General features: G+C 45.9%; 5 protein-coding genes across 8 annotated transcripts; 3 read left to right on the top strand and 2 right to left on the bottom strand.

The window, feature by feature from the left end:
* The first annotated feature begins 3,987 nt into the window (after positions 1–3,987).
* On the top strand, positions 3,988–4,737 carry LOC124679497. The gene has a single exon (XM_047215239.1). The coding sequence runs from the start codon at positions 4,082–4,084 to the stop codon at positions 4,583–4,585; it is 504 nt and encodes a 167-aa protein (XP_047071195.1). The 5' UTR covers positions 3,988–4,081; the 3' UTR covers positions 4,586–4,737.
* A 7,450-nt stretch (positions 4,738–12,187) lies between these two features.
* On the bottom strand, positions 12,188–14,495 carry LOC124675579 (reactive Intermediate Deaminase A, chloroplastic-like). Its single transcript, XM_047211659.1, has 6 exons — positions 14,208–14,495; positions 13,524–13,639; positions 13,360–13,404; positions 12,704–12,777; positions 12,571–12,620; positions 12,188–12,428 (listed from the first exon to the last, which is right to left on the bottom strand). Exons 1-6 carry the CDS (start codon positions 14,362–14,364, stop codon positions 12,334–12,336), a joined length of 537 nt encoding a protein of 178 aa, XP_047067615.1. The 5' UTR covers positions 14,365–14,495; the 3' UTR covers positions 12,188–12,333.
* Positions 14,496–25,484: 10,989 nt separating this feature from the next.
* On the bottom strand, positions 25,485–28,534 carry LOC124672605 (probable protein phosphatase 2C 58). The gene is made up of 3 exons (XM_047208811.1): positions 28,370–28,534; positions 25,865–26,426; positions 25,485–25,783 (listed from the first exon to the last, which is right to left on the bottom strand). The coding sequence occupies exons 1-3, from the start codon at positions 28,532–28,534 to the stop codon at positions 25,485–25,487; spliced, it is 1,026 nt and encodes a 341-aa protein (XP_047064767.1).
* A 10,078-nt stretch (positions 28,535–38,612) lies between these two features.
* On the top strand, positions 38,613–42,546 carry LOC124675495. Its single transcript, XM_047211575.1, has 9 exons — positions 38,613–38,705; positions 40,110–40,596; positions 40,675–40,761; positions 40,844–40,971; positions 41,117–41,213; positions 41,413–41,490; positions 41,589–41,814; positions 41,990–42,213; positions 42,320–42,546. Exons 2-9 carry the CDS (start codon positions 40,462–40,464, stop codon positions 42,368–42,370), a joined length of 1,026 nt encoding a protein of 341 aa, XP_047067531.1. The 5' UTR covers positions 38,613–38,705; positions 40,110–40,461; the 3' UTR covers positions 42,371–42,546.
* A 3,321-nt stretch (positions 42,547–45,867) lies between these two features.
* On the top strand, positions 45,868–51,646 carry LOC124674666 (serine/arginine repetitive matrix protein 2-like). Of its 4 annotated transcripts, none has more exons than XR_006993063.1 (5): positions 45,868–46,000; positions 47,665–49,343; positions 49,521–49,742; positions 50,978–51,273; positions 51,357–51,646. XR_006993063.1 is itself a non-coding variant. In XM_047210714.1 (5 exons), the coding sequence occupies exons 2-5, from the start codon at positions 47,665–47,667 to the stop codon at positions 51,114–51,116; spliced, it is 1,971 nt and encodes a 656-aa protein (XP_047066670.1). In that variant the 5' UTR covers positions 45,869–46,000; the 3' UTR covers positions 51,117–51,646. The 4 variants fall into 4 exon arrangements, 2 of the variants coding, with proteins under 2 accessions (XP_047066669.1, XP_047066670.1); XR_006993062.1 differs by having other exon boundaries at positions 51,347–51,646; XM_047210714.1 differs by having other exon boundaries at positions 45,869–46,000; positions 47,665–47,773; positions 47,843–49,343; positions 50,978–51,646.
* Positions 51,647–52,635: the final 989 nt, after the last annotated feature.

The raw sequence follows: 52,635 nt of genomic DNA, 5'->3' as shown, positions 1-52,635 counted from the left end.
CGTACCACTTTAATCAAACATTAGTGTATCACATATATTGACATCAAACACACAAAACATAATGTGAGAGATGTTCTTTCAGCGAGGCGCATCGATCTGGCTTGACTTGGGTCCCCCTGCCCTCCCTCCCAGAAGTGGCGGCGCGACGTGCGTCTCCGCCTCTGATGACTCCAACTGGGGCGGCACCGCGGAGGAGGCGTGTGGGTAGACGATAACGAAGGTGGTCGGGACTTCGGAGGCAGCGAGAGAGAAGGCGGGCGGATGGGGCACGGGCGGGCGGTGGAGGACGGATGGGGCGCGGCGGCGGGATTCTTCGAGACCTGGAGAACTTGCACGGAAGAGGCTGACTTATCGGAACGTTTCCGCGTTGTTCCCTAATTTGGGGATGTTTTTTTTGATAATGGGTGCGAGGAGATGGTGGAGCGAAAATTGTGGGTGGGGAGAATAGATCATTCTGCACCGTGTGATATGAGTGGATGAAGGGTCAAGATTTAATTTTCCAACAGCACTTCGTGCCTTTATAAGTAGTAGAGATTAAATAATTAATCACTGCAACTTTAATATATTTAGAGTGAGGTAAATTTACATAGTGTTAATGTATTCCTCTTGTTAGATAGTAGTTCTTATATTATTGGGTTTATCTTTGTACATGTACTTATTGAGATAGCTTTACATGCTATATGTTTTTGAGTTTTTAAAAGTGTTCTAGTTTTTAAAACCCAAACAACTTAATTTTATCAAAACCATTAGATGTAGGTTATTTTTTTTTTTGTCAGGGTTCGTTCTTCTTTTAAAACTATATGTTTCTTTTTAAAAAGATTTTTAAGACAATTTTTCCACGGGTTTAGAATCTGTAGATTCTATAGACCGTAGATTCTATAGACCGGAAATTCAACTCGGCTCTCAGGTGTGTCAAAAAAATATTACAAAAAAATCTACATGTACATCTACATAATATATGTGAGTTCGCTAAGTTTCGTGAAAAAACAATTCTATGTAAAAAAGAGTAAATTTATCTTGTGAACTTCTCGGCACTGAATTTTGTCTTTTTTACACATGCCACATGACAAGTCGATTTTTGCTGAAACGACTATGAGCGTGTACAAGTGAAGATGTATGTGCGAATTTTGTTTTAATTTTAAAAAAATTGAAAATATGTGTAAAATGCATTTTAAAATGAAGGCAGCATACACTCACATGTTCCAAAACACCACTCCATGGACTGGAAATTCAATTCGGCCCACTCTATAATTATTCATACCATCTATAGATCCATATAGACACTACTATAATTATTCACACACCATAGTAATTAGTTTATGCACTTTCACTTGCACCACTAAACCGAATTAGTATTGCACATAATGATGCCAGCGAAGGACCGTGGAATCTCAGCTTTGGATATACTCGTACCGCAGCAGCACGTCCAGAGTCAAAGTGTCATCCTCTGGCGGACCTCGTGATGAGTCAGATTTTGGCTCTGCCCACTGCATTTATGTTCTACTAGTACAAGCAAGCAGGAGTACTACCCAGGAACTTGGCGGCCAAGAAGTTGAGTGCTCCTATTTTGGCGTTTTGCACTAGCTACAATGTTTCGGCATGGATGGTTGCCATTAGACCCTGTCAAGGAGCCACCGGTTCATCGAACTTGGACCATTTGAACTCGCATGGACATTCGTCGGACCAGAATGAATTTACGGACCTTCCCGTTCTAAAATTTAAATGAATAAAGCAAATTGTATCTCGGCGGAAAAGGGCCTGCGTATTCAGACCAACGGCCAGAAGAAGTCCATGACCCGCGCAGTACCTTGCCCAGGCACCCGTCCAGGTACATCAAACCAATTACTAGTTGGAGCACTTTACCTTACCCTCATAATCTAATCACGGGCTTACGATAACCCTCGTGCTGGGTACGAACCGGGTGAACCCGCACGTGAAAGTAGTACGTAGTAGCACGAGTGCACGAACGAACGCCGCCTGCGTACCGAGCCAAGAAAGGTGACGTCATCACCTACGCCGCTCCTGTTGGCGACCCGTCCAGCGCGGCATCCAGGCCGGCGGTGGGCCCCACGTCCCGGCAGCCAGTAGCGCGAGCTTCCGTGTCGGCCACTCGAGCTGCAGCTCCACGTGGGCGACGGCTGCCCCACCCGCGTCTGCGTCTGCATCGTGCCGTGCACCGCGGCAGTCGCCTGATTCCTATCGCCGTGGACCCGGTCTTTCGTAGACCGTGGTTACCCCGCACAGTAAACCTTATCTGAATGTGCTAATCTGTCGTCATTCACAGGCACGAGGTATGCATGCATTAGAATGAAGCACGAAGCTTCGACGTAAGCAGTAAAAAAGATGAAATGTGTTGGGAGTACCTAGTGCCCGACAAAACGAGGGTCCAACCAATGGTTTCATGGTAGCGGTCACATGTGTAGATAAACACATGTATCCCTCCGATTTTAAATTGGTTTGTTCTACTTTATTTGAATACACGACTATCTAGATGTATTTTATTGTATAGATACATATCTCGACAAAGTTGTGTATAAAGGAGATATACATGCGAACCTAGACATGTATTAGAATTTACAATTGATTTTTTTATATATGTTTTGGTGTGTAGATACATGTGAATCTATATAAACTTGCAACAACTTGCATAAAAAATGGTATTACCTCCGTTTTAAGATAAGTGCCGCAACTTTTTTTTTTTAGATATGAATATGTCTATACAATATACATTAAGATGCGTCTTAATACTCCCCTGGTCGTTATTAGTTGATACTAATATAAATGTATCTACCGATATATTTTAATTCTAGTATATCCACAGTAGTTGCAAGTAATATAAATCGAAGGAAGTACAGAAATTTTTTGACACTTATTTAAAAATGGAAGGAGTACTCCACTACTAGTAGTGATAAGACTAATTATGAAAAGTATCATACACTAGTATCATTCACATGATACTAGTTTATGGTACTACCCCATAATGCATAGTATCATAGTATTATCATATTTAATGTTTTGTAGAATCTCAATGCAAATTTGTGTACATGATGTGTTTGCCATTACGTTTTCTAGTTTTACGTGCTATAATACGTAGTATCATATTATGATACCACTCTCATCTCACCTCATTAATTGGTGCATCACATCAGATTTTTGCCAACATAACATACATGATATTACTTAGACTAGTCACAATAGTGAGTATCATATACTAGTATCATGTATATGATACTAGTGTATGATACTATCTTCACAATGCATAATATCATGTACTAGTATCATATGTTATATGTATTTAATGATTTGTAGAATCTTAATATAAAAGTGTATACAAGATTTGTTTGACATCAATTTTTCTAGTTTTACGTGCTATGATACGCTATCTACCTATGATACCACTATGGATCATCTCTTTGATCATTAATTAATGTGTCACATTAGATTTTTACATGTATGTAATGCATGATACTAGTTAAGATATTTTCATTGTAGCTACTCTAACATGTCAAATGATCAAACTACCTGCATCGACCCCCATACCTCCACAGGTATACGACCATGGCGTACAGAGGACGTTGAACCCCGGTGGCAGCACGCACGTATTCGAAAGTCGTACCAAGGTTATCCACTCCCTTTCATACGTACGAAGTACGTGTATTACAGTAGTAATCCGTGTTTAGTCCAAGGACGGCACAGACACGTACACATCTCCTAATACAATTGTGCGCCGTGTAGACTGTAATAGAAAGCGAGAAGCAACCACCACTAGGCTAGGCTAGAATTGACCCGTATTATACGATCAAAAAAATAAAGAAAAAATAGAGGCCAGAAAGGACCCAGGAATACGGGGCGGACACGTAAACTATAATGTGAAGCTGGTTGTTGCGGGGAGCCCCTCGCGACAAACGCCGCGGGCCCCACCGCCGCCGCCGTGGCCTATAAATCCCCGCCAGGTAGCCCCGGGCGCCAAACCACCTGCCATCAACCTCAAGTCTCCCGTGCGTACGCCTCCTGATTTCCGTTCTCCGTCCCGGCGCGCTACAAACCCACCGGCGCCGGCGAAGGCCGTAAGTAGCTGCTGATGGCGAAGGCGCGCAAGTTTACGACGGCCGCCGAGCGCTTCCTCGGCTTCAGCGCCCGACCCGGCTCCGCCACCGTCGCCCCCTTCCCCGACGACGACCTGCCCGACCTCGTCGAATCCGACATCTGGTACTCGCAGCCGTCGGACTCGCCGACCGCTGCTGCCGTCGCCGCCGATCGGGAGGAGGAGCAGAGCGCGGGCGGGGCGCCGCGCCGCGTGGGCGGGCTGAGCCGGGCGTTCGCGGACGGGCGCCAGGTGGCGGCGTCGGCGCCGGTGGAGGTGCCGGCGTGGCCCAGCCGGTTCGCGGAGCTGGCGCCGGCCGACCCCGCCGCGCCGTGCGAGCAGGAGCAGGAGGACGCCGACGGGTGGGTGCCGCCGCACGTGTACCTGGCGCGGCGCCAGGCCAGGGCGTCGGTGGTCGAGGGCGTCGGCCGCACCCTCAAGGGCCGGGACGCGTCCAGGGTGCGCGACGCCGTCTGGAGCCGAACGGGATTCCCCGGCTGACCCCAGCAGGATTCCGGCGCCGGCTGAGCTGAAACCGGATCGACCCGGGCTGCTCCGATTGTAGAATATCCCCTTTGTTTTTCCTCTCCACATCTTTCTTTTTGGTCACAAAATTTTGTACTATATGGTTTGTTTGTTTGATTTTGGTTTAAGTTAATGACAAGCAACGATTTGCGAGACGAAGACGAACGAAAAGGTGTGGTGTGTTGTAGCGTAGTACTGTACTACATTGGTTGAACTGCTGTTGATTGTGTATGTAGTTGGCGAGTACATACGTAGCTCCAACCGAAGTGGTTGGAGTCTGATCGTTGTGTTCTTTTGTTAGTTTGTTGAAAAAGATGCCAGATACAATGTCATGTAATCTTCCAAGTACCACAAGATCCAATATATCTCCAAAAGAATCTCTAGCTCGGAAGTATTGGAACGAATTCGTGGTTTTTGTTTTAGCTTCAACTCAAAGAGTTGGCATATGCTTTGTCCTCTAATTCAGTGGAGCTCCATCGCGGTGCACTAAAGAAAAAGAAACCCTGGGATCATCCCACAGACACGCGTTTGCCTCCATTGCTGGTTAAGGAGCTTTGTACTTTCCTACAAGTAAAATACTCTGCCATTTGAGCATGTGCGGCTCCACGCAAATTTTGTATTCTGGTTACGGGCAAAGCGTGCTCCAAAAAGTATATATTGTCAAAAGATGCCACTTGCTCCGACGGATTGCAATAATATTCTGTAGTAGCAGCGAGCCTAGGCGGAACATTCCTTCGGGTGCATGCATGCTTCCTCGAATGTGCTTCAAAGGGTGAGCTACTTTTTTTTTTTGCTTTATTTATCTGTCCACGATAGTACAAGGATCAAAAGAGATTGGATATTGGGATGTATAGCAAACGTAAATTTTAGAAGTAGTTCGATGTAACTTGTAGTACATGTGTAAAATTATTTGAAGGGATCTTGCTCCGACAAATTTAATAATAGTTGAAGCCTTGAAGCTCATTGAGCACGGTTACTCCTACAAACAGAGTACTCCCATAAAAATTATCTTAGATTTATTTAAATTTAGATATATCTATACACTAAATAGCATTTAGGTACATTTAAATTCTAACAAATCTCAGATAAGTATTCCTATCCATAGATCGATTCGATGCTCGAAGTGGAGCTACTATTTGATATGGCTAATCCTGTTTCCAAAGTAGGCCTACCCAGCAAACCAAAATTTGGAAGTAACTTCTTTATTCACGGACCGATAACCATTTGCATTATCCATGTTTGCGCATGCTCTCGATAGCGTAAGGTGGAATCAAATTGGCAAGAGGACGGTTGAATTACTTAACATACATTTCCTCGTCACGGAAGGAAACTTAGGCGACGGAAGTATAATGACCTTACGAATAGTTGAGACTCAATTGAATGCTTATGTCTATTTTTTTTCCAGTGTGCATCATTACATATGGATAAGTGTCCACATCCGAGGATCATTTCAATGCCGGAAATTAAGTCACCGCTCATATGACTACTTCTAATTCCAAAGTAGTATCTATCACCTAGATTATGGCGAAAAAATTGGAATTAACTAACTCAGTTTTGTGGACCTACTCGATAAGTGCCAATATGCAATGGGTAACTTGCCCAATGTCTTTGCATAATTCGCCTCCATGTAACTCTTATCGTCAATCAAAATCAAATTGGCATGGACTGGTTGCAGTTAAAAGAATTATCCCAAACAATCCTAGGCATACTATCTACTACTGATGGATAAGCATACGCCATGAGTTTAGCACAATGTTTGTTGTGGATATATTCGCAGTAAGGGACCACACAGACACCGATATTCACCCAGAAGAATAAAATTAATCATCCCACAAAACTAGAGGTTCACCTGGATGTATCATGATGTCAAATTGTTGAATGGACAAGCTCTACAAATGTGGCAAGTGGCGAAGCCAAACTCTTAAAAATGGTGGAGGCCAACCAAGTCAAACAACGTTTGTAGCAGTGGTGGATTACAAGTGCCATCTCGCCGCATCTCCAAAAATGTACAGTTTATTTTCTTCGTATCCTAGTTTGTCTAACCCTTTTGTGTTTTACAAGTGATAAAGCGCATAATTGCCCATTGTTTAGTAATGTTTTTTAACTCGTTGTAGGATTATAAGTTACCCAAGTTAGGTATTGGTTCCTGAGGAGTACATCTTCGGGCATGGACGAAGCACCCCACAACACATTGACTAGAAGCCTCGGGGACAAATCACACTCACTCATTCGGGGCGCTTTGTGTTGGGTATACGAAATTGTACTCACTCCGTCTATAAATAGATATCTGAGGTTTATCTACATTTGGATATATCTAGACTAAATAGCGTCTAGATACATCCGGAATTGGTTAAATCTCTGACGCCTATCTATAGATAGAGGCAGTACATTTTGTAGGGAATTCGATAAACGTTTTGTCATGTCTCAGTTCTGATTTTGAAAAGAAAATGCTCAAGTTGTAAATTTGTGCAGCCAAATCATATACTAAGGGCAATGAGCGTAATTTTTTTTTTGAGGGAAGCACCGTGGACTTTATTGATTATGAGCTTGCTTATTAGAAAATTAGTAGGCGCTTCACTACGCCAATTACAAGAATTTTGTATTAGAAAAAGAAGCTCTAGCTGACTCATGAGCGATCTGATTTGCTTTGTTCGGACAACACTTAAAACTTAGCTTGGCCAATCCATGGAACCAAATAGACAACTTGAGCATAGGTGGGAGCCGATTCGGTCCACCACGACTTGGCCTCCGTTGCAGGCTTCAATTGTTTCCATGGAATCCGACTCTGCTTGGACAACAGTGCACCTTAAGAACCACATACAAGCATTACGTTGTTACACAAGGTTGGAGTTAAAGGACCCGTAACAGGACGTATCACCACACAAGTCCTCGCAACAGTAGAGACTCTACTGTAGAGTACAACACAGTTGCAACTTCCAAGGTGTAGGCTGCTACTGTACTATCGCGAAGGACGGAAGGAGGGAGGAAGCAACAGTGGCGAACGCAACAGGGACGCACCCTTTTGGCCCCGCGCGCGCGCGTTCGTCCGTCCGCCTCTTTTCTCGCGGCGCCTTTTTGCAGGAGAAGGACGGACGCAGACGTGAACCGGCACTGTACGCCTCTGTTCCCGTCGCTCGTTCCGGCCGGCGGCCGGGGACGCGCGTCGGCGCGTGGGTGCGCACCTTATCGGGACGTCCATCATTGCTTGTCCTGGCCTGGCCTGCACACAAGCGTGCCCGGTTCCGGTGGCGGTGCAATGGATCCAGCCGTGTTCTGTGTTCTTGTAGCGTTGCGTAATGCTTGTCCGAAGAGCCTACTGCTGTGCGTAGGGACGTAGTAAACGATAGTGCCATGTATACCACTGACGCAGTCTACTTGTTTTGGCTCCGTCATGCTGCCGATATGCCCTTGCTACTGAGTTTCTTTAGACAAAGACAACAAAAACGACCTGCAATTTTCATTACATAGAGCAGAAGTACAAAGATTAGCCGTTTATTAGCGGAAAGCGGCCGAAAACCTCAACAAGCGCACCCGGCAACCGTCATGGAGCACGAACTTCGCGGCGGCGCAAACACGGCCACCCTAGCAACCCACAAAAGCGACACACACCACCATAGCGAGAAACCATTGAGGTTGACGGTCAACAACATCGTCATCACTCTACAGTGACTCCGGATTCCCGGAAGAGACAACCACCAATACCTCGCCGAAGCGGCACCGTCGAGTTCAAGCCGACCTATGCTAAATATGTGACTCCTAGCGTATCAACATGCAACTCCGATACTCTTGACGAGCTCCGGAGAGGAGACCCGCGCCGAAGAAGATCATCGCCACTAGACCACCCCTGGATGTCATCGTATGCTGTTCAAATGAAGACTCTCGACAAACCATAACAGCTCCGACTTTCACGGCAAGCGGAGGCCAAGACGAAAAACCAGGACGCGCTGGACCAAGAAGCGTCAAACAAGGTCTTGCCACTACCAAATCATCGCTCAACACAGCAGTTGTTGCCACACAAACCTCTCACATTGGAGCAACCTAATCTCCGTAGTCCCACACTGCCGGATAGACTTGGGGTAAACACATGTCGTCGGCGGCCTGCGAAACCACTGGCCCAAGCACCTCCTGCATGGCAATGATGCCACAACACGCAGGAGCACCAACCTCATCGTCGGCTTGCCGATGGGCCGGATCAAGCTGAGCCCAACACGACCAGATCTGGCACCTCAGGACGCCGCCGCATCACAGCAACCGCCAGCAGCCGGCATATCACCACTCTCGGAGGAGGAAGAAAGCATGGAAGAGGGGGCGCCATTGCGCACTACCACGCCGGATAGGAGCAGAGAGACACCGCCACTCTGATGTTGTCTTTTGTGAACCGCTATCATGAAAGTCTTGTAATACGTTGGTTGTTGAAAAAAATTATGCTTTGTACACCCAAATTGCAAATGTTGGCTCTACCAATGGGCGATGTTCTTGTCCATTCCGGACATGTCATATCTGTGTGTCGAGTGTTTGATGACTTGTAGCGGCGTCCTCGACATGCGGGGGCGGTAACACCAGAGGATTTTATTTTTTGTGGTGCTCCTTAAGTACAGTCTTTCATGATGAAAAGCCAAGGTCTGACCTTCATTGGGTGCACCTAGCAATGCCCTTGTTGAATGCATCGTTTTTGCGAACTCTGATTTTCTCAAGGTGAAAACCTAAGATTTTTTATCGAACGACGACAACGCTGATGTATTGTTTCTTTTTTAGTGGTGTCGCTTTTGGAGGAACTTTTTAATAGTCTAGGTTCTGTCTATGTTGTAGTGGTTAGAGTGTTGCTGATACAAGTGATTGATCACCATGCCTGGTTTTTTCTTTTCTTTGCCATGTGCATCCTTAAAGTCTTCAGACGTTTTGTTGGCACAAAGGCTATATATAAGTGTTGTCTTCACAATATTATATTAATGTATTCTCCTTATCGGAAAATATGGCTAATACTCATCTTTAAACTCTTGTGAACGTTGCTCATGTCTACTACTAGGGGCACAAACATGGGTCTGGCCACGAAATGATACGATTCCATCCCAAAGACGCCACACGCTTTGCTGGATCTGTTCAGAGAGGTCACACATGTATTTGATGGTCTCAGCGGAAATTTATGTTCCTTGTTGTTACACAGTATACACAAACACGTGGTTGGTGGGTCGTGATTCGTGAACCATCCTACGTGCTCGCCAGATAACCAGATATCGAACTCTTTGATTGATTCATGGCGATAGTGGCCGGCCAAGTGTTCAAATCCTTTGTTCATCCGGTCCATCTGCTTACTTAATCAGTGTATTAATTGAGTCCAAACCGATATTGGATGATGATCTCATGGTTTGATTGATACATATAACTGGATATTGGATAATGATCTCATGAGTCATGAGCATATACTACAGTACTATACATATGTAAGAGCCAGCTGATTGCAACGCCTGTGTTTATATATGTAGACACGCATCCTCCTTTTCCGTCTCAACTTTTCCCCGTTGGGCAAATGAAACTACCTCGATGTGCATAGCGGAGGAAAGCACAAATGATATATAATAGTAGCACATCAGTCCTTTTTATTGCTAATTTGCACTGTCCACTAATATCAAAGAGAGTGTCTCTGAGTCATCTTTGTCTCCTTGGAGGCATATCCCTCCCTTTCACGACGAAGACACGAGAGGAATATCCACCACAAGACGTACGTAGCCTGTAAAAGCTACCAAGATATGGATGTTAATTGGTCTATCTGGCTGGGTCTTGCTTTCGCAAGCAATCTGTTATTTTTGGGTGCTTTGGTTCGTGGACTCGTCAGGATGGATTTGATATTCTCTAGTCGCCCCAGATGTTGTCATCCTTTTGGGAGCTAGCTAGTAAAGATGTCTTATTGTAGTGTGGAATATATGTATAGCTTGATGGTTTGATATGTAAGTGCAAAGAGGGATCGCACCGGATACTTAAAGCTAACAGGATATGCTGGTGGCATCTAGTCTTCTGAATCCCTTGGGATAGAAACAGGTCTGTGTTTCACTTACTTTGAACGAACCAGAGTTCATGCGTATACGGCTGTTTTGCGGGGTGAGTTGGGGCACTCAGTATTCAATAAAAAATGAGTTTGTAAAAATCCTAAGGAAAAGAAAAAAAAAAGTACAGTTAAGTAATAAAAACCATCTGTGGAGGCTAAGCTTGCGGTGCCTCAAACTTGAAGATCAAGTTTCTTAACAAACATAATGCCTGCTACTACTGTACTATAGAGAATTTTTTATACTAGGGATACCCATAAAGTATATATAGATTCCCTGCTCACCGAAAAGAAGTACAGAAATTATGTAGTCAGATAAATTTTCAATTCCTAGTGGGATTAATTAAGGTACTCAACAGAAGCTGCTGAAACTTAATGCATGGTACTTGTTACCCGGAAGACCATAGCGATCAAGTTGGGTTTTTCTATAAAATTAGGATAAGTATACCGCAGAGATTCCATGTTCAACAAAAGGAAGTACTGAAATTATGTAGTCACCTAAATTTTCAATTCCTAGTGGGACTTTTCTAAGTTAGCAGTTTCTCGAAAAGAATCTACCGAACTTTCTGGACTTAAACGTACATGTCATGACCTATTAATATCAACATTGTTCGATTACTCCCAAGTCTTGTTTTCAAAAGGACTGTAGACGGGCCCGGATGGCGCATGGGTTTGTCACAAGCATGACTTTGCGAACAAAATGACCTTGACTTCGCAACATAAAAAAAAATGAGGCATCTATATATCCACTGTGGCGTTGCCCATTTGTCCCACGCGCTTGCGTGACTGTGTATGCTTCTATTTTACCTTAAAACCAACAAGACTCTCAATCTACAATAGGTCAACGAGAAACTGAGCAATAGAAAAATATGGACGCCTGGACGGTGATGCAACAAGTATAACTAGCTTCAAAATAACGCCAGTCCTCAGCCATTTGATTAAATTGGATATTTCGATCATTTGATAAAAAAGAAGGTAAAACCTAGAAGGCATGGATGAAACTTAAAGCCGACACTACCGAAAAAACCGGCCGACTAATTTATACTTGTTCACATATAATTATCAGGTTTTACTTACAAAAGACATATACTCGTATTTTAGATCCCTTGCAGACTACTCCCCCCATTCAGATATGTAACGTATATTAGATTGTCCAAGGGCAAGTTCTGACTGTAGATTCTGTATAATCTTTTGTTACAGTTACAAAATCAACAATCATGAATACAAAATTGATGATGATTATTGAATAAATTGTTGAGCAAAATCTGATCCTGAACAATTAAAACCTCTCATACTAGTTATGGAAAAAAGGAGTATTTAATTTTAGCAACTACATTTTACTAATTAGGTGTATAGTTGATTAAGCTCAATGCCATGGTCGCTATTGCATTCTTGCGTCCAGACAGACATGACCAAGAATTAAAAGACCAGTGATTATCTATAAGCTACAGACTCCCTTTAAGTACGTGGAACCGGAAATAACAACGTCACTTGCAGGTCGTACTCGTACGCGATTCACTGTTCTCATCATGCACTTCTTCCGGATAACCAAGGTTTATTGCATTCAGTTCAAGACCTTAATTGCTATTACAAGATCACAGCGACAGTTGAGCGCTACAAAACAGTTGCCAGCTGCAATGCCATCGAATGCTTATTGAGGTTTCAATGAGTAGTCTCAAGGTACCTAGAGAGCAGCAATGCACTCGATCTCAATCCTGGCATTCAGTGGCAGAGCTGCCACTTGGTAAGTTGACCTTGCCGGTGCAGGAGATGGAAAATCTGCAGACGAGAAAAGGTGAAAAACTTCAGAGGCAAGGTAACGAAATTTTAATGTAAAAAATTCAAAGCCCTCAGCCCCTCACACAGAATTGGACACACTTGTAATCAGCAACAACAAGGGGACTAGAAACATGAAGCTTACATTTTGCATAGATCTCATTGACTTTCTTGAAATCCTGTAGATCGGCTAACCTGCAGGTAGATGGATGGAATTACTCTCAGATATCACAATACCTTAGAGCAAAATGTTCATGTAAAGAACATGCCCCACATACATGATTGTTGTCTTGACAACTGAAGAGTAGCTAGCACCACTTGCTTTCAATATTTCACCGATGTTCTTCATAACCTGTTACAGAAGAGGAAGAATATAAATACATCCTCAGAGAAAAGGACCCAGCAAGTTGCAGGTAATGCTAAGGCAGGTACGAAAAGTTATACAGGAAGAAGGCTAATTATTATTTGCCTGGTACAGACTCAGTATGAACACCGAGTCGATTCTCAAAAGAAGGCCTGATCAGAGAAGGATGGTCTATGTAATCACACACTCTCTCATATAGCACTAACTACATATACCAGCACTTACTACTAACGACAGAGATCTCCAAAAGTAGGGACAGTATATTTGATGCACCGCAAACAAATTCAATCGCAGATTCAAAACAATAATAGTATATGGATAAGGCTTACAACTTAACATGATACTCCCCCGTTCATGAATACAAGGCCACTACGTTTTTCGTGCCAAACTTTGAGTAATAATTTAGTCAATCAAATATAAGTTGCAAGTCATCCAAAAGTATATCATCGGAAACTTAAGTACAAGTGTGTATATGCTTAAATTTGGCATGCTATACTTCAAGCCAAACATGGAAACAACATTCTGGTAGCTATAAACTATAAACACATTAAGGATCATGAAAGTACTCACCTGCTCAGTTTGCTCCTCGACACCTTCAGAGACAAACTTCCCTGTCTGAAAACAGAAGGTACTCCACATAAGCTATACTAGCACCAGAACATACTGAAAGCGATAAACGTGGATGTGCAGAGCACTCTAAAAAAGATGAAAGTGCAAAAGTTCGAGGAGCAAACCTCAGGGTTTAGGCCAAGAACCCCAGAGAGAAACACAAGATTGTTTGCTTTGATGGCCTGAGAATAGGGGCCTAACGCTGCTGGCGCCTTCTCCGTTTGAACAGCCTCCTTTGTGACTGGTCAGATTAGTTGGAAAACATCACTATACTGTAACATCATGGTAGATTTTTTTTTTTGACAAGTTTGTACCTGATAATCATGCTACGAGCCAGGGTATGCAAAACTGTAATAGGCTATGGAAAAAGATGAAAGATCAACTGATGACCAAATTTAACTGACTAGGGGATTAGCTGACTAGCTGTCCATCCTTAGGCACATTTCTGTAGAGAGCCTCAATTTTAATCATGTCAGTGGAGCGGCTGGTTTGGCAATGGCTTGTACCATACAGTTGAGAGTATAATTCCATGGACAATTTCCAGTGTGCTTTAATCTTAATCTTCATCAGATAACAGTCCCTCTTAACAACAGAACTTCCATTTTTTTTTTCTTTTGGGAAGAAGAACTAAATCAGGCCTGTTACAGCTGCAGTCAGACGCACATCCAATCCAGCTAAACAGAAGCCCAACAAAACTGTTTGGTTGTACAGCTACACTGCGATTTTCTCGTGTTTAACGGATTAGACGGGCAGCATCTACCCATGTACAGGCAGGCAGTTGGGGACAAGCAGGGAAATGAGGAGCGCACCTGTGGCGGAGGTTGCGAGGGACGCGGCGATGGGGCCGAAGCGGCGGCGCCCGGCGAAGGACACGGAGGCGGCGGCTGCTGCCGAGAGAGGCAGGCGGATCTCAGCGGCCGGCGAGGCGGCGAACCTGGAGACGGCGGCGGCGGCGCTCCATGCCATGGCTAAAACCCTACTCCACCAACCACGAGCACTGAATTGGAAGGGGGAAAGGATTGGGGGTGGCGCTGCTATTGGATTGGAGTGAGATTTGTCGCCAAACCGTGACGCTGGTGATTAGTAGCGGATGGCGGATGATCTTGGTTTAGAATTTCTGAACCCGGTCCAGAATGGAATGGCCTAGCCCAATTATTTGCAGCACTGCGAGGCTCAGGCTTTGACTATAGCTTGGCAGCCCGACATGGCCTGAAAATCTCTGCATATTGGTTATTTAAGCAAGAGGCCCAGCCCGCGGCCCAATGACCTGCCGGGCGTTTGCAAGATCTTATCAGGCTTGGGCTGTAGATTTATGCCCAATGATTGGACCGGGTCTAGATATTTATGCTCAAGGATTGGATTTGGAAGAAGACTAGTACAAATGCCCGTGCGTTGCCACGGGTACTCAGGTTTTATTTCTCAATGCACATATATAATTCAATTTTCTTGAAATGTATGATTTTTTTTGAATTGGTGAACCTATTTCGGAAATAGAATATTTTTGTAAAATAATGAACAATTTTTTGAATGTCCATGAACAATTGTTGGACAACATGAACATTTTTTTCTAGTGCACGATTTATTTTTGTTACAAGCGAGCAACTTTTAGCATGCGACCTTTTTATTTTCTATTATTTAAAAAAATAGTGAAATATTAAAATTTTGATATTCACAGTGATCGGTTATTGAAAGCTAACTTTTTAAAATTTATTTCTTTTAGACAAACAAATAATGTATCAACTTAAACCACGACAGAAATCGAAGGCAGGAGGGCCCACCATCACGGGAAATCAGAAGCGGAAGGCAACCATCCCCTGCGGCCGCCCTCCACCGTGTGATTCCTCTAACTCCCCGCCTGCGTTGTTACCCTATTTGACGGCGGCGACCGCGCTTGATGAATCTATGTATGAAATTTTGTCCCCATCTTGATTTTTATGCCCGCAATTTTCGTTATTTAAACCTCGTTGCGTCGCATCTATAGTTCATTCGTTCACATGCTAGAGTCCAACGCCGTCGATGTCGAGACATCTCGGCTGCCCCCTTCGACGATGAGTGCGAACCAGAGGCAAAAGAGGAGGGAGACATGTAGAAGAGGTGGAGTAGGGAGGCCTCGGCTGCTTGCGTACAGCCTTTCAATTGTGAATATCTAACAAATTTTAAAATAACTTCGAAGCTCGGAAAGTCTTAAAGGAAACTATGTTTCCTCTATTTTTTATTTTAAGCACAGCATTACAGTTGACTCATCAACTCATTACAAACTCCTAACTTGATATACGTATGAAAGGATCTATATATAATGCAACATTGCACAAACTCCAAAATGCAGCTAGATGTAAAATGATACATGTCGGATTTCTTCTCCTTCACAATTTTATTTTCCTTTCAATCGCACATAACTATGGATTGAACTAACACACAAAAAAGGAATAACCAAACACAAGTTACTCTTAAATAAGTTTTTGCACAAATATCCCTCCAAGCAACCCTCAATTTTTTGGAGACCAACACAAACAACTTACATTATATTAGGCAAACCAACTTGCCATCAGGTCGTTTACAAAAACATAAGATCTTCCAAAGCATATTAGATCAGTCTTGTGAGCCATCATTTTAACACAGAAGGTGGGGCCAGGTGGAGTCCCATGCCACTGATGTTCAACCACATCCTGAATCACCAGATACACCAGGAATTGACCTGTCCCTGACCTGGCGGGTTACCCCATCCTCTATGGTATAATCAGAAGGTGCCATCTCCTTCCGGAGGAGCCACCCACCCTCAAGCACCACCACCACCATGCCTTAGTCCGACTGCCGCCACCAATGACCGCGTTGTTTTCCTTACGCCCTCTCCGGTTTCCCCGGCCCCTCCTTTGCCTTCCTACTGAACATGCGGAGCACCCCTTTTCTTGTTCATGTAACAAAATAAAAACCAATTGAAGCATCATGAATAATCAATAGTTTTATAGGTGAAGGTGCAAACAGAGTGGTACATACTACATACACTTGTTCTCTCCCTGAAAAAATTCATCATGGAGATATTATATGTTATGTTCTCCAGCTCCACATAAACAGTGCAACATCAAGAAATTCAAGCTCATCCATCAATTCTCATCCAACTCCAGCTTGTCTCCTTGATATGATGCCCTACAGGGAAGTGATAGATACATCAATATAAGCAGCAAGGAAGCAGCTTATTAAGAATGCAGCAGAGATAACTATATGCCTCTATCATAAACATGATGTGGCATCCTTCATTCTCTTAATTTTCGTAAGCTGGTTTTGGGTCGAATGAGAAGTGGCTGGGCTAGAGGTAACTTGGTGTATTAAAAGTGAGACTAAAACTTGTCATCCTGTCACACCCCCTCTTTATATTGGCATGGGACATCAGAAGTGCAGTTAACTAAGAGCTTTTTTATACAACATGTTCATGCATCCTGCTTGGATCTTGTAACAAGTCATCATCATCACATTAGTCATGCTTATAGAGTGGTTATACTTACTAAGAAGAAGAACACAATTTTCGATTTAAAAATCAGAAGTGAATCTCAATTACAGGGAGAAGAATATACTCCATGAATACACTGCATTCTCACCTTGTGACTTGGACACTCTGTAAACTGGCTAACATGATAATTTGAGGTATGGCCCATTGTGAATCCAATTGTAGTTAAGAGTAGACGATAAAGAAGTTAGAGATCCTATTTTAGAAACATCTTAACATGGCTGCATAAACTATATTTGAATTTAATGAGGTGGTAATGGCCATGGTAGATATTTAAACAAGGTATGTAGAACAGCTTACACTCGAGAGTAATAAGATAAAACTTTGTTTAATTGAAATGTAATTTGATAAACAAAGCCATATAATTAACTTGCATGGTAAAAACTCAAAAATCACCTCTTTTTGTTCAAATATCTTGCAGTCGTAGCACCATGAGGGCATCAAACTTCAAATAGAGGATTCGGAAGAGAATAGTACCATGCAGGTCGGCAGGGTGGCGGCCCTTGCCCCAGCTTCTGGTGGTGGTTGTCTGATGTCCTAAACGTGGTAGCACCAGCAGAGGCGTTCGCGGATGATCTAGGCTGTCTCGATCGGGATCCACTTCTCCCGCACCAGGTTCTCCCTATACCTTGCGCAAAATTTCATGAATGAAGTACCAGAAGGGCAAGCCATAACCTCCATTATACAATGAAAACAATCAGTGCCTGAAGTGGTATTTACATTCTCATATACTCCTTGATTCACGAATTTTCTTTATCGAAATAATGAATTTTCTTTATGCAACCAGAATTTGCTATACAGATAAGTTGCTGAAAATAGCATGTTGTTTGCTAATATATATAATGCTAACGGACTTTGGATGCGACCTTAGAAAGTAAGGACCAATCTGTTCATCATTTCCATCTGTAAATTTATTTACATTGTGAACTCTACTATAATGATCCATGAGAGCATGTTGTTACACACAGAACTACAAAGAACTTACAGTTTCAGCAGTGTATGGCATTGTCCGTCATCATGTCCACTTAGTAGATTTGCCTCCAATAAAAACCAAAGACATTCTCTATGTGTGTGGTCTACTCAGCCAAAGTCCAGTAAGGTTTATCATGACCCTGATGTACCAATTGTATGCCAAAGTAGATCTACATAATGGCAAATAGACAAGGTACAAAGCTAAAAATGTCCCGAATTTTAGTTTCTGGTCTCTGTCCCCATTATGGTAGCCTGAACTGATGTTTTATGTTTAAGAGACTAAGCATCAGAAACAACTAATATTTTGAAAACATATATTCAGTATATGCCCTCTGTTTTAAACCTATTAAAAGAATCAGAGCTAAATAATTAAGCTACAAGTACATGGAAATGGACAAAAGGACGTAAAGGTTGGTTTTGAAAGGAAAGTTGCAAAGAATTGACACTTTGAACCTTAGGAGCAGCATGCCAAATGACAAGTAGACGAGCTCACACTTCAGCTTTAACATCGGAAGGTGGCACAAGCACAACCGGCGTTTCCCTGATAGTTTCTGTGACCTGAAACAGTTAACTGAAAAGCATGCTTAACTAACTTAAGTATGTAAACAAAATGGGAGCAACCAATATTGCATAGCCAGCAACCAAAATGTGCAAACTAAGGTTACAAACATTATTTCACAATAGAATCAAATTAAAATTTGAATAAAGGTGATGGAACCCATATTCAATATACAACCAAGATTAAGCCTAATAACAAAGCACAGGTGTTGCACCACATGAACTTGTACCAAATGAGTCTGAAATACATTCCTAGATCACCGCTACCATTTCAACAAATTTATTCCTGTATCAAACCAAGACAAGGAAATCACTGCTACAAGTTGGACGAGCTATTGGGTGTTTGCAGTATCTATCATTTCAACAAATTTATGCATGTAAACTCCCTCTACACATAGTCTATATGTACAATAAAACACCAGCAGATATCAAACCAAGACAAAGAAGTCACTGCTACAATTGCATACAGAAATATCATAAATTTGAAATAGAATGGGAAGGAACTTATGCTGATGTTCTCAACGAAAGTGATGGAATTCAGGAACCATATCACTCCATATCGTTGTCTTCATATGTGCAGGACTAAATTCCGTTTTGTTTCTCTTCCACTGCATAATATTTGTCAAGTTCTTGCCGGAGCTTGAGGTACATGTTCCTTAGACCATCAAGAGAATGATCCCTTTGCAAATCCAGACCAGAATTTTTTTGAAGAGAGGAGAGAGCGAGAGTGAGGCTGAGGTGAGATGTCCTCCATGGACCGCCGCCACTGCCTGCTACTCCAGCAGCGGCGTCCATCACCCAATCTCGCCGGCAGCCACTCCGACCCTGGCGACCGCCCCTCCTTCCTCCCCACCCCTTCCCTTCCCTTCCCCTATGGCTGCTCCTGCTGTAGATGGCTCCAGCCCTTCGTGACGGTGGTGGTTCTTGGATCTGCAATGAGCTCGTTCTCATCAGTGCATCGGACGAGGAATACATTGACATGAGGATGCAAAACGATGTGGAAGGGGATGAGGAGACTAACCAGAAGAAAGACAACTGCCAGGACATCGCCGTCACCGGAGGGGAAAGGAGCTTCTACGCACGGTGGAACTCGGGGATGAGGACGACCCCCGATCTTCGTCGAAAGCGGAGTGCAGGGGTGCTTGGAGGCGTTGAGGTGACCGTCACCGGAGGAAGGTAGAGGGGCCGCTCTCAGACTGCGCGGAGGAGATTGGGAGGCATTGCGCCGTCGCCTCTTGGTCGCGTGTGCGCTTAATTTGCCTTAATAGCCCTTAATTTGCCTGTAGTTAATGTCAATTGATTGAAACGCGGGAGAAAACCCATTGATTTGCTGGACGAGAAAACCGGGGAGGGACGAGCCTGATGTAGCGTCGGACGGGCGGGATGCGCGACGAAAGGCCTGACGACGAAAGGGTAAGTCGTAGTGGCAGAATAGGGAACATCTTCCTCCTTTTTAAGTAGTGTAGATGTAGATTCAAGGATGGATAGAACGACGGTTGTTCTGGTGGGGTAGTTGGGTGGGGGAGAGGAAGACATGTTGGGTCTCATGGAGGGACATGTGTAAACCAAAAGATATGGGAGGACTGGGTTTCCGCGATGTTGAGATTTTCAATCTTGCATTGTTGGCACGACGGGGGTGGAGGTTGCTCCAGAATCCAAACTCACTAAGTGCTCGAGTCCTGCGCACGCGATACTTCCCTTCAAAAGAGCTTCTGACTGCAGACTTAGGATCGACACCATCGCAAGTATGGCGAGCTATCCATGCAGGCGTAGCAACTCTAAAGCAAGGTCTTGTCAAGCATATTGGGGTGGGGGAAGCAACGGATCCGTGGAAAGGCAACTGGTTGCCAGGTGATGGTATGCTGCGTCCGTTGGCCTGCTTGGCAGCGGATCCGCCAGCGAGGGTGTTGGATTTCATCGATCCGATTAACATCTCGTGGCAGGAGGAGAAGCTGCGGCAGTTCTTACTGCCGATGGATGTGGAAGTGATCCTAGAGATCCCTCTATCGAGCAGAAGATATGACGACTTCTGGGCCTGGCACTATGACCGGCGCGAGATCTTCTCAGTTCGGTCGGCATATCGCATGCCAACGGAGACGAGAGATAGGAGAGAGGGTTGGTTGGACAGCAGATCCTCGGTGTCAGACCAAACCAGAGCGAAGAAAGATTGGTGTAAGCTGTGGCGGATGGAGGTGCCCACCAAAGTCCGAGTGATCTTGTGCAGGTTGGCAAAACAGTCAGTGCCGACAAATGAGCTGCGACATCAGAGGTCTATAGCAACCTCAGATCAATGCACGTTTTGCAGCGCAGGAGATTCCTGGAGGCATGCTCTAATGGATTGTACGATGAGCAGATGTGTTTGGGCTCTGGTAGATGATCATATTACATAGCATATGCAGCAGTCAGAGGAGGCCTGCGCACGGAAGTGGTTGGCCCAGATGATGGATACACTACCATATGATGAACAAGTCACTATCTTTATTACTCTATGGGTGATTTGGCACGTCAGGAGAAAGGCAATTCCCGAGCAGATCTTTCGGAGCCCATTATCTATCCATTATTTTGTGCAGAATTATCTGAGAGGCCTGGAGCTTAGCAAGAAAACGGTACAGCAGCCTGTTGTTGCTACGTTGGCGATTGCACCGAGGTGGATTCCGCCACCGACGGGTATGGTGAAAATCAACGTTGACGCGGCTGTTGGGAAGAAGCTGAGGAGGGGTGATGTAGCGGCGATCGCAAGGAGCAGCAATGGTGTTTTTCTGGGAGCCTCGGCGCTCATATACACTAGAGTTACCGAAGCTGAAACCTTGGAGGCGCTTACATCAATGCATCGAGGGTGCGGGTTGCATCGGACTGCAAGATGGTGGTGCAAAACCTGGATCATGGTACTAGAGGGGTTTATTCCCACACTGTCACCGAGATCACTGAAGCTCGGCAGTTTTTTGATTTCCTTGAGTTCAAGTTTGAGATAGAAAGTCGAATAACGAGGCTCATAAGTTAGCTAGGAGTGATTTGCGTGATATTTCGGGTTGCCGCCTGTGGCTGAACGCCCCACCTGAGGGCATGTGTATTCCACTTATTATTGATTAATGGACGGTTTGTTTCCCCCTCAAAAAAAAAATATTTCGTTCCTAATTCTCAAAAAAAAATATTTCGTTTCTTTGGGCATTTTTTTGGCCCGACCAACGCCGGATGGACCGAGGGAGCACGGAAAAAAAGTAAATACTCCCTCTATCCATGTACATTGTCTCAGATTTGTCAATGTCTAAATTTTGATAAGTCTCAAGCAAATTTTATAGGATGGAAGAAGTATTTTAGAAACGAGGACATAATTTCTAAAAGACAGTGGTTTAGGAAATGTTGCAATTTTTTCAAGCGATTTAAAGATTGATTAGCTATATGGAAAAATATTAATATCTAGAATAACAACTTTTTTATCATTTGATACATCACAATGTATTGCCGCTGTTCCCTTCGTTCCATAAATTTGTCACAGATTTCTATATATAAAATATGTCTTCAACTATCAGAATCTCATGATGTGCTCCTTCGTTCTATAAAGGTGTAGCAGATTCAGATATATTTATGCATAAAATATATCTTCAAATCAACGAAAATAAATATGGAACACATTGTATTTTTTTTTGAGAAACACAGTACAAACGCAGACGCTCACATACTCCCTCTATCCATGTACATTGTCTCAGATTTGTCAATGTCTAAATTTTGATAAGTCTCAAGCAAATTTTATAGGATGGAAGAAGTATTTTAGAAACGAGGACATAATTTCTAAAAGACAGTGGTTTAGGAAATGTTGCAATTTTTTCAAGCGATTTAAAGATTGATTAGCTATATGGAAAAATATTAATATCTAGAATAACAACTTTTTTATCATTGGATACATCACAATGTATTGCCGCTGTTCCCTTCGTTCCATAAATTTGTCACAGATTTCTATATATAAAATATGTCTTCAACTATCAGAATCTCATGATGTGCTCCTTCGTTCTATAAAGGTGTAGCAGATTCAGATATATTTATGCATAAAATATATCTTCAAATCAACGAAAATAAATATGGAACACATTGTATTTTTTTTTTGAGAAACACAGTACAAACGCAGACGCTCACATACACGCGCATACACTCACCCCTATGAACGCACACACGCACACCCTACCCCTATGAGCACCTCCGGAAGACTGGGCCGGCGGATTGGATCTTGAAATTGATGAAGTCACCACAGGCGCCTCGCTGTCGACGGGAACGTCGCCTCCCACTGAATGAATATTCCGCCTTTTATGATACACACAGATGTCAAACCTGGGGTTTGAACTCTGGTGGGTTAGGGATACAACCATCCTCCTAACCACCCAACCTGAGGTTGGTTCTCGAACACATTGTATTCATATGGTATACATTTGATAATGTAGATGAAAATATTTTCTATTAAACTTGGTGGAGCTTTACACTTTTCTAAAAAATAATATACGCTCCATGCATTGTCGTAAGGGGAGAGTACTCAATTATCTTTTGCTATTAATATGATTCTTTTCCGTGGTAGTTACTCCCTTTGGATTTGTTCGTACTATAGTTTTCGTGAGTATTACTGGGGATAATACCCATCACATCCTAATCCTACTAAAAACATATTTGCTATTGTAGTATTTGTAGGATAACGTTGCATAGAAAACAAAAAATTTCCTACCGCGAACATGCAATCCAAGCCAAGATGCAATCTAGAAGACGGTAGCAACGAGGGGGTATCGAGTCTCACCCTTGAAGAGATTCCAAAGCCTACAAGATGAGGCTCTTGTTGCTGCGGTAGACGTTCACTTGCCGCTTGCAAAAGCGCGTAGAAGATCTTGATCACGATCGCTTCCGGCGCCACGAACGGGCAGCACCTCCGTACTCGGTCACACGTTCGGTTGTTGATGAAGACGACGTCCACCTCCCCGTTCCAGCGGGCAGCGGAAGTAGTAGCTCCTCTTGAATCCGACAGCACGACGGCGTGGTGTCGGTGGTGGTGGAGAAATCCGGCGGAGCTTTGCTTAAGCGTGCGGGATGTGGTGGAGGAGAGAGACCACTAGGGTTTGGGGAGAGGGGCGCCGGCTAGGGCACCCTTGAGGGGTGCGGCCATGGTGGTGGCTTGAGTGGCCGGCCATCCCCTCTCTCCCCCTCTTTATATAGGTGGAGGCCCCAAGGTTTAGGTCAAAAGAGTCCGAATAAGACCCCAACAAAACCTTCCAAGTGTCCAAACCTAGGGGGAGTGGGACTCCCCTTTCCTTGGTGGGGTGGCCGGCCACCATGGTGGGGAGTCCACTTGGGACTCCTCCTCCCTTAGGTTGGCCGGCCAAGGTGGGTGGAGTCCCTCTGGGACTCCACCTTCCATCCTTATTTCTTCCGGACTTTTCTAGAACTTTCTAGAACCTTCCGTAGAACCTTCCGGATCATTTTAATTCACATAAAATGACATCCTATATATGAATCTTATTCTCCGGACCATTCCGGAACTCCTCGTGATGTCCGGGATCTCATCCGGGACTCCGAACAAATATTCGAACTCCATTCCATATTCAAGTTCTACCATTTCAACATCCAACTTTAAGTGTGTCATCCTACGGTTCGTGAACTATGCGGACATGGTTGAGTACTCACTCCGACCAATAACCAATAGCGGGATCTGGAGATCCATAATGGCTCCCACATATTCAACGATGACTTCAGTGATCGAATGAACCATTCACATACGATACCAATTCCCTTTGTCACGCGATATTTTTACTTGTCCGATGTTTGATCATCGGTATCACTCTATACCTTGTTCAACCTCGTCTCCTGACAAGTACTCTTTACTCGTACCGTGGTATGTGGTCTCTTATGAACTTATTCATATGCTTGCAAGACATTAGACGACATTCCACCGAGAGGGCCCAGAGTATATCTATCCGTCATCGGGATGGACAAATCCCATTGTTGATCCATATGCCTCAACTCATACTTTCCGGATACTTAATCCCACCTTTATAACCACCCATTTACGCGAGTGGCGTTTGATGTAATCAAAGTACCTTTCCGGTATAAGTGATTTACATGATCTCATGGTCATAAGGACTAGGTAACTATGTATCGAAAGCTTATAGCAAATAACTTAATGACGAGATCTTATGCTACGCTTAATTGGGTGTGTCCATTACATCATTCATATAATGATATAACCTTGTTATTAATAACATCCAATGTTCATGATTATGAAACTAATCATCCATTAATCAACAAGCTAGTTTAAGAGGCATACTAGGGACTTCTTGTTGTCTACATATCACAATGTACTAATATTTCGGTTAATACAATTATAGCATGATATATAAACATTTATCATAAACATAAAGATATAAATAATAACCACTTTATTATTGCCTCTAGGGCATATCTCCTTCAGTATTGAGCTAGTTTAATTTCATTTGTTTCTAATCCTAGTACTCAACTCTATCTAGTGAATTGGAAATTAGGTAATCCTAGTACTCAACTTCTATCTAGTGATGAATTAGAAATTAGGTTCTATGTGGATTTTGTGAAGGTATGTGTTTTATCCAATAATTTAGAGAATTATTATCATAAATTTTCATAAATCCTCTAGTACTACACGAGGTCTTCCCTATTTATCAGAAAAACTATTTTACCGGAAAAAATTAAGTAGTACTCTCTACGGTCTGGATAATTTAGGCCGGAGAAAGTAAATAATTTAGGACTTATATGAAAGAAAGTTGGAAATCAAACCTAGAACCCCAAAGGCAGAGTAAAACACCATTTGGAAACTTCTATAAGATCATGCGTACCGGGGTTTTATGAAAATTAGTGGGGATATTTTTTACCAAGCATTAAATCCTCACTTAATTCTAAAACATTGTTTGGTATTGTCTGAAGAGGAATTTGAAATTCAGCAAGAATTTTACAACTGTCGATACAACTGACGTGCCTAACATCCTGAATCGACTCGAGAGTACGTACGTGACAGCATCATTGCACTAGCCTAGATCAGCACCAGTGTACACTAATTTGAGTGGATGCGCACGACGACGCAGGCGATGTCGTCCTTGCTTCCCCTCTGGACGGCCTCGTCGACGAGCTTCACCGCCGCCTTCCGGGCGTCCCTCGTGTCCCTGACATCGTCCACCGCCTCCTGGTTGGCCATCACCTTCCAGAGCCCGTCGCTGGCGAGGACGACGAACTCGGTGTCGTCGCCGACGTCCTCGATGGCCACGTCCGGGTCGGAGCTGATGTGCTCCTTGAGCTTCCGGTCCCCGAACGCCCGCGACATCGCCAGCGACGCATCCACCCGAGGCACGTCCCCTGACCGCAGAACGCAACAGCATCAGCTCGATCATGAACTCCATTGTACTACGTTGCACGACAAAGTTGGACTTTCAGTACCGTGCATCTGGGTGACGAAGCCTCCCCTGCTCTCGATGGCGTCGCGCTCCCGGAGCGGCTCGTGGTCCACGGAGAGCTGCCTGGCCTTGCCGGCCTCGCACACGACGGCGCGGGAGTCCCCCACGTTGGCCACCACCAGCGTCTCGCCGTTGAGCAGGATCACCGTCACCGCCGTCGACCCGCCGCGTCGCGGCCTCTCCTCCCCATCGACCGTGGTCGCCTTCTTCTTCCTGAGCACCTTCCGGTCCGTGCGGTGGTAGGCGCGCCGGATCGCGCCCATGGTGTCCTCCCAGAAATCCGGCTCGCCGAGGATGTTGTCGAAGAGGTGGTTCCGGAGGTATGCGGCGACGCCGGCGCCCGAGTGGCCGTCGAAGACGCCGAAGAGGCCCACCTCGTTGCCGTCCTCCAGGCGCCGGAACTCGGCCACGTGCCGGTCCTCCATGCCGTGCGCCATCTTGCCCTCCACCAGGTGGAAGCCGTAGGTCACCTTCCGCGCCGACGCCTTGCTCTTGCCTCTCCCCGTCGCGCGCACCGCCTCCTTTTCGGCGCCGTGGAGGCCGACCTAGCAACGGATGAATGCACCATCGATCAGAACTCAGAACTCAGAAGTTTGACAGAGCCATGCAGACAGGGATGCATACAGCGGCAAATTAACCTTTCGATGCGCTTGCACAGAGGCCATCTTCTCGCCGGGGGTCGAGTGAAGTGGTCGAGGTGGATCGAGTTCTTGAAGAGAAATGTGGGGCTGTGACTATGAGCTCGACGTCCATTTTAAAGGGTCGCTGAGCGGTGGGGGGCTTTCGAGTACTCGGGCGGCCACGGCGCGCGCGACACGCGACGCGCGACGCCGGTCTCGTGGCGGCACCGCGTTGACGCATCTGGCGAGCAGCTTTCCGGCGCTCAGCAGCTGCGGCGGCTAGTCGGTCTGTCGGCTCGATCAGCAGCTTGCGAGAATCCAGTGTGATAGGCTGTGTCATTCTTGTTGGTTACCCGAGCGGCGACCACCTCCATTTCATATGCAAAGCTACGTTTGCAATCTGCGATTGGTCATCATCATATCCTAAAGTATAGTATGTGAATATGAGAAATTGTATCAAGTATAGTACTGTATATATTTTTGGTACTACTACTAGCGGATAATACTCTGCTTAATTTGTTCAACTGGCATAAGTGACAATCTTTGTTATCATACGATATGTTTGTAATAAGGAGCCTGATATTGTTGATCTTTGGTGATAAAAGAGCTGGTTTTTGCGCCTTTTTTATGCAATAAGTAAATTCTGCATAATTTCCTTTTATTGGTGCCCACTCTTGAAAAAATTCACCTCAATAAAAAGAGAAATAGATCTGGTGGCAGATGCTGAAAGAATTAATTATAAATCATAGGTTGGGTCTAAGACCGAAGTGGTTTTACATTGTACAAGAATCTAATCACTAACAAGATGTCAAAAAATGGTAGTTACCAGATGATGCCTGGTGGTACCAAATGCACTCGTGACTTGTAAGGATCACCATGAATCTCTGCTGCTATCCGTGAAACGGAAATTGGGTCGTTCAAGGACATTGAGGACTGTCACTTGAATGGACGCTATCCATACTCGGTTGACCTCTGTCTACATTGGCATGAAAATACTACACATGATTGATCAGAGGAATTTGACGAGTATGAACAGGAAGTGTGTTAGTTTTGTACAGGTTCAGTGCTAGCGAACTGACATAACGTCACTGAAGCTAATGACTGACAGGACTCCTAGCATGAGGAGGGCACCAGAACGGAAGCTCCCTATTGCATTGAACTCCAGTATGAGATCTTGTATCAGGTATATATTTTTGGTACTACTACTAGCGGATGATACTCTGCTTAATTTGTTCAACTGGCATAAGTGACAACCTTTGTTATCATACGATATGTTTGTAATAAGGAGCTGATATTGTTGATCTTTGGTGATAAAAGAGCTGGTTTTGGCGCCTTTTTTATGCAATAAGTAAATTCTGCATGATTTCCTTTTTTTGGTGCCCACTCTTGAAAAAAATCACCTCAATAAAAAGAGAAATAGATCTGGTGGCAGATGCTAAAAGCAGATTTAACACTCTTTTTTCGATGGAGAGATTTAATGCTCTTACATTAGAAACAAATGCATGTACATTATTGGATCAACAGTGATCATAATTAGCAGACAATAATTAATACTAGTAACAAAATTAAGATCCTCACTCGCACTAGGGGAAAACATGCCAGTGATACTCCTAGTCCTAGACAATTGCAACTAAGACTAGCTAAGAAAGTTGATGAACAGTTAAGCAGTAGTAAGACTGCACATTGCAGCAGTATTCAGTCAAAAAGCTAGATTCTTGACGGTTTCTTCTTCTGCTCCTATCACGAGCACATCAATTGCTGTGTTTGCTCACTGATGGCCTCCATGTCACATCGGCCACGGCCAGCCATGGCTATGATTCGAGTTTGGGCACCCGCTGCCGCTTCTTGCGCTTCGATCAGCCGAGCACACTACACCTGAGCGCCTGCGCCTCCCTCTCACGTTGACGAGCCGCAGCGACGATTCGAGCTTCGGCGCCCGCTGCCGCTTCTCGGGCTTCCCTGAGCTGCTGACTGGACATGGACACGTCCGTCCAATCGATGAACGGGTCATTGAACTCCGCCGTGGCCACCATCTGTGCTACGACACCGGCATGCAGGCGACGGAGACTACGGGACATCAGGAGGTCCATGGGCCGGCAAGTGCAGATTAACCCAAATGGGCCAAGGCTGGTCCGCTTGCGTGCGTGAGCTGGAAGCCGGTGCTCTTAACCAGCCCTGAGAGGATGAGAGAAGGCATCGATTGAGTGGCCAAGAAACTATCTTCTTCCTGTCTCCTTTCTTCTGTACCTGCTACTCTGCTCTCTCCCTTTCCCCTTCTCCAAACAATCTCTGTATCTGTATCTTAATTCAACTACTTGGGGACTGAATCTAGTGCGTGTGCTATCAAATCATCCATGGTTGTAGCAAGTGGTATCCAGAGCAGGTTTAGATCTGGATTTTTTTTCCGTCCGCCCTCAAAATTCTGCTTGATTGGCCTGTAAAACCAGGGCAAAGGGTGCGAGTAATTCGCGCAAAACACTCTCGAGTGTACCCTTGCTAGGTCAGGCTGATTCGGCGAGAGCGGCGACGGCGAAGTCCGGTCGAATTACCCTCACCACACGCATGACGCATGTGGAATTAACCATGGCGGACCTACGAAGTTGCTGGGCTGCAACAGCGGAGGCGAACAAGGCGACGGCCGAGGCGGGCAAAGCCAACGCGGACCGCATCACCGACATCAACGCCACCCTCGACAAACTCGCCACATCTCGGCGAGGAGCTGTCCACCGCCTCCAAGCGAGTGGAAACGACCCTTGATCGGGTGATCTCCGCCAACACGGCCCTCGATCGCTCGGTCGCAGAGTCGAAGCGATCGATGGATCACGTCGCGTCGCGCCTCACCACTTTGGAGAAGGGCACACCACCATCCTCAACCCCGGGCACGATGATCCGTGCACGGGTGTGCTTCGGCCCAACGGGCACCGTCCTCCACGGCATAACCGGGGTGTTGCTCTCGGAGAGGATCGAACCTCCGGTCACACCCTGGTAAGGGGTGAGCAATCTGGGACCAATCATGCATTGAATTCTCATTTGCCTGAAGATGATGTTCTCGAATTACATGCACCTGCTCACCAAAACAAAAACTCTTTTGGTCCACGGTTACCTAAGTCTGATTTTCCCCGATTTAACGGTGATAACCCCAAATGGTGGAAAGATAGGTGTGAAAAATACTTCAACCTTGTATAGTGTGCAGCCTCATTTATGGGTGGATTTTGCAACGATGCATTTTAGTGGCAATGCAGCCTTGTGGTTACGGACTTACGAGGCAATGCATAGTGTTGATACTTGGCCGAGTTGTGTGTAGGAGTTTTTAGCAAATTTAACGAGAGACAAGTATGCAAAGACTATAGATGTTTTTTTAATGTCAAACAGTCAGGGTCTGTTGATGAGTACGCCCATAAGTTTGAGGAGCTTATGCATAGAATCCTACTGTACAATCATTCATATGATGAAACCTTTTTTGTGCATCGATTTATTTCGGGCCTCAAACCTGAAATTAAATCTGCTATTAAGTTGCATAAACCGGGAACGAGTTGATCCGGCTTTATCTCTTGCTCAAACACAGGAAGTATTATTGGTGGAGGATATTCCAGTCGCTACCAATAAGTATACTCAACGGGATGCTCTCCGGCTCAAGTACAAGCAAAATGCTCAGCAACCAGGCCTATTGGGCGTTCATCCTAGTGAGAAGAGACTTGAGGAGAAGGCTACACCTACCAGGTTTGATTCTCTGCGTGCACAACGCCGAGCAAAGGGAGAATGCTTTAAGTGTGGTGAAAAATATGCACCGGGCCATAAATGTCCAGCACAAGTGCAACTCCATGTAGTAGAAGAGCTTTTGGAGGCACTACAATTGAGTGAAACCTCAACTTCTGAATCTGAATCGACAGCTCCTCCGATGTCGAGAACCTCATGAAACTATCAGTTCATGCTGCAGCGAGCACTTCTAGCAAGAAGAGTATACGGTTGCAGGGCCAAGTGGGAAAATATACTGTACTTGATCCTTGTTGATTCAGGAAGCTCCAGTAATTTCATCGATCAACGAGTTGGTGAGTAAATTGAACTGCCCTATCGAAGATATGCCACCTGCCCGAGTGACTGTTGCTGATGGTGGGATATTGCATTGTGATAAACATATTCCTTCACCGTGCTTGGTACACACAAGGGCATCGGTTTGACACAGCTTTAAAAGTGCTTCCATTAGGATCATATGATATTATATTGGGCATGGACTGGCTTGAGGAGATAGATGATATGCGGATCGGTTGGAAGAAGAAGATATTGCGGTTCCAACATGGTGGCCAACGGATCACATTACGGGGTGTCCATCATGATCCGACCTCATGTACAGCCATCTCGGGTAAAGAGTTGCAAGGCCTTTTGAATGTGGGTGAGGTGTGCAATCTAATGGAGTTATGCGCCATTCCGAGCCCATACTCGCTTGAACCAGCTATCCCACCTAGCATACAACAGGTCCTTGGTGATAATGCCGCCATATTTGAAGAGCCTCGAGACTTTACCGCCTAACCGCAGGTTCGATCACCACATCCCATTATTGCACTGGCACTCAACCGGTGAATGTGAAGCCCTATCGCTATGCTCCTTTGCAAAAAACTGAGATTGAGTCACAAATCAAAGATATGCTTCGCCGTGGGATTATTCAGGACAGTACAAGTCCCTTTGCGTCCCCGAGTGTTGTTAGTGAAGAAAAAAGATGGGACATGGCGGTTTTGTGTGGATTACCGTCATCTCAACAATATAACAGATGAAGAACAAATATCCAATACCAATTGTAGATGAGCTTCTTGACGAGCTTGCTTGGGTCTAAATGGTTCACCAAGTTGGATTTACGCTCCGGCTATCATCAAATCCGGTTGGTTCCTTCGGATGAGCATAAGACTGCATTTAAGACACATCAAGGCCTGTATGAGTTCAAGGTCATGCCATTTGGTCTCACTAATGCGCCGACAACATTTCAAGCAGCCATGAACACTATATTTGCTCATTTAATCAGGAAGTGTGTGCTAGTCTTCATGGATGACATCCTAATTTATAGTGCTACTCTAGCTGATCATGTAAATCATCTGAATCAAGTGTTTGACTTGCTGCAGCAACATCATCTCTATGTCAAACGTAGCAAATGCTCTTTTGCACAACCTCAGTTAGAATACCTTGGACATATCATTAGTGGCAATGGAGTCGCCACTGATCCAAGTAAGATTCAAGCTGTACAAGATTGGCCCACTCCACGAAATGTGAAGGAGGTGCGAGGATTCACTGGGCTTAACAGGGTACTACCGTAAATTCATAAAAGGGTATAGCCTTATCGGTCGCGTCCTCTCCGATTTACTCAAGAAGGATAAGCTCTTTCACTGGACATTCAATGAGCAACAAGCATTTGATCACTTAAAACAAGTGATGTTACGAGCCCCAGTGCTTGCATTACCTGACTTCAAATTGCCATTCACTGTGGAGACAGATGCATGTAAGCGGGGTGTTGGTGCAGTCCTGATGCAACTTGGGCACCCGATTGCTTACCTTAGTAGGGCATTGGGTCCTACGGCACAAACAATGTCGACATATGAAAAGGAATGCCTTGCTATTCTTCTTGCTCGTAGACAAATGGCGTGCGTACCTCCAACATGCACCATTCACTATCGTCACCGATCACAAGAGCCTTGTGCACCTCGCCGATCGAAGCTTAGCAATGAAATGCAACGAAAGGCTTTTGTTAAGCTCATGGGTCTCCAAGTACAAGCTTGTATACCGGAAGGGTAGAGACAACACAGCCGCAGATGCTCCGTCACGTCGGACCTCCAACAATGAATTGTTTGCCATATCCTTTTGCGGACCACGCCGGCTGGAGTCCATCACCGATGGCTATCAGCATGATGAGAAGGCTCGTTCTTTATTGCAAGAACTCAGTATACATAGTCCCAATTATCAAGGGTACTCTCCGCATCGGGGCCTAATTCGATATAAAGACCGGATTTGGTTGGGAAACAACACGGAGGCACACAAGGCCATCCTTCTTTCTCTACATGACAGTGGGGTAGGCGGTCACTCCGGGTTTTTAGCTACATATCACCGCATTAAAAACCTTTTCTCCCGGCCAGGCATGAAACAATATATTCGGAAGTATGTCCGAGCAGTGTTACGTTTGTCAACAAGCAAAGTCGGAGCATGTCAAGCTACCAGGTTTACTCAATCCTTTGCCTATACCTTCTGAAGCTTGGAGCATTATTAGTCTTGACTTTGTGGAGGGCCTACCTAAGTCTGGATCATTCAATTGCATATTGGTAGTTATTGATAAGTTCAGCAAGTATGCTCATTTTCTCCCACTCTCACATCCATATACTGCCCTTACTATTGCCCAGAAATTTGTGGACAACATTTACAAGCTTCATGGTCTTCCCAGTATTATCATCTCTCGACCGGGATCCCATTTTTACAAGCAAAGTTTGGCAAGAATTGTTTCGACTGTTCGACACTAAAATGAACATGAGTTCAGCAAATCACCCGCAGACGGACGGTCAAACGGAGAAGCTTAATCAATGTTTGGAGACTTTCTTGCGTTGTGCTGTTCATGCGTCTCCAAGGAAATGGGCACAATGGCTCCCTCTAGCCGAGTATTGGTACAACACGAACTTTCACTCTGCCTTGGGTAAAACACCTTTTGAGATCCTATATGGCTACAAACCTCGTCACACGGGTGTCGGCAATCTTCGAGTTCAACACCTACCGATTTGGCGGGGTGGCTTCGGGAACGCCAAGAAACGCCGATCCTACTCCGAAGCAACATCTATTGCGCGCCCAACAACGCATGAAGTCTCAAGAAGATAAACACAGGACGAAAGGGAGTTTGTCTGTTGGCGAGTTTGTTTACATGAAATTGCAACCATACTCCCAAACGTCTATTGCACAACGTTCCAACCACAAGCTCTCCTTCAAGTTTTTCGGGCCTTATGAAATTCTAGCTCGCATTGGTAAAGTGGCCTACAAGTTAAAGCTCCTCGCAGCAGTCAAATCCATCCGGTGTTGCATGTGTCCCAGCTGAAAAAATCCGTCCCTTCAAACCAGGTGGTTTCCTCTACTTTGGATTTCAATTTTCTTGCCGATGATGCCTCACCAAGTGCAGCCCGCGCCGTGATCTCCAAGAGGACCATACGCAAAGGTCGCACTTTTGTCGATCGGGTGCAAATCTCCCGGACAGGTCTTCCCTCAACATTACCGACTCGGGAGTCCGAAGCTGCCTTGCGTCGACGTTTCCTCGGTGCTCCCGCTGGGGACAAGCAGGCTTTGAAGGGAGAGGAACCGCTACGACACCGGCATGCGAGCGACGGAGACTACGGGACATCGGGAGGTCCATGGGCCGGCAAGTGCAGATTAACCCAAATGGGCCAAGGCTGGTCCGCTTGCGTGCGTGAGCTGGAAGCCGGTGCTCTTAACCAGCCCCGAGAGGATGAGAGAAGGCATCGATTGAGTGGCCAAGAAACTATCTTCTTCCTCGTCTCCTTTCTTCTGTACCTGCTACTCTGCTCTCTCCCTTTCCCCTTCTCCAAACAATCTCTGTATCTGTATCTTAATTCAACTACTTGGGGACTGAATCTAGTGCGTGTGCTATCAAATCATCCATGGTTGTAGCAATCTGCTCCAGCTTGCGACGTTCCTCCGTCCTGCGACGCTCGATCTCGCCCCGCTCGACGGCCACTTCGGCAGCCTTGGCCAGACGAGCTTTTTCGATGAGCTCGCGCAAGCTGCAGCCAGTCGAAGGCTTTGGTTGCGCTTGCGCCGCCGTGCTCTCCGAGAGGTGATTCCGCGACGAGTCGGTGGACTGGTTCTTGATCGCAGTGGCGGCGGCGGCGGCGGCGAGGAGCGTCGAGCATTTCGTCGGATCCCTGGCTCTGCTCGGACACGGGCGCTTCTTGTTGCCGACGACGTTGGCGGCGGCCGCGAGATTGGGCGAGGCGGCGAGGAGCGTCGGACATTTCTTGGGATCCCTGCCGCTGCTCGGACACGGGCGCTTCTTGCTACCGACGATGGAGGCGGCGGCCGCGAGAACGGGCGAGGCGGCGCATACGCGCTTCGCCGGAGGCTCCCCGCTGCAGGTGGATCCGGACCGCTTCGGTTGCTTGGGGGCAGCGGCGCTCGCCATACATGAGTGATTTATGCTTAGGCAGGGAGTGCGGGAGTAGAGTTCGGCGATGGCGGCGGTGCGCCGCGGGAGCCGAGGCGGCGGGAGCACCGCGGTGGCGCCCATGGTCACGCGCGATGGGTTCAAGCAGCAAATCGAAAGCAGGAGAGCAGGAATCGGGCGAGCGGGAGAGCGGGAGAGAGGAAGAAGAAGACGCGATCGGAGATTAGGGCAAGAAATCGAATCTGCTGGATCGGGATTCAGGAAACGGGATGGGCAAGGAAGGAAAGAGAACAGCGGGAGACAGAGCAGCGGGAAGTCGCGGTAAGGAAATTCACCGGGATGGTGGGCCCCTTATGTCGGTGAAACGCGCCGGATTTGGTAAGTCTTATCCCGCGTTTATTCTTTCCATATTGTTGGCATCATTTTGAGTGGAGTTATGGTAGAATTAGCATTATTTTTGCTAATTCTAAATGGGTAGTGTTGGGCGTCCCCTAGATGATTAAATGTTTTGATCCTTCTTCTCTAGAGCAGTGGCGGATCTAGAAATTTTGCTTAGGGTGGGGCAACCAAAATAACTTGATGTATGTATGAGCAAGCTTTCCTAGTTTCCTCTTATTTCTGATTAAAGTATGTGCTATGTGAAATGCTAGGGTGGGGCGTGCCCCACCCTTACACAAGCTGGCTCCGCCACTGCTCCAGAGCGCGACACGTGTCCGTCTAACCTCCTCAATCCCCCTTTGCTTCCATAATGAACCAACTAGGAAGTTGGCGGCGCGGCGTTGCCCGTGCTGTCTACAGGACGCGAGAGGAAAATTTCATTGTACAAGACTCCACATAGGGCCGTTTTTGTTTAGGCCTATTTAGACTACAACATAGTGTTGCTGATGGGTTGTCTTTAGGAATTCGGTGGAGGGTAGTTAGTGAGACAATGCGTGGATTTTGTCTTTCCTCAGTGAAAAAAATGTGGATCGAGCTTCTATTACCCCCCCCTTTCATCTTCTTGGACAATGAATTTTTGCAGTAGAATCTGTATGAGCGATAGACGGAGTTGTTTTGGGGTAGGCGGAAGAAGGGAGAACGGCGTGCTCATCGAAATTTCGTCTGTCCCTTTTGAATTCTACGACGGGTGAGCCGTCGGGCACGAACTGGATAAGCATGCCCGAACTGGAGAAGCAATTGGTAATGGCTTCCACCTGGGACGTCTCGGGATCCGAGGTAGCGGAGCACATAGGGCAAGCGGTGCTAGGCGAGGATCCTTCGCTTTATTGGGGATGTGCGTATGCGGAGGTGGCGGCCGTCGACTTTGGTGGAGACAACGGCTCTTCGTCTTTGACACTGTTGCCTCCCTCCCTCCTTGTGCTCTTCCTATCGCATCTCACGTGGAGGCAGAGCACCATCGCCGAGGAGGTAGATGCGTTATTCGACCGTTTCTTCATGCGTGCAGGTGGGGCTGGTTGTCGGCAAGCTCAGGGCCTCCTCCGACCGCACCCTCGTCTACTCCCTGCTCCCCACGTCGCCCACCGACGCCAGTGAACCCGCTTGCTCCCTTCGGTCCGCCGCCCTGTAAACTATCAAGGCCAAGTCGAAGGGGGAGGGAAAAGGACACCACAGCTTCTTTGGACGCGCCACCGATGCTCCAGTTTGATGTCGATTGGGTCACTGAGCATGCTTGCAGGTGCTATCTCCTGTCATCGCTTGTTACTCTGCACAAACTCCTGATAATACCAATACCTATAGCTGGAGGAAGTAGGATAGCTATCGACTTACAGAGTTTGCAGCCAAATTTAACTTCTATTTTTAGTACTCTCCTAGAAATTCCAGACCTTAGAAGTGTTGCAAATCAGCATTGCGTGTCTAATGCGAGTAGTTTGGTCTATTATACTTCTCCGATTTAAAGAATAAGATGTTCTCGTTTTACGTGTTTTTTTATTTGATTAAGAATTATTTTAAATATATAAAAATTGTTTGTATGAAATTAAGGGAGTGGTGTTTTGGAACATGGGAGCATATGCTCCCTATATTTTGAAATGCATCTTACACATATTTTAAATTTCAAAAAAAATTGAAACAAAAAATTCACATGTACATCTTCACGTGCTACGCGCTCACAAAGTCGTTTCATAAAAAATGAACTTATCATGTGACGTGTATATAAAAGACAAAATTCAGTGCTAAAAACAATGCTTTTCACATGATAAGTTTTCTCTTTTTTACATAGGCCACAAAAAATATTATTTTTTCGTGAAACTTGACGCATACACATATATTATGGAGATGTACATGTAGAATTTTTCATCAAAAAATTTTCACACTTCGAAATATGTTTTGTTGGTAGAGGGAGCATACGCACCCAGGAGCCGAATTGAATTTCTGTGAAATTAACATCATTAGAGAGTGCTTTTCAATACGAATTTAACGATAGTAATTACATGTAATATAATCAAGATTTTATTGCTCAATTTTTATGGTCAAAGTTCGTCTTGGTATGTGTCCGAGGCGGAGGCGCGAGCACGCTGGTGCCGGGAGGAGGCCGACGCTGTCCGCCAGGTCCGCGAGTACGAGGCGGCGTGCCGGGAGGAGCGCGTCTGCCGCGTCATCTCGAGCTTGACTCGGAGTAGGAGCTCGACGCCTCGCCTTCCTCCGCCACCACCTCCGCCGCCGCGCGCAGAGGCCCTCGGGGCCGCATTTTGGTCAAAATTAGGCCGCGCGGCGGTGGCTATTAGTTAGTTTAGGTTATTAGTACAAATTATAATGCTGTGTTTGGATGCATAGAAAGTTGGCATAGAATTGAATTGAAGTAAGATTCCAAATCTAAGATGGAAATGAATTGCCTTCTAATTCAATTCTGCTGTTTGGATGTCTTTGAATTTTGCTGTTGGAATTAAAGGACATAACTAATTTCAAATCATGTTTGGATGTACATAGTATGGAATTTGATATTTTCTTGAAGATGAATATGGGCCAGAGCATCGAGGACGACCACCTGCCGGCAAGGGCACTGGTCGGAGCTGCTAGGAGGGCCGCCTGCTGGCAATCGCGCGGGTCGGAGCGCAGCGCCCATCTGGCGGCGAGCGCGGAAGCCATCTTCCGACGAGCGCGGCGGGGTAGCTTGGTGGAGGGAGGCGGGGAGGGCTGCCTGCCGGCGAGCGCGCGGGCGGAGCATCGAGGACATTGACCTGCCGGCGAGCGCGGCAGGGCGGCGCATCGAGGAGAGCCACCAGCGGGCGAGCGCGGTGGGGGAGCATAGACAACGGCGACCTTCCGGTGAGCGCCGCGGCCATCTGCCGACGGGGCCGGGGCAACGCACTGGCGGGGGCGGGGAAACGCGGTGGCGGGGATGGGGGAACGCAGCGGTGGGGCAACACGGCGACGGGGGCGTTTGGGGCGGGGACGCGAGCGAGGCGGGGAGGGAGACGAGGCCAAGCGGTACTTCTCGATTCCGAGCGATTCGGAGGGGCTGAGCTTGGTAAGTTAGGAGGACTATTTGCACGCAACGATTCAGCGCTCGGAATTTCGGCAAGTTTCCACGCGAGGATTCCGAGAGCAAACCAAACAGCAGAATTCGTGGAATCGGCCCAAATTCCTATTCCATGTCCAGTTTCCATGCATCCAAACACAGCATAAATTTTGATGCACAATCGGAGCATCAACTATCATCTATACGTGTTCATCGATGAATTTTCCCATGAAAATTTAATTTCGTTTTTTTTTTAGTTTCTTTTACGATTTCTGTTTGCGCGAGTGGTAAAATCAACATAACATACATTTTCAGGAGACTGAATTAGACTTTTTCGGTTCCAATTTTTTCGGCAGAGATGCTCTAAGTTCCGGTAGTTTCCGTTCCGCGTTGACCTTCTTTCCAAGCCTCTGCCAAGCGGGACCCCCCGCACCATCACCTGCAAAGGAATGCAGCAACCGCCGCCGAGCACAAGGCCAACAAATACACTCGTTTGTCTGTCTCGATCCAGCCGCGATCCTTTCTTCCCTCGGGCGCCGTCTGGATCGCTGGCTGAAAGCTCGCCTCTTCGCGCGTTGACGCGGCCGGCCGCGGCCGCGGCTACCCACAGGTCAGTGACTCCGCGCCACAGATGCATATGCTTCTTTCCTCCGCCAAGCCTTTCTTCACCTTCTTTCGTTTCTCTCGATTCTTCTCCCCTTGGCAATGCGCGTCCGGGAGAGCACATCTATCCAAGTTTCTAGGCGGATTAATACATTTTCACTTAATTAATCATCCCGAAATTCATATCCACTCGAGGAATTCTTGATACGGGCAATGGAATGGTCCGGATGTGTTTCGAACAGGCCTGATTAATTCTGGGTATGGTACTAGTATGGTGTACTCACTCAGCAAGCAATACAGTACATACTGAAGTACTGATTGCTTCTTACTGCATTCCTCCTTCCACCCAAACATTACTCGGAATTGACTAGTAGTTCATGATATCTTCAGTTTGATGCTTCATTTTGTGCACGCTGTCCCCCTTCTGTACATTTTCTTGCTCCATGTTATTGATTCGAATGAACTGTAAGAGCAGGTCTAACAGACCCCTTAAAAGGCCCAACCCCGTAAAATAACCGTCGAATACAGGGCCAAACCCTCGCTCGGCCGTCTAGCAGACCCCGTAAAACAGGCCCCCGCATCGATTTTTTACAGTTTCGGCTACGGGGTGGCTTCTGGCCCCTTACTTGTACGGGGCGGGAGGCCGAATACAGGGCCAAACCCTCACTCTGGCGCGCTGAATTTTCAGGAAATAGTAACTGCAATTCATCTCGCTGCTGGCATGGTAGGCAACCGGCGCGGCGTGGTGGTCGGGTGGAGGAGCAAGGGCGGCGAGGGCGAGCACACGGCGCCAGCGCAGGTGTCCCGGGACGGCGCGGCCGCGTTCAACGAGGCGGCGCGGCGCGGAGCTTCGCCGTGTGGGCGGCGCCCGTGGCGGACACGACGACCGGCGGGGCGAGGGAGCGGCGGCCGGCGGGGCGAGGGAGCGGCGGCCGGCGGGGCAGGGGGAGCGGCGGGCAGGGACGAGGGCGGGCAGGGGCGTGCAGGGTCGCCGACGCTGGGGGCCGTCCGTGCCTTCACGGACGTGATGCAGTGCGTGGCGGGCGGCGGCGGGCAGGGACGGGGGCAGGCAGGGCGGCGGCGGCCGGCGGGCAGGGCGGCGGCGGGGGCGGCGGCCGGCGGGCAGGGGCGGCGGCGGGGGGCGGCGGCCGGCCGGGGCGGGGCAGGACCTGGGGCAGGGTAGTGGCTGGAGGTAGAAGAAGAGGAAAAAAGAAAAAAATTATTGATTTGGCATATTCCTAGAATATGCCCTTTTACAGTTTAGCGATACGGGGACTGCTAGCTCGGACGAGTTTTCGGCCGATCGAAATGGAATACAGGGCCATTTTTTCGTGTTATACGGGGCGAAAATTTAAGGGGTCTGTTAGACATGCTCTAACCGGACCCTAACTCATCTTCTGCACTAATTAAGCTGCCCCAGGAAGGAACACTGGTGAAGAAGGTGATGCTTGCTATGCTCAGTTGCAGCAAAAAACAACTTGCACTGGTTTCCCTGCTCTTCTTCATTTTCTATTCCCCGCAAACGGTCATTGCGAACAAGAAACCTTTCGGCATCACCGTAGCTTCCTCTAGATCATTGCGTGAGATTGAGTCCAGTCCCAGGCCGGCCGACAAGTAAGTTCAGTTTTTTTCCTTTCTGTCTTATATCCTGAAGTCTTGTCTTGTGTAATTGGAGCATTTTTAAGTTAAAATAGGCCTCAAAATTCGTATCCTTGGAAGTTGTCGCTAACTTGATCGTCAGTAAGGTGGAAACTGGACAACAGATGGAAGGCAGCACTAGTAACATTACCAACACGACCGCGAATGCGACGTCCGGGTGGAGCATTGTGAAGGAGGAGTTGACATATTTAGCTGGAAGTGCCCCTTTCAATAGCTGTCATGCTTCCACTATTGTAGAGGTACATGGTTTTTGGACACGGCGGATTTTCTAAAAGGAAACACTGTAAAAACTTACAGGTGAAAGTTTGTCTTGTTAGATTGAGAAAGACAATTATCTGGTGGCTTATTTTGGTGGATCCAAGGAAGGTGCTCCGGATGTCAAAATCTGGTTGCAGAGATACAGCGTAGGTTCAGTCCGTTTAGGCCACTTATACTTGTGCTTCTTAATTGAAAATTCAGTTCCTCCTGAGAATCTTGCATCTGTAGGATGGTTGCTGGCATCCTCCACAAGTGGCTGATGAACAAGATGGGGTGCCCATGTGGAATCCTGTATTATTCCAGCTCCCCTCTCGCGAGATCCTCCTCTTCTACAAGATTGGTCAAGAAGTTCAGAAGTAAGATTTTCATTTACATTCTTTGGCCTCTAATGGTTGGTTGAAATGGCAAGAGAAGCGCAGGATAGAGCAGTTAGATGATGCAAAATGAAAAACAATGATATGCTTGTATCTGGTGACTTGGTGATAAACTCAACTTGTTCAGGTGGAGCGGGGCCATGAAAAGATCGTTGGATGGCGGCATATCTTGGTCACAGAGACAGCAGCTGCCGCCTGGTATACTTGGTCCTATCAAGAACAAGGCATGTCTAAATTTGTGGCCTTCGCTCCCTCATATGATTTATTGTATACCATAAGAAGTCCTTCAAATTTAACATCACTGTTACTACGATCTTTAACATGTCAGTAGTAGTTTAGTGCTTAGTGTTCTTTTCCCGCAGGATGCTATATTTGATGCCGAAATTTAGTAAATTGGTTCTAATGTCAAGTTTTCTAATGCAGCCTTTCCTGCTTGAAGATGGTCGCCTACTGTGCGGGTCATCAGTAGAAAGCTGGAACTCATGGGGTGCATGGCTTGAGGTAACATATGCTCCAAGTTTATAGTACTGTGATAACTGTGACATGAAGTGTTTTATCACATCTTGCATTGTGGTTCTAACAAGTCCTCAACCACTTAGGTCACAGAAGACGCTGGCCGGACATGGAGGAAGTATGGTCCTATATACATAGAAGGTGAAACACTTGGGGTGATTCAGCCGGTACCATACCGAACTGCCAATGGGACAATTCGGATGCTTTTGCGATCTTTTGACACAATTGGTCGTGTCTGCATGGCTGATTCTGCTGATGGAGGCGTGACATGGAGTTACGCCCATAAGACTGCGCTTCCTAATCCAAATTCTGGTTTGTTCTGAACCTGTTTGGCTAAATTAGCTTTCTCTTTGCTTCACTACCCTTTTTGTTGCATTGGAAAAGTCTTACTACTCTCCAGAGACCGTGTTTGCTGGGAGCGCATCAATAGAGATTTCTGTACAATGTTTGGTAACTCTGGTTTCTGCATTGGACTTCACACCTGAAGGTATTGATGGAGTTAAGATGAAGGATGGGAGAGTACTACTTGCTTACAACACCTTCTCCAGGAGCACACTTAAAATCGCAGTCTCCGCAGATGATGGTGATTCGTGGGACGAAGTACTCACACTAGAGGACACCGAAGGTATGGAGTTTTCATATCCTGCGGTAATCCAGACCATGGATGACCTCGTACATGTTACATACACATACAACCGGACACAGATTAAGGTAATTCCCTTGATGCATAAAAAACTCGTCTTATTTATTTTGAGCAAGCACATCACTTCTATCAGTTAGTTCATTTTCTTAAAGAGTATAGTTCAATGCTTTGCAGCATGTTGTCCTTGAGGATTCTCGAAAAAAATCATGTTGTCCTTCCACCTAAGGGGATAGTGACGTTTTAAGTCTACAACTATGGGAGACTTATGGCTAGCAATCGAAGGCTCTTCAATTCAGTGCATCAGATTATGTGTTGTATTTTTCTGCTCAATTGCAGCCTTTTGTGTTTGAACAATTGTATGTGTGCTGAACGATTTAGCATATGGTGTTCCTTGTTCGGCAGTTCTTTCTCTTCGCCTTTTGTTGTGCGAACCAAATACATTGTTATTTTGGTTATGATGTCACTGTGATGCAACTTTCTACAAACAAAGTACTACTCCATTCGGAAATAACTGACGCACCATCCACTTCACAAAGAAAAAACCCTTTACAAATTTCACAATTGAACACTGACTGGTGGTCAATAACGATCGCCGTGGGCGGAAGTTGGAGTGTCTTGTCTTCGGGTCATTCTGCTTACAAGCATTTGGCTGATTGGCTAATTGACCTTCTATCATGTATGTAGAAGGATAGAGAGAGAGAGATTGGCGGAATATGTTGGATGTATTATTGAGCCTCATGGGCGAGTATATATAGGCGTACAGGGATCATCTTGGAGTGCAAGACAAGACACGACATCTATCTCTATCCTAGACTACCTAAACCGTACGTATACCAAATATATCTCTAACACTCCCCCGCAGTCGTAGCGGTAGTGACGTGAACAACAGTAGCGTCGCGGACGGTCAGACTGGAGATAAACCGAAGTGGACCCCGTAAGGCTGACACTCCCCCGCAGTCGTAGCGGGAGCGTCGTGGACGGAGTTGCGTCGCGGATGCTTGGACCGTAGAGGAAGCTGGTGAGGCGCGAGCGAGGTGGTAGCCCTTATGCCGATGTCGAGGAGCCGAGAGCGTTGGGTGGTGCAACCTTGGTCGGGGTAGCCGCGCGAGGGATGCCGTGGTCGATGTCGTCGTCGGGTGCCGGTGTCGAGGTAGCCGCACATGAAGCCGCAAGCGCATAGTGCGCGAGGAGAGTGACGGAGACGCGTCGAGGCGGTCGTGGAGATGGTCGATGCCGAAGTCGAGGCGGTCTGAGCCGTCGAGGACGAGGCGCGGCCCTAGTTTTGCCGGAACCAGTGCGCACGTCGTGGACGAAGGCATACTTCGGTTTTGCCGGAACCGAGTACACATAGAAGAAGTCGGTGACGCGGTCGAGGCGAGTCGTAGAGGCGATCCCGAAGAAGACGTTGTCGAAGCCGATGAAGACGAGACGTCCGACGCGAGTTTGCCGGACTCGGGAACGTGTCGGGGACGAAGGCACTTCCGGTGTTGCCGCATCCGGGCATGCGAGGGTAGGGAACATTACAAAGTGCGCGCCATGTCGGAGTAGACTAGTAGAGGAGGTCTCGACGACGGGTGTCGGAGAAGAGGAGCAGGTGGTGTAGTCGGGGAAGAGGCGAGTCTCGACGACGTGTGTCGGAGTAGAGTAGCAGGTGACGTAGTCGGGGAAGAGGCGAGGACGCTGGCGGCGAAGCTGTAGTGTACGAGATTGGAGTCGTTGGCGACGTTGTCGGTGATGTCCCGGGCGATGACGGCGAAGACGGACCGGCGATGGAGACCGCGCGGGCGAGACAGCCTGCTGCGTCGCACGTAGGCGTCCCGTGTGTGACGCGTGCGGCCGTGCCGCGCGGTTGATGAAGATGGCCGGTATAGATCGATGCCGTTGTCGGAGTAGAGGCGCGCGGTGACGACGGCGGTGGCGACTCAATCCGATCTATGATCGGTAAACCAAGAAAACGCCGGTCGAGCGACCGGCGGAGCAAAAAGAAAACCAATCTACGGATTGGAAAAAAAAGACTCGAGGGCAGCGGATCAACCGATCGGCGGACGAACCCTCATACGGGTTGCGCTGCCCCCGAGGTAGATCATGGAGATCGACCTCCCCGGGGGCGGCGCGGCGCGGAAGCTTGGGCGGCGGCTAGGTCAAGGAGCGTGCCGCTCTGATACCATGTAGAAGGATAGAGAGAGAGAGAGAGAGATTGGCGGAATATGTTGGATGTATTATTGAGCCTCATGGGCGAGTATATATAGGCGTACAGGGATCATCTTGGAGTGCAGGACAAGACACGACATCTATCTCTATCCTAGACTACCTAAACCGTACGTATACCAAATATATCTCTAACAATGTACACTGTGGTTGCGAATCCTGGGATGGGCAAGCAAACTTGGAAAACCCCCGCAAAAAAAAGTAAACTTTGAAAACTTCTACTATTTTATCAATGCAAATATGCGCAAATCTTATGTGCATTCTTGAAAATGAAAAGATGTCTTTTCTTTCTTCTCGCTGCAAAATTTGGTATTTTTCCTTGGTAGAGAACAATAAGAACAAAAGAGTAGCATGTATTATTTGTCCAACAAGCATATTTAAGGATTTTATTGAAACCATCATGCTAGAAGGACAGTGCAAGAAAAGGCAAAATACAATTGTTTGGTACTCCCTTCGTTCTAAAAAAGCTTCGCAACTTTTTTTAGATACAGATGAATCTATAGGTAAAACATGTCTATATACCTCCATATTTAGATAGAATTGTAAAGCTTTTTTAGAAACGAATGGAGTACAAATTTACACCGCTAACAGAAACCTACGGACATGCTCCATTTGTCCCTAAATGTAAAGCAACCTTGGTTTTCTCTAGTCAACAACGATTTACAAATGATCTGTATATATAATATTTTCATAAAATAAATATAAAGATATATGAAATGAAATAATATTTGGCAAGACACTCTTCATTCGGGATCCTCTCTTTTGAACTTGGAAGTCAAAAGGAAAATATATAATACGGCGATGCACCCTTTTACAACTAAAACACACTGGTAGTCTGGTAGTAAGATAGTTCAATCACCTACACTGGGCATTGCAAGTTGCAGGTTGCAAGAGACCGATGATGTCCCGACGGAATTCCACATTTTACTTAAAAAAAACTTAATTCCCCAATCCCCATTTATCCGTTTCCTTTTTTTTTGTACCATTATCTCTTGTTCAATGAACAGAAAAGTGCGAGTATTTCCAAAAGAAACAGAAAAATAACTTTCGATTTACCATTTCTCGCTTGCTCAATGAACAGAAAAGTGGGAGTACATTTCCAAAACAAAACAGAAAAAACAACTTGGTGTGAGCTGTTTTTTTATGGGAAGCTCGACCGATGGCAATGTTTCCCATTTCGACCGAACAGGCAAAGCACGGCAGGCCACAGATTTTTTTTTTTTGTTTTGAGCACAACGGCAGGCCACAGATGTCTTGCACAAATATAGTCTCGGGCCGGCCGAAGACAAACGTAGGTCGACCCGGCCCAGTATGACGCGGCGACGGGTCGAGGCACCGCGAGTCAGGTTACCGCCCAGAACAACCCAGCCGCGCCGGTACCTCACGTGGCCCGCGGGCCAGGCGGGCCCCGCTCCTCGGTTCCCACGCCTTGCGCGGTGAGCGCACCCACCCGACCCACACCCACACACGCTACTTCTCCACGAGCCCTCCATTTCGTACGGCCTCCCAAAAATCTCAATCCATTTCTTCTTCTTCCTCCCTTCTCTCCAACCCTGGAGAAGGAGGAGGAGAGAGGAGGAGATTTTCTCTCGCTGGAGTCGGAGCGGGAGCGGAGGATTTCCACTGCCGAAGTGGCGCCGTCCGTAGGTGAGCGCTCTCCTCTGCTCTGCTCCGCTCCGGGTGGCTCTCCACCCACCGAATTCCCAGGCTGCCAAATTCTAGTTGGTGGGGGTATGTGCCTATCTGCCTCCGCAGATCTCTACACGCCACTGCATTTCCGGTAGGCTTTGCTGCGTTTTTTATTCCCTCCCCGGGCCGCAATTGCAGCAATTCGGGGTTTGCGCGAGTGAATCCTAGCCCCAGATGCGCTTTTCGCGGGGATCAGTCAATGTGAAAATTGCGCCTGCTTCGAACCGGGATCCGAGACCCTAGATGCGGCAGCGGCTCTGATGCAGCCTGGTAGTGTGTTTGCATGCCGAAATTAACCTGGTGGGTTTTAATCGAAATCCACCCCGAATTCCTGCGGCTAGGTTTCCGCTTCTGCGCTCGGTTGGCGTGGAAGCGGAATGCGGATCTGGGTGGTGTATCGGGGTTAGGACTCGCGGATTTGGCCGTGGGTTCTGTTATTCGTTGCCTTGTATGTGCTTGTCTCACTTCAGCTAGCTAGTAGTGTTTTGGGGGTGGTGCCACTAGTGGAGGGCTAGGGTGGCATTGCTGCATCGTAGTCGAGAGAATGTTTGCTTTCTTCTTGAAATATATGGAGTTGCCTGATGAAGCCATCTATTGATTAGTAGCATGTTATCGCTCTCAAGTATCAGCATCTGTTTATTTATAGTTTGTCTTTTATTGCTTATGTCTGGCTAATTCGATGAACTAGAAGCAGCAGTCCTGCCTTTTTAATATGGAAATCGAACTTCGCTACCGTCCAAGTTGTTGAGAATTGTTCATTTATGTAGAATTAAGCCCTTCAGCTTGTAAAATCTGTGTCTGTGTTTTTGTGAAGAGCAATCCTGAGTCATGGTTATAGTTGAGAAATCTCTGGAAAATAATTGAGTCCGATTTATTTGGTTCTGATCATTCAGTAGATAAAATGGCACAGTTTGAGATGACAAAGTGTTAGCATGTCTTCTATTCCTTAAGAAACACCGTACTAAGACTACGTCATTGTTGTTGCTATGTTGCCATATCAGCCGACTTAGATAAATTGCTCAAAATATAGTTGACTCCCTGGATTGTGTTATGAGCATTAGCAGCCTACTGTCCGCATGCTTTACTTTGCTGTTGCGGTGTTGCCATACGATGCACCCTTGCGACTACACTGTTTCCTTTTTTAGCAGTTCCTATTTTCTGTGAGTAGCAAAACCATGCTTCTTCTACAAGTAGAACTGCATGCTGAGCGTCACATTAATTGAAGGCTAGATTTTTCAGGTTTTTAATGTAGTTGGTTATAACGGTTTAGCGAACTGGCTACTCATTCTTTTTTTCTTTAGGAAAACTCTTCTCTTCTTTTGTTTCTCTTCTTTTGTTTCAGTCAATGCTGTCATTGTTTGTAACTGTCGCAGCACAAATAAGTGTAAAGTTTTTTTTACTTCTGTTGGTGGGGACATGAAGTTATACTGCACACGATTCAGCTGGGAACTTTGCTGCTTTGACTTGCTGTATTAATTCATAGCTTGTATGTGTGAATAACCATGCTAATTTAGGGTTTTATCCACAGCTCAACTGTATAACTAGGCATGTATTAATCTCTTTTTTTTTCTCCTTTTGATTCACTCTTACTGCTCCATTTTTGCTTTTTATTCAACATTCAGATGGATTACATGTCTCCTGAGAGAAGTCTGGATGGGACTTGTGGAGACCCTGGGCCTTTATTTGGAGATCAAGATGGTAGCTTATTGGACATGGATTATCACGGGGAAGGTATTACAGGACATGGATCCCCACAGCTGAATGATGGACTTTTAGCTGATGCAGCATATTTGTCTGCAGATTCTGTACCCTATATGAATGATCAGATGTTGGGCAATACAATTATGTCTGCTTCAACTAGTCCAGCATCTCCCCTGAAGCAAGATCAGGCGCATCATGTGTATACGGAATCTGATATGCAAAAGGATTCAGCTGAACAGAATTTTCACAATAATGGCAACTTTGAAGCACAGACCACTTCTCCTGGTTATGCCGTGCATCAGAAAGCAGGAGTAGTTGATGCTGTGCTGCCTCGAGAGCTTCATGAAAGTGGTGGTAATGGTACATCAAACTTTCAACAAGAAACCACACATTCTGATACCTATCTTGGTGACTCAATGTTAAATGAAAATAACAGTAGGGATTACCAATTCAGCAATAGCGGTGATGATGACGATGAAATTCCAAACTCATCTGTGCCTCTGATGGAAAACAAGGACAATGAAAAGTTACAAGAGACTTTCCACAGTGAAGTGAACGGGACAGAGGATGATCAAATGAATGGTGGGAATTCTGATCCTCGTGATGAAAACAGCAATGAGAACTTCAATTCTGCAATTTCACCTTCCTATTTGGATGGAATGGAGCAAGATCTTGGTACCGAGAATGGCATATCTACACCTGGTAATCAATGGGATTCTCCACCTGAAAGGTCTGCAGGACTGGATAAGGGCACTCCATCACCAGCCAGGAGGGTCTCACTATCAGCTGAAAGGTCTCCTCAGGCTCATTCATCTGATAAACTGGACTCACCACGTCATGCACAAGAGGATGGTAATTTGGCTCGCTCTGGAAGCCCACCAGCAAGACGTCGGTCTCGATCTCTTGAAAAGCGTGATACCAATCGTAGAAGAGCTTCCTCACGTGAGTTGTCTCCACATGCACGGGATAACTCTCCAGAAAAAAAAGCACATTCTCGACATGGAGATAGGTCACCTCGACGAAAATCTGCATCCCCTAGAAGAATAGATAGGTCGCCGCGTCGAAGATCTGCATCCCCTAGAAGAAGAGATGGATCACCACATCGAAGATCTGCATCCCCTAAAAGAAGAGATGGGTCACCGCACCGAAGATCTGCATCCCCTAAAAGAAGACATGGGTCACCACGACGAAGATCTCCATCCCCTAAAAGAAGACATGGCTCACCACGACGAAGATCTTCATCCCCTAAAAAAAGGCATGGTTCACCGAGACGAAGATCTCCATCCCCTAAAAGAAGACATGGGTCACCGAGACGAAGATCTCCATCTCCTAAAAGAAGAGCCTCACCCAAGAGGAGGAGTTCACCAAGGAGGAGGGATTCTCCACCAAGGAGGAGGGATTCCTCTCCAAGAAGGAGAAACTCCTCACCAAGAAAGAGAGACTCATCACCGAGGAGGAGGGACTCACCAACAAGGAAGAGGGATAGGTCAAAATCCAGGTCACCTTCAAGGAAAACTGATTCATCTAGACATAGAAGGGAACATGGTAGATCTCGATCAAGGTCGCCACACTCAAGGGATCACCATAAAAGATCTCCAAGGTAAAAAAAACTTGTGTGTCATGAGTATTTTTGCATGGGCATGTTTCAATCCAACAGCATCTAACAGTATGTTGTTTGGTCCTGCAACTTTGAATAGGCCTATTCCATGGCTGTATTTTTGTTTCGATTTTCATGGTTTTGCACTAGTTTATGTTTCTTTTTGGTTTGACCTTGTAGAAGAAGGCATTCACCAAGGCACAGATCACCTCCAGCAAGCCATCGTCAGCATTCTCCCAAGAGACCTTGGTCACCACCTGCCAACAGGAAGACTGGATTGGGTAAGCCTGGGAAGAATCTGTTTGTTGCAGGTTTTAGCTATGCCACCACCGAGCGAGAATTGGAGAAGAAATTCGCTAAATTTGGACGTGTGACAAGAGTACGCGTTGTCCGGGATAGACGGTACTTACTTTCATATGCAGTTATTTCTACGTACTTATCTCGTTGTGGTAATTTTATGAGCACTCTTTTTGGTAATGCTGTTTGAGCTTGCTTGGTTTGCTACCAATGTTAGCCTTGTCAAAGTTTTGGGAAGCCAAGAAAATTGGGCTCTCATTTGGTTTGGCTCCTATGTATATGCTTGCTCTCACAATTTGGATGCCAAAATTTGTCATTGCATTGGTTTGCCCCAACTTAGCATTACCTAATATTGGCAACCCTAATGATGGTATCAAACTAAGCATGCTATTCTTGTTTCTGTTTAAATTAATTTTAGATGATCCACAGTGATATGTCATCACTTCGTCCATTGCCTTTCAAGTTTGCATTTTTTTTAATCATGGAAAAGGTGCACCTTGTGAACTGAAATACCGATAATTCGTGCACGGGAAAAGTACTATGTACATGATTTGTGATGTTGTGCCTGAATTTAGAAGTATCCATATTCGGTTATTCAATTACATTAAATGTAAAGCTTGATTGGTCTGCATTTAAATATGGGAAGAGTACTTTGGATTCCTCCTGTGGCTACTACCTCTGTTTGAATTTATATGTTGTATTTTGTCTTGTACATAGAACAATGAGACATTGAAGGTGACTAAACTCCCCTAATTGTTTAGTATATTCAATGCATGCATGTTGGAAATACAAAGCAAAGTTTGATATTTTACGGGTATATAGGGAAACAAGACATTTAACAAGTAAACCCTATACTTTAAAATGGATGGGGGCGTCATTATATTCAATGGGGTTGTTTAAAACTGATAACCCAGTGATTTTCATTTAACCCTGGAACTTATATCTTGGCTTGCAAGGGCATAGTTGGAAAAAATGCGCCAAGTTTACTATGATTGAACTAGAAGCAGTCAATAGTAGCTGGTTTTCCGTTTACGCCAAGTATTGAGGGACAGAGGTAGTACTAAAGACCAAACTAAATTGGTAAACTGGCAGAAAATGTACTCTGTACCATCATAAGCTTTAACTTAAAGCAGTCAGTACTAGTTGGATTATATCTCGTTTACCCTTTTACTAATTAACCATGAGAAAGTTGAATCTATGAGTCTGACAAAGAATGTATTTTGTACTATCTTAAGGGCAATACTGTTACCTTGTCTAGAACACCATATTTTACGATTTGTACTCTGTTAAGCCGGTTTGCTAGATGAAGTATTCGTAACCTAATTTGCATTTCTTCATAGAACTGGAGATTCTCGAGGCTTTGGATTTTTATCCTTGGAGAAGGATGAGGATGCTGATGAAGCAATCAAAGCTTGCGATGAGACTGAGTGGAATGGTAGGATCATTCTCGTGGAGAAGTCAAAGGCACCTGCATTGTGAATCTTTATATCCTAGAGCTCTGCAAACATTTGCTCTAGGGGGCTGGCCAGTTTGCACAGCTTTCATCGTACCAAGAGATTTCTATCGGCGATATAACATAAATTATGATTATATATGGCAAAGTTTACTTGAACCAGCTGTCAATGCTGTATTAGGAGTAAGTAATAATGCACTTACTATGGCTACCTTGCTGACAATTATAAAGAATAAGATGATATGCCAAACCTTAGCTTGTTTCAGGGCCCTGCTGCTGATAAGAGGAAGTTAAACGGTACATTGTAATATCTGCAACATCTACGCATACATGACATTCATCTTCTTCCTCTGCATCGTCGCATGGTGATCGAGTGTTCAGCTGGCAGTTCATGGGGATACCTGGGTGGAATTCAGACTTGTTAGGCTTGTGATTGTCATTAAGTTAGCGCAATAATTTTTACATCTATCCCTATTTGTGTGTTTTGGATCGTGGATACTTCATGTTGCATATGGCGTCACATTAATGGTCTGCTAGAAGTATTTGTTCTCTCGTCTTTCTGCTTACATGCTTCTGAAATAAGAATTGTTTGTGCAAAAGATTGTCTGAGCCTCATGCTCGTGGCCAACACCTACTTATGGTTGGTGGACGTCAGGTTGCATGCCGATTCTTGATTCTGATTTAGGTTTGGTAGGGTCAAGTCGACACCAGTCCCACCACCACTGCCAACGATTCATCCTGGTGATATATGTGCACGCACTTTTGCCTGCCAAAGTGCCAAGTAGTGTTTACTACAGCTTTCGCTGGTTGATGGAAACCATCCCATTTTACTCCTTGTGCTCCACACTTTGCTTGCTCGGCCCATGACCTGTCCAGAACTTAGCTTGCTCAGCCCATGGTACATAAGTCCTTCAACATAGTTTCGAATTATTAACTTTCATCGGGTACTACATGTATGATGTACATATGGGACACGACGTGAAAAGCTCGAAGAATATATCTTCAGGCTGAACAATCTGTCGCAGTATCTGAAATTTGTTATATGGACTCTCTCCATGGAAAACAAAGCATTTTCTGCGGATAGGCAGGACTCCATCAGATGAAACCTCAAACCCTTTGCCCCAAACTAATTAGGCCTTGTTTAGTACTAGGGATTAATGGAGATAATCCGTTAGAGTATTGGGTGAAACCTCTGTTCACTAGGTAGAGGTAAAGTATTAGAGATTGAGAAAATGCACTAAAATTTGGAAAAAAAAGTGAGGATAAGGAAGGATTAAACTGCTCAATACTCTACCACTAAACATGCTTTTAATAATAAGTGGAGATTTGAAATTTGGTGGGATTATTCGCACTAATCTCCACAAAGCTCGGTATTATTGATGATTGTTTTCTCTTCCAAAGTAACTAGGACAAACTGATTTTCAAAACCCACTCAAGCAGGCCAACCAATTTGTAAGAAGGAAACCAATCATACTGCAACTCACACCACTAAGCACTCGTACCAAAAAAGAATTATAGATCATGCCGCAAAGCACACAGACCAAC

Source organism: Lolium rigidum, chromosome 7 (genome assembly GCF_022539505.1).
Source record: "Lolium rigidum isolate FL_2022 chromosome 7, APGP_CSIRO_Lrig_0.1, whole genome shotgun sequence".
In the NCBI taxonomy this organism is placed as follows: domain Eukaryota; kingdom Viridiplantae; phylum Streptophyta; class Magnoliopsida; order Poales; family Poaceae; genus Lolium; species Lolium rigidum.
This window is presented reverse-complemented; position numbering and strand designations above follow the sequence as displayed.

Bases quoted from the DNA above. Each gene is read 5' to 3' on its own strand.
- LOC124675495 (XM_047211575.1), top strand. From the start codon at position 40,462: ATGGAAGGCAGCACTAGTAACATTACCAACACGACCGCGAATGCGACG. The intron at 40,762-40,843 runs GTAGGTTCAGTC...TTGCATCTGTAG, and splicing joins TCTGGTTGCAGAGATACAGC to GATGGTTGCTGGCATCCTCC. The intron at 41,491-41,588 runs GTAACATATGCT...TCAACCACTTAG, and splicing joins CATGGGGTGCATGGCTTGAG to GTCACAGAAGACGCTGGCCG.
- LOC124675579 (XM_047211659.1), bottom strand. From the start codon at position 14,364: ATGGCATGGAGCGCCGCCGCCGCCGTCTCCAGGTTCGCCGCCTCGCCG. The intron at 13,640-14,207 runs GTGCGCTCCTCA...TAATCTGACCAG, and splicing joins CCTCGCAACCTCCGCCACAG to TCACAAAGGAGGCTGTTCAA. The intron at 13,405-13,523 runs GTTTGCTCCTCG...TTCTGTTTTCAG, and splicing joins TTCTTGGCCTAAACCCTGAG to ACAGGGAAGTTTGTCTCTGA.
- LOC124674666 (XM_047210713.1), top strand. From the start codon at position 47,665: ATGGATTACATGTCTCCTGAGAGAAGTCTGGATGGGACTTGTGGAGAC. The intron at 49,344-49,520 runs GTAAAAAAAACT...TTGACCTTGTAG, and splicing joins CACCATAAAAGATCTCCAAG to AAGAAGGCATTCACCAAGGC. The intron at 49,743-50,977 runs GTACTTACTTTC...ATTTCTTCATAG, and splicing joins CGCGTTGTCCGGGATAGACG to AACTGGAGATTCTCGAGGCT.
- LOC124672605 (XM_047208811.1), bottom strand. From the start codon at position 28,534: ATGGTGGCCACGGCGGAGTTCAATGACCCGTTCATCGATTGGACGGAC. The intron at 26,427-28,369 runs GTGCTCGGCTGA...ATCCGTTGCTAG, and splicing joins CGCAGGCGCTCAGGTGTAGT to GTCGGCCTCCACGGCGCCGA. The intron at 25,784-25,864 runs GTACTGAAAGTC...TTCTGCGGTCAG, and splicing joins CTTCGTCACCCAGATGCACG to GGGACGTGCCTCGGGTGGAT.
- LOC124679497 (XM_047215239.1), top strand. From the start codon at position 4,082: ATGGCGAAGGCGCGCAAGTTTACGACGGCCGCCGAGCGCTTCCTCGGC.